General features: G+C 45.8%; 1 protein-coding gene across 1 annotated transcript; it reads right to left on the bottom strand.

The window, feature by feature from the left end:
* Nucleotides 1-54,967: 54,967 nt before the first annotated feature.
* On the bottom strand, nt 54,968-67,561 carry LOC123752825 (uncharacterized). Its single transcript, XM_045734862.2, has 3 exons — nt 67,414-67,561; nt 55,937-56,142; nt 54,968-55,117 (listed from the first exon to the last, which is right to left on the bottom strand). Exons 1-3 carry the CDS (start codon nt 67,436-67,438, stop codon nt 54,968-54,970), a joined length of 381 nt encoding a protein of 126 aa, XP_045590818.1. The 5' UTR covers nt 67,439-67,561.
* Nucleotides 67,562-72,089: the final 4,528 nt, after the last annotated feature.

The following is a 72,089-nucleotide window of genomic DNA, read 5'->3' as shown; positions in this document are numbered from 1 at the left end:
ATAGACAGGAGGCACTGAACTACAGGCCAGTGTCCCTAACCTGCATACCATGCAACCTGATGGAGAAGATTGTGCGAGAAAAACTAGTGGAGCATCTGGAGCGAAGGAACTTTGTAACACAGCATCAACATGGGTTCAGGGATGACAGGTCCTGCCTCACAGGGTTACTTGAATTCTACGACCAGGCAACAAAAATAAGGCAAGAAAGAGAAGAGTGGGCAGACTGCATATTTTTGGATTGTCAGAAAGCCTTTGATACAATGCCACACAAGAGGCTAGTGCGATAGTTGGAGATGCAGGCTGGAGTGAGAGGGAAGGTACTCCGGTGGATAGAGGAGTATCTAAGCAACAGGAGACAACGAGTCTGTGTGAAAGGTGAGGTCTCAGATTGGCGAGACGTCACAAGTGGAGTCCCGCAGGGGTCAGTCCTTGGACCTATACTGTTTCTGGTATATGTAAATGATCTCCCAGAGGGTATTGATTCGTTCCTCTCAATGTTTGCCGACGATGCAAAAATTATGAGGAGGATTGAAACAGAGGATGATAGTACGAGGCTACAAGATGACCTGGATAGACTGAGTGAATGGTCCAACAAATGGCTGTTGAAGTTCAACCCGAGTAAATGCAAAGTAATGAAACTAGGCAGTGGAAACAGGAGGCCAGGCACAGGATACAGAATAGGAGACGAAGTACTTAATGAAACAGACAGAGAGAATGATCTTGGAGTTGATATCACACCAAACCTGTCTCCTGAAGCCCACATAAAGAGAATAACGTCTGCGGCATATGCGAGGCTGGCTAACATCAGAACGGCGTTCAGGAACCTGTGTAAGGAATCATTCAGAATCCTGTACACCACATATGTAAGACCAATCCTGGAGTATGCGGCCCCAGCATGGAGCCCGTACCCTGTCAAGCACAAGACGAAGCTGGAAAAAGTCCAAAGGTATGCTACTAGACTAGTCCCAGAACTAAGAGGCATGAGTTATGAGGAAAGGCTGCGGGAATTGCACCTTACGACACTGGAAGACAGAAGAGTAAGGGGGGACATGATCACAACCTACAAAATCCTCAGGGGAATTGACCGGGTAAACAAGGATGAACTATTCAAAACTGGTGGGACGCGAACAAGGGGACACAGGTGGAAGCTGAGTACCAAAATGAGCCACAGAGACGTTAGAAAGAACTTTTTCAGGGTCAGAGTAGTTAGTAAATGGAAAGCATTAGGAAGTGATGTGGTGGAGGCTGACTCCATACACAGTTTCATATGTAGATATGATAGAGCCCAATAGGCTCAGGAATCTGTACACCAGTTGATTGACGGTTGAGAGGCGGGACCAAAGAGCCAGACCTCAAACCCCGCAAGCACAATTAGGTCAGTACAATTAGGTGAGTACACACACACACACACACACACACACACACACACACACACACACACACACACACACACACACACACACACACACACACACACACACACACACACACACACACACACACACACACACACACACACACACACACACACACACACACACACACACACACACACACACACACACACACACACACACACACACACACACACACACACACACACACACACACACACACACACACACACACACTGGGGAAGTAAGGAAGTGTTTACTTGGGGAAGTAAGGAAGTGTTTACTAGAGTTGGACGTGACGAAGGCTATAGGCCCAGATGGAATCTCCCCTTGGGTTCTAAAGGAAGGAGCAAGAGAACTGAGCCTACCACTCTCCATAGTGTATAACAAATCACTGGCAACAGGGGAACTGCCAGATATTTGGAAAGCAGCTAACGTAGTCCCGATATACAAGAAAGGGAATAGACAGGAGGCACTGAACTACAGGCCAGTGTCCCTAACCTGCATACCATGCAACCTGATGGAGAAGATTGTGCGAGAAAAACTAGTGGAGCATCTGGAGCGAAGGAACTTTGTAACACAGCATCAACATGGGTTCAGGGATGGCAGGTCCTGCCTCACAGGGTTACTTGAATTCTACGACCAGGCAACAAAAATAAGGCAAGAAAGAGAAGAGTGGGCAGACTGCATATTTTTGGATTGTCAGAAAGCCTTTGATACAGTGCCACACAAGAGGCTAGTGCGATAGTTGGAGATGCAGGCTGGAGTGAGAGGGAAGGTACTCCGGTGGATAGAGGAGTATCTAAGCAACAGGAGACAACGAGTCTGTGTGAAAGGTGAGGTCTCAGATTGGCGAGACGTCACAAGTGGAGTCCCGCAGGGGTCAGTCCTTGGACCTATACTGTTTCTGGTATATGTAAATGATCTCCCAGAGGGTATTGATTCGTTCCTCTCAATGTTTGCCGACGATGCAAAAATTATGAGGAGGATTGAAACAGAGGATAATAGTAGGAGGCTACAAGATGACCTGGATAGACTGAGTGAATGGTCCAACAAATGGCTGTTGAAGTTCAACCCGAATAAATGCAAAGTAATGAAACTAGGCAGTGGAAACAGGAGGCCAGGCACAGGATACAGAATAGGAGACGAAGTACTTAATGAAACAGACAGAGAGAATGATCTAGGAGTTGATATCACACCAAACCTGTCTCCTGAAGCCCACATAAAGAGAATAACGTCTGCGGCATATGCGAGGCTGGCTAACATCAGAACGGCGTTCTGGAACCTGTGTAAGGAATCATTCAGAATCTTGTACACCACATATGTAAGACCAATCCTGGAGTATGCGGCCCCAGCATGGAGCCCGTACCTTGTCAAGCACAAGACGAAGCTGGAAAAAGTCCAAAGGTATGCTACTAGACTAGTCCCAGAACTAAGAGGCATGAGTTATGAGGAAAGGCTGCGGGAAATTCACCTTACGACGCTGGAAGACAGAAGAGTAAGGGGGGACATGATCACAACCTACAAAATCCTCAGGGGAATTGACCGGGTAAACAAGGATGAACTATTCAAAACTGGTGGGACGCGAACAAGGGGACACAGGTGGAAGCTGAGTACCAAAATGAGCCACAGAGACGTTAGAAAGAACTTTTTCAGGGTCAGAGTAGTTAGTAAATGGAAAGCATTAGGAAGTAATGTGGTGGAGGATGACTCCATACACAGTTTCAAATGTAGATATGATAGAGCCCAATAGGCTCAGGAATCTGTACACCAGTTGATTGACGGTTGAGAGGCGGGACCAAAGAGCCAGAGCTCAACCCCCGCAAGCACAATTAGGTCAGTACAATTAGGTGAGTACACATACACACACACACACACACACACACACACACACACACACACACACACACACACACACTGGGGAAGTAAGGAAGTGTTTACTTGGGGAAGTAAGGAAGTGTTTACTAGAGTTGGACGTGACGAAGGCTATAGGCCCAGATGGAATCTCCCCTTGGGTTCTAAAGGAAGGAGCAAGAGAACTGAGCCTACCACTCTCCATAGTGTATAACAAATCACTGGCAACAGGGGAACTGCCAGATATTTGGAAAGCAGCTAACGTAGTCCCGATATACAAGAAAGGGAATAGACAGGAGGCACTGAACTACAGGCCAGTGTCCCTAACCTGCATACCATGCAACCTGATGGAGAAGATTGTGCGAGAAAAACTAGTGGAGCATCTGGAGCGAAGGAACTTTGTAACACAGCATCAACATGGGTTCAGGGATGGCAGGTCCTGCCTCACAGGGTTACTTGAATTCTACGACCAGGCAACAAAAATAAGGCAAGAAAGAGAAGAGTGGGCAGACTGCATATTTTTGGATTGTCAGAAAGCCTTTGATACAGTGCCACACAAGAGGCTAGTGCGATAGTTGGAGATGCAGGCTGGAGTGAGAGGGAAGGTACTCCGGTGGATAGAGGAGTATCTAAGCAACAGGAGACAACGAGTCTGTGTGAAAGGTGAGGTCTCAGATTGGCGAGACGTCACAAGTGGAGTCCCGCAGGGGTCAGTCCTTGGACCTATACTGTTTCTGGTATATGTAAATGATCTCCCAGAGGGTATTGATTCGTTCCTCTCAATGTTTGCCGACGATGCAAAAATTATGAGGAGGATTGAAACAGAGGATAATAGTAGGAGGCTACAAGATGACCTGGATAGACTGAGTGAATGGTCCAACAAATGGCTGTTGAAGTTCAACCCGAATAAATGCAAAGTAATGAAACTAGGCAGTGGAAACAGGAGGCCAGGCACAGGATACAGAATAGGAGACGAAGTACTTAATGAAACAGACAGAGAGAATGATCTAGGAGTTGATATCACACCAAACCTGTCTCCTGAAGCCCACATAAAGAGAATAACGTCTGCGGCATATGCGAGGCTGGCTAACATCAGAACGGCGTTCTGGAACCTGTGTAAGGAATCATTCAGAATCTTGTACACCACATATGTAAGACCAATCCTGGAGTATGCGGCCCCAGCATGGAGCCCGTACCTTGTCAAGCACAAGACGAAGCTGGAAAAAGTCCAAAGGTATGCTACTAGACTAGTCCCAGAACTAAGAGGCATGAGTTATGAGGAAAGGCTGCGGGAAATGCACCTTACGACACTGGAAGACAGAAGAGTAAGGGGGGACATGATCACAACCTACAAAATCCTCAGGGGAATTGACCGGGTAAACAAGGATGAACTATTCAAAACTGGTGGGACGCGAACAAGGGGACACAGGTGGAAGCTGAGTACCAAAATGAGCCACAGAGACGTTAGAAAGAACTTTTTCAGGGTCAGAGTAGTTAGTAAATGGAAAGCATTAGGAAGTAATGTGGTGGAGGCTGACTCCATACACAGTTTCAAATGTAGATATGATAGAGCCCAATAGGCTCAGGAATCTGTACACCAGTTGATTGACGGTTGAGAGGCGGGACCAAAGAGCCAGAGCTCAACCCCCGCAAGCACAATTAGGTCAGTACAATTAGGTGAGTACACATACACACACACACACACACACACACACACACACACACACACACACACACACACACACACACACACACACACACACACACACACACACACACACACACACACACACACACACACACACACACACACACACACACACACACACACACACACACACACACACACACACACACACACACACACACACACACACACACACACACACACACACACACACACACACACACACACACACACACACACACACACACACACACACACACACACACACACACACACACACACACACACACACACACACACACACACACACACACACTGGGGAAGTAACGAAGTGTTTACTTGAGGAAGTAAGGAAGTTTTTACTAGAGTTGGACGTGACGAAGGCTATATGCCCAGATGGAATCTCCCCTTGGGTTCTAAAGGAAGGAGCAAGAGAACTGAGCCTACCACTCTCCATAGTGTATAACAAATCACTGGCAACAGGGGAACTGCCAGATATTTGGAAAGCAGCTAACGTAGTCCCGATATACAAGAAAGGGAATAGACAGGAGGCACTGAACTACAGGCCAGTGTCCCTAACCTGCATACCATGCAACCTGATGGAGAAGATTGTGCGAGAAAAACTAGTGGAGCATCTGGAGCGAAGGAACTTTGTAACACAGCATCAACATGGGTTCAGGGATGACAGGTCCTGCCTCACAGGGTTACTTGAATTCTACGACCAGGCAACAAAAATAAGGCAAGAAAGAGAAGAGTGGGCAGACTGCATATTTTTGGATTGTCAGAAAGCCTTTGATACAATGCCACACAAGAGGCTAGTGCGATAGTTGGAGATGCAGGCTGGAGTGAGAGGGAAGGTACTCCGGTGGATAGAGGAGTATCTAAGCAACAGGAGACAACGAGTCTGTGTGAAAGGTGAGGTCTCAGATTGGCGAGACGTCACAAGTGGAGTCCCGCAGGGGTCAGTCCTTGGACCTATACTGTTTCTGGTATATGTAAATGATCTCCCAGAGGGTATTGATTCGTTCCTCTCAATGTTTGCCGACGATGCAAAAATTATGAGGAGGATTGAAACAGAGGATGATAGTACGAGGCTACAAGATGACCTGGATAGACTGAGTGAATGGTCCAACAAATGGCTGTTGAAGTTCAACCCGAGTAAATGCAAAGTAATGAAACTAGGCAGTGGAAACAGGAGGCCAGGCACAGGATACAGAATAGGAGACGAAGTACTTAATGAAACAGACAGAGAGAATGATCTTGGAGTTGATATCACACCAAACCTGTCTCCTGAAGCCCACATAAAGAGAATAACGTCTGCGGCATATGCGAGGCTGGCTAACATCAGAACGGCGTTCAGGAACCTGTGTAAGGAATCATTCAGAATCCTGTACACCACATATGTAAGACCAATCCTGGAGTATGCGGCCCCAGCATGGAGCCCGTACCCTGTCAAGCACAAGACGAAGCTGGAAAAAGTCCAAAGGTATGCTACTAGACTAGTCCCAGAACTAAGAGGCATGAGTTATGAGGAAAGGCTGCGGGAATTGCACCTTACGACACTGGAAGACAGAAGAGTAAGGGGGGACATGATCACAACCTACAAAATCCTCAGGGGAATTGACCGGGTAAACAAGGATGAACTATTCAAAACTGGTGGGACGCGAACAAGGGGACACAGGTGGAAGCTGAGTACCAAAATGAGCCACAGAGACGTTAGAAAGAACTTTTTCAGGGTCAGAGTAGTTAGTAAATGGAAAGCATTAGGAAGTGATGTGGTGGAGGCTGACTCCATACACAGTTTCATATGTAGATATGATAGAGCCCAATAGGCTCAGGAATCTGTACACCAGTTGATTGACGGTTGAGAGGCGGGACCAAAGAGCCAGACCTCAAACCCCGCAAGCACAATTAGGTCAGTACAATTAGGTGAGTACACACACACACACACACACACACACACACACACACACACACACACACACACACACACACACACACACACACACACACACACACACACACACACACACACACACACACACACACACACACACACACACACACACACACACACACACACACACACACACACACACACACACACACACACACACACACACACACACACACACACACACACACACACACACACACACACTGGGGAAGTAAGGAAGTGTTTACTTGGGGAAGTAAGGAAGTGTTTACTAGAGTTGGACGTGACGAAGGCTATAGGCCCAGATGGAATCTCCCCTTGGGTTCTAAAGGAAGGAGCAAGAGAACTGAGCCTACCACTCTCCATAGTGTATAACAAATCACTGGCAACAGGGGAACTGCCAGATATTTGGAAAGCAGCTAACGTAGTCCCGATATACAAGAAAGGGAATAGACAGGAGGCACTGAACTACAGGCCAGTGTCCCTAACCTGCATACCATGCAACCTGATGGAGAAGATTGTGCGAGAAAAACTAGTGGAGCATCTGGAGCGAAGGAACTTTGTAACACAGCATCAACATGGGTTCAGGGATGGCAGGTCCTGCCTCACAGGGTTACTTGAATTCTACGACCAGGCAACAAAAATAAGGCAAGAAAGAGAAGAGTGGGCAGACTGCATATTTTTGGATTGTCAGAAAGCCTTTGATACAGTGCCACACAAGAGGCTAGTGCGATAGTTGGAGATGCAGGCTGGAGTGAGAGGGAAGGTACTCCGGTGGATAGAGGAGTATCTAAGCAACAGGAGACAACGAGTCTGTGTGAAAGGTGAGGTCTCAGATTGGCGAGACGTCACAAGTGGAGTCCCGCAGGGGTCAGTCCTTGGACCTATACTGTTTCTGGTATATGTAAATGATCTCCCAGAGGGTATTGATTCGTTCCTCTCAATGTTTGCCGACGATGCAAAAATTATGAGGAGGATTGAAACAGAGGATAATAGTAGGAGGCTACAAGATGACCTGGATAGACTGAGTGAATGGTCCAACAAATGGCTGTTGAAGTTCAACCCGAATAAATGCAAAGTAATGAAACTAGGCAGTGGAAACAGGAGGCCAGGCACAGGATACAGAATAGGAGACGAAGTACTTAATGAAACAGACAGAGAGAATGATCTAGGAGTTGATATCACACCAAACCTGTCTCCTGAAGCCCACATAAAGAGAATAACGTCTGCGGCATATGCGAGGCTGGCTAACATCAGAACGGCGTTCTGGAACCTGTGTAAGGAATCATTCAGAATCTTGTACACCACATATGTAAGACCAATCCTGGAGTATGCGGCCCCAGCATGGAGCCCGTACCTTGTCAAGCACAAGACGAAGCTGGAAAAAGTCCAAAGGTATGCTACTAGACTAGTCCCAGAACTAAGAGGCATGAGTTATGAGGAAAGGCTGCGGGAAATTCACCTTACGACGCTGGAAGACAGAAGAGTAAGGGGGGACATGATCACAACCTACAAAATCCTCAGGGGAATTGACCGGGTAAACAAGGATGAACTATTCAAAACTGGTGGGACGCGAACAAGGGGACACAGGTGGAAGCTGAGTACCAAAATGAGCCACAGAGACGTTAGAAAGAACTTTTTCAGGGTCAGAGTAGTTAGTAAATGGAAAGCATTAGGAAGTAATGTGGTGGAGGATGACTCCATACACAGTTTCAAATGTAGATATGATAGAGCCCAATAGGCTCAGGAATCTGTACACCAGTTGATTGACGGTTGAGAGGCGGGACCAAAGAGCCAGAGCTCAACCCCCGCAAGCACAATTAGGTCAGTACAATTAGGTGAGTACACATACACACACACACACACACACACACACACACACACACACACACACACACACACACACTGGGGAAGTAAGGAAGTGTTTACTTGGGGAAGTAAGGAAGTGTTTACTAGAGTTGGACGTGACGAAGGCTATAGGCCCAGATGGAATCTCCCCTTGGGTTCTAAAGGAAGGAGCAAGAGAACTGAGCCTACCACTCTCCATAGTGTATAACAAATCACTGGCAACAGGGGAACTGCCAGATATTTGGAAAGCAGCTAACGTAGTCCCGATATACAAGAAAGGGAATAGACAGGAGGCACTGAACTACAGGCCAGTGTCCCTAACCTGCATACCATGCAACCTGATGGAGAAGATTGTGCGAGAAAAACTAGTGGAGCATCTGGAGCGAAGGAACTTTGTAACACAGCATCAACATGGGTTCAGGGATGGCAGGTCCTGCCTCACAGGGTTACTTGAATTCTACGACCAGGCAACAAAAATAAGGCAAGAAAGAGAAGAGTGGGCAGACTGCATATTTTTGGATTGTCAGAAAGCCTTTGATACAGTGCCACACAAGAGGCTAGTGCGATAGTTGGAGATGCAGGCTGGAGTGAGAGGGAAGGTACTCCGGTGGATAGAGGAGTATCTAAGCAACAGGAGACAACGAGTCTGTGTGAAAGGTGAGGTCTCAGATTGGCGAGACGTCACAAGTGGAGTCCCGCAGGGGTCAGTCCTTGGACCTATACTGTTTCTGGTATATGTAAATGATCTCCCAGAGGGTATTGATTCGTTCCTCTCAATGTTTGCCGACGATGCAAAAATTATGAGGAGGATTGAAACAGAGGATAATAGTAGGAGGCTACAAGATGACCTGGATAGACTGAGTGAATGGTCCAACAAATGGCTGTTGAAGTTCAACCCGAATAAATGCAAAGTAATGAAACTAGGCAGTGGAAACAGGAGGCCAGGCACAGGATACAGAATAGGAGACGAAGTACTTAATGAAACAGACAGAGAGAATGATCTAGGAGTTGATATCACACCAAACCTGTCTCCTGAAGCCCACATAAAGAGAATAACGTCTGCGGCATATGCGAGGCTGGCTAACATCAGAACGGCGTTCTGGAACCTGTGTAAGGAATCATTCAGAATCTTGTACACCACATATGTAAGACCAATCCTGGAGTATGCGGCCCCAGCATGGAGCCCGTACCTTGTCAAGCACAAGACGAAGCTGGAAAAAGTCCAAAGGTATGCTACTAGACTAGTCCCAGAACTAAGAGGCATGAGTTATGAGGAAAGGCTGCGGGAAATGCACCTTACGACACTGGAAGACAGAAGAGTAAGGGGGGACATGATCACAACCTACAAAATCCTCAGGGGAATTGACCGGGTAAACAAGGATGAACTATTCAAAACTGGTGGGACGCGAACAAGGGGACACAGGTGGAAGCTGAGTACCAAAATGAGCCACAGAGACGTTAGAAAGAACTTTTTCAGGGTCAGAGTAGTTAGTAAATGGAAAGCATTAGGAAGTAATGTGGTGGAGGCTGACTCCATACACAGTTTCAAATGTAGATATGATAGAGCCCAATAGGCTCAGGAATCTGTACACCAGTTGATTGACGGTTGAGAGGCGGGACCAAAGAGCCAGAGCTCAACCCCCGCAAGCACAATTAGGTCAGTACAATTAGGTGAGTACACATACACACACACACACACACACACACACACACACACACACACACACACACACACACACACACACACACACACACACACACACACACACACACACACACACACACACACACACACACACACACACACACACACACACACACACACACACACACACACACACACACACACACACACACACACACACACACACACACACACACACACACACACACACACACACACACACACACACACACACACACACACACACACACACACACACACACACACACACACACACACACACACACACACACACACACACACACACACACACACACACACACACACACACACACACACACACACACACACACTGGGGAAGTAACGAAGTGTTTACTTGAGGAAGTAAGGAAGTTTTTACTAGAGTTGGACGTGACGAAGGCTATATGCCCAGATGGAATCTCCCCTTGGGTTCTAAAGGAAGGAGCAAGAGAACTGAGCCTACCACTCTCCATAGTGTATAACAAATCACTGGCAACAGGGGAACTGCCAGATATTTGGAAAGCAGCTAACGTAGTCCCGATATACAAGAAAGGGAATAGACAGGAGGCACTGAACTACAGGCCAGTGTCCCTAACCTGCATACCATGCAACCTGATGGAGAAGATTGTGCGAGAAAAACTAGTGGAGCATCTGGAGCGAAGGAACTTTGTAACACAGCATCAACATGGGTTCAGGGATGACAGGTCCTGCCTCACAGGGTTACTTGAATTCTACGACCAGGCAACAAAAATAAGGCAAGAAAGAGAAGAGTGGGCAGACTGCATATTTTTGGATTGTCAGAAAGCCTTTGATACAGTGCCACACAAGAGGCTAGTGCGATAGTTGGAGATGCAGGCTGGAGTGAGAGGGAAGGTACTCCGGTGGATAGAGGAGTATCTAAGCAACAGGAGACAACGAGTCTGTGTGAAAGGTGAGGTCTCAGATTGGCGAGACGTCACAAGTGGAGTCCCGCAGGGGTCAGTCCTTGGACCTATACTGTTTCTGGTATATGTAAATGATCTCCCAGAGGGTATTGATTCGTTCCTCTCAATGTTTGCCGACGATGCAAAAATTATGAGGAGGATTGAAAAAGAGGATGATAGTAGGAGGCTACAAGATGACCTGGATAGACTGAGTGAATGGTCCAACAAATGGCTGTTGAAGTTCAACCCGAGTAAATGCAAAGTAATGAAACTAGGCAGTGGAAACAGGAGGCCAGGCACAGGATACAGAATAGGAGACGAAGTACTTAATGAAACAGACAGAGAGAATGATCTAGGAGTTGATATCACACCAAACCTGTCTCCTGAAGCCCACATAAAGAGAATAACGTCTGCGGCATATGCGAGGCTGGCTAACATCAGAACGGCGTTCAGGAACCTGTGTAAGGAATCATTCAGAATCCTGTACACCACATATGTAAGACCAATCCTGGAGTATGCGGCCCCAGCATGGAGCCCGTACCTTGTCAAGCACAAGACGAAGCTGGAAAAAGTCCAAAGGTATGCTACTAGACTAGTCCCAGAACTAAGAGGCATGAGTTATGAGGAAAGGCTGCGGGAATTGCACCTTACGACAATGGAAGACAGAAGAGTAAGGGGGGACATGATCACAACCTACAAAATCCTCAGGGGAATTGACCGGGTAAACAAGGATGAACTATTCAAAACTGGTGGGACGCGAACAAGGGGACACAGGTGGAAGCTGAGTACCAAAATGAGCCACAGAGACGTTAGAAAGAACTTTTTCAGGGTCAGAGTAGTTAGTAAATGGAAAGCATTAGGAAGTGATGTGGTGGAGGCTGACTCCATACACAGTTTCATATGTAGATATGATAGAGCCCAATAGGCTCAGGAATCTGTACACCAGTTGATTGACGGTTGAGAGGCGGGACCAAAGAGCCAGAGCTCAAACCCCGCAAGCACAATTAGGTCAGTACAATTAGGTGAGTACACACACACACACACACACACACACACACACACACACACACACTGGGGAAGTAAGGAAGTGTTTACTTGGGGAAGTAAGGAAGTGTTTACTAGAGTTGGACGTGACGAAGGCTATAGGCCCAGATGGAATCTCCCCTTGGGTTCTAAAGGAAGGAGCAAGAGAACTGAGCCTACCACTCTCCATAGTGTATAACAAATCACTGGCAACAGGGGAACTGCCAGATATTTGGAAAGCAGCTAACGTAGTCCCGATATACAAGAAAGGGAATAGACAGGAGGCACTGAACTACAGGCCAGTGTCCCTAACCTGCATACCATGCAACCTGATGGAGAAGATTGTGCGAGAAAAACTAGTGGAGCATCTGGAGCGAAGGAACTTTGTAACACAGCATCAACATGGGTTCAGGGATGACAGGTCCTGCCTCACAGGGTTACTTGAATTCTACGACCAGGCAACAAAAATAAGGCAAGAAAGAGAAGAGTGGGCAGACTGCATATTTTTGGATTGTCAGAAAGCCTTTGATACAGTGCCACACAAGAGGCTAGTGCGATAGTTGGAGATGCAGGCTGGAGTGAGAGGGAAGGTACTCCGGTGGATAGAGGAGTATCTAAGCAACAGGAGACAACGAGTCTGTGTGAAAGGTGAGGTCTCAGATTGGCGAGACGTCACAAGTGGAGTCCCGCAGGGGTCAGTCCTTGGACCTATACTGTTTCTGGTATATGTAAATGATCTCCCAGAGGGTATTGATTCGTTCCTCTCAATGTTTGCCGACGATGCAAAAATTATGAGGAGGATTGAAACAGAGGATGATAGTACGAGGCTACAAGATGACCTGGATAGACTGAGTGAATGGTCCAACAAATGGCTGTTGAAGTTCAACCCGAGTAAATGCAAAGTAATGAAACTAGGCAGTGGAAACAGGAGGCCAGGCACAGGATACAGAATAGGAGACGAAGTACTTAATGAAACAGACAGAGAGAATGATCTAGGAGTTGATATCACACCAAACCTGTCTCCTGAAGCCCACATAAAGAGAATAACGTCTGCGGCATATGCGAGGCTGGCTAACATCAGAACGGCGTTCAGGAACCTGTGTAAGGAATCATTCAGAATCCTGTACACCACATATGTAAGACCAATCCTGGAGTATGCGGCCCCAGCATGGAGCCCGTACCTTGTCAAGCACAAGACGAAGCTGGAAAAAGTCCAAAGGTATGCTACTAGACTAGTCCCAGAACTAAGAGGCATGAGTTATGAGGAAAGGCTGCGGGAATTGCACCTTACGACACTGGAAGACAGAAGAGTAAGGGGGGACATGATCACAACCTACAAAATCCTCAGGGGAATTGACCGGGTAAACAAGGATGAACTATTCAAAACTGGTGGGACGCGAACAAGGGGACACAGGTGGAAGCTGAGTACCAAAATGAGCCACAGAGACGTTAGAAAGAACTTTTTCAGGGTCAGAGTAGTTAGTAAATGGAAAGCATTAGGAAGTGATGTGGTGGAGGCTGACTCCATACACAGTTTCATATGTAGATATGATAGAGCCCAATAGGCTCAGGAATCTGTACACCAGTTGATTGACGGTTGAGAGGCGGGACCAAAGAGCCAGAGCTCAACCCCCGCAAGCACAATTAGGTCAGTACAATTAGGTGAGTACACACACACACACACACACACACACACACACACAAACACACACACACACACACACACACACACACACACACACACACACACACACACACACACACACACACACACACACACTGGGGAAGTAAGGAAGTGTTTACTTGGGGAAGTAAGGAAGTGTTTACTAGAGTTGGATGTGACGAAGGCTATAGGCCCAGATGGAATCTCCCCTTGGGTTCTAAAGGAAGGAGCAAGAGAACTGAGCCTACCACTCTCCATAGTGTATAACAAATCACTGGCAACAGGGGAACTGCCAGATATTTGGAAAGCAGCTAACGTAGTCCCGATATACAAGAAAGGGAATAGACAGGAGGCACTGAACTACAGGCCAGTGTCCCTAACCTGCATACCATGCAACCTGATGGAGAAGATTGTGCGAGAAAAACTAGTGGAGCATCTGGAGCGAAGGAACTTTGTAACACAGCATCAACATGGGTTCAGGGATGGCAGGTCCTGCCTCACAGGGTTACTTGAATTCTACGACCAGGCAACAAAAATAAGGCAAGAAAGAGAAGAGTGGGCAGACTGCATATTTTTGGATTGTCAGAAAGCCTTTGATACAGTGCCACACAAGAGGCTAGTGCGATAGTTGGAGATGCAGGCTGGAGTGAGAGGGAAGGTACTCCGGTGGATAGAGGAGTATCTAAGCAACAGGAGACAACGAGTCTGTGTGAAAGGTGAGGTCTCAGATTGGCGAGACGTCACAAGTGGAGTCCCGCAGGGGTCAGTCCTTGGACCTATACTGTTTCTGGTATATGTAAATGATCTCCCAGAGGGTATTGATTCGTTCCTCTCAATGTTTGCCGACGATGCAAAAATTATGAGGAGGATTGAAACAGAGGATAATAGTAGGAGGCTACAAGATGACCTGGATAGACTGAGTGAATGGTCCAACAAATGGCTGTTGAAGTTCAACCCGAGTAAATGCAAAGTAATGAAACTAGGCAGTGGAAACAGGAGGCCAGGCACAGGATACAGAATAGGAGACGAAGTACTTAATGAAACAGACAGAGAGAATGATCTAGGAGTTGATATCACACCAAACCTGTCTCCTGAAGCCCACATAAAGAGAATAACGTCTGCGGCATATGCGAGGCTGGCTAACATCAGAACGGCGTTCTGGAACCTGTGTAAGGAATCATTCAGAATCTTGTACACCACATATGTAAGACCAATCCTGGAGTATGCGGCCCCAGCATGGAGCCCGTACCTTGTCAAGCACAAGACGAAGCTGGAAAAAGTCCAAAGGTATGCTACTAGACTAGTCCCAGAACTAAGAGGCATGAGTTATGAGGAAAGGCTGCGGGAAATGCACCTTACGACACTGGAAGACAGAAGAGTAAGGGGGGACATGATCACAACCTACAAAATCCTCAGGGGAATTGACCGGGTAAACAAGGATGAACTATTCAAAACTGGTGGGACGCGAACAAGGGGACACAGGTGGAAGCTGAGTACCAAAATGAGCCACAGAGACGTTAGAAAGAACTTTTTCAGGGTCAGAGTAGTTAGTAAATGGAAAGCATTAGGAAGTGATGTGGTGGAGGCTGACTCCATACACAGTTTCATATGTAGATATGATAGAGCCCAATAGGCTCAGGAATCTGTACACCAGTTGATTGACGGTTGAGAGGCGGGACCAAAGAGCCAGAGCTCAACCCCCGCAAGCACAATTACGTCAGTACAATTAGGTGAGTACACATACACACACACACACACACACACACACACACACACACACACACACACACACACACACACACACACACACACACACTGGGGAAGTAAGGAAGTGTTTACTTGGGGAAGTAAGGAAGTGTTTACTAGAGTTGGACGTGACGAAGGCTATAGGCCCAGATGGAATCTCCCCTTGGGTTCTAAAGGAAGGAGCAAGAGAACTGAGCCTACCACTCTCCATAGTGTATAACAAATCACTGGCAACAGGGGAACTGCCAGATATTTGGAAAGCAGCTAACGTAGTCCCGATATACAAGAAAGGGAATAGACAGGAGGCACTGAACTACAGGCCAGTGTCCCTAACCTGCATACCATGCAACCTGATGGAGAAGATTGTGCGAGAAAAACTAGTGGAGCATCTGGAGCGAAGGAACTTTGTAACACAGCATCAACATGGGTTCAGGGATGACAGGTCCTGCCTCACAGGGTTACTTGAATTCTACGACCAGGCAACAAAAATAAGGCAAGAAAGAGAAGAGTGGGCAGACTGCATATTTTTGGATTGTCAGAAAGCCTTTGATACAGTGCCACACAAGAGGCTAGTGCGATAGTTGGAGATGCAGGCTGGAGTGAGAGGGAAGGTACTCCGGTGGATAGAGGAGTATCTAAGCAACAGGAGACAACGAGTCTGTGTGAAAGGTGAGGTCTCAGATTGGCGAGACGTCACAAGTGGAGTCCCGCAGGGGTCAGTCCTTGGACCTATACTGTTTCTGGTATATGTAAATGATCTCCCAGAGGGTATTGATTCGTTCCTCTCAATGTTTGCCGACGATGCAAAAATTATGAGGAGGATTGAAAAAGAGGATGATAGTAGGAGGCTACAAGATGACCTGGATAGACTGAGTGAATGGTCCAACAAATGGCTGTTGAAGTTCAACCCGAGTAAATGCAAAGTAATGAAACTAGGCAGTGGAAACAGGAGGCCAGGCACAGGATACAGAATAGGAGACGAAGTACTTAATGAAACAGACAGAGAGAATGATCTAGGAGTTGATATCACACCAAACCTGTCTCCTGAAGCCCACATAAAGAGAATAACGTCTGCGGCATATGCGAGGCTGGCTAACATCAGAACGGCGTTCAGGAACCTGTGTAAGGAATCATTCAGAATCCTGTACACCACATATGTAAGACCAATCCTGGAGTATGCGGCCCCAGCATGGAGCCCGTACCTTGTCAAGCACAAGACGAAGCTGGAAAAAGTCCAAAGGTATGCTACTAGACTAGTCCCAGAACTAAGAGGCATGAGTTATGAGGAAAGGCTGCGGGAATTGCACCTTACGACAATGGAAGACAGAAGAGTAAGGGGGGACATGATCACAACCTACAAAATCCTCAGGGGAATTGACCGGGTAAACAAGGATGAACTATTCAAAACTGGTGGGACGCGAACAAGGGGACACAGGTGGAAGCTGAGTACCAAAATGAGCCACAGAGACGTTAGAAAGAACTTTTTCAGGGTCAGAGTAGTTAGTAAATGGAAAGCATTAGGAAGTGATGTGGTGGAGGCTGACTCCATACACAGTTTCATATGTAGATATGATAGAGCCCAATAGGCTCAGGAATCTGTACACCAGTTGATTGACGGTTGAGAGGCGGGACCAAAGAGCCAGAGCTCAAACCCCGCAAGCACAATTAGGTCAGTACAATTAGGTGAGTACACACACACACACACACACACACACACACACACACACACACACTGGGGAAGTAAGGAAGTGTTTACTTGGGGAAGTAAGGAAGTGTTTACTAGAGTTGGACGTGACGAAGGCTATAGGCCCAGATGGAATCTCCCCTTGGGTTCTAAAGGAAGGAGCAAGAGAACTGAGCCTACCACTCTCCATAGTGTATAACAAATCACTGGCAACAGGGGAACTGCCAGATATTTGGAAAGCAGCTAACGTAGTCCCGATATACAAGAAAGGGAATAGACAGGAGGCACTGAACTACAGGCCAGTGTCCCTAACCTGCATACCATGCAACCTGATGGAGAAGATTGTGCGAGAAAAACTAGTGGAGCATCTGGAGCGAAGGAACTTTGTAACACAGCATCAACATGGGTTCAGGGATGACAGGTCCTGCCTCACAGGGTTACTTGAATTCTACGACCAGGCAACAAAAATAAGGCAAGAAAGAGAAGAGTGGGCAGACTGCATATTTTTGGATTGTCAGAAAGCCTTTGATACAGTGCCACACAAGAGGCTAGTGCGATAGTTGGAGATGCAGGCTGGAGTGAGAGGGAAGGTACTCCGGTGGATAGAGGAGTATCTAAGCAACAGGAGACAACGAGTCTGTGTGAAAGGTGAGGTCTCAGATTGGCGAGACGTCACAAGTGGAGTCCCGCAGGGGTCAGTCCTTGGACCTATACTGTTTCTGGTATATGTAAATGATCTCCCAGAGGGTATTGATTCGTTCCTCTCAATGTTTGCCGACGATGCAAAAATTATGAGGAGGATTGAAACAGAGGATGATAGTACGAGGCTACAAGATGACCTGGATAGACTGAGTGAATGGTCCAACAAATGGCTGTTGAAGTTCAACCCGAGTAAATGCAAAGTAATGAAACTAGGCAGTGGAAACAGGAGGCCAGGCACAGGATACAGAATAGGAGACGAAGTACTTAATGAAACAGACAGAGAGAATGATCTAGGAGTTGATATCACACCAAACCTGTCTCCTGAAGCCCACATAAAGAGAATAACGTCTGCGGCATATGCGAGGCTGGCTAACATCAGAACGGCGTTCAGGAACCTGTGTAAGGAATCATTCAGAATCCTGTACACCACATATGTAAGACCAATCCTGGAGTATGCGGCCCCAGCATGGAGCCCGTACCTTGTCAAGCACAAGACGAAGCTGGAAAAAGTCCAAAGGTATGCTACTAGACTAGTCCCAGAACTAAGAGGCATGAGTTATGAGGAAAGGCTGCGGGAATTGCACCTTACGACATTGGAAGACAGAAGAGTAAGGGGGGACATGATCACAACCTACAAAATCCTCAGGGGAATTGACCGGGTAAACAAGGATGAACTATTCAAAACTGGTGGGACGCGAACAAGGGGACACAGGTGGAAGCTGAGTACCAAAATGAGCCACAGAGACGTTAGAAAGAACTTTTTCAGGGTCAGAGTAGTTAGTAAATGGAAAGCATTAGGAAGTGATGTGGTGGAGGCTGACTCCATACACAGTTTCATATGTAGATATGATAGAGCCCAATAGGCTCAGGAATCTGTACACCAGTTGATTGACGGTTGAGAGGCGGGACCAAAGAGCCAGAGCTCAACCCCCGCAAGCACAATTAGGTCAGTACAATTAGGTGAGTACACACACACACACACACACACACACACACACACACACAAACACACACACACACACACACACACACACACACACACACACACACACACACACACACACACACACACACACTGGGGAAGTAAGGAAGTGTTTACTTGGGGAAGTAAGGAAGTGTTTACTAGAGTTGGATGTGACGAAGGCTATAGGCCCAGATGGAATCTCCCCTTGGGTTCTAAAGGAAGGAGCAAGAGAACTGAGCCTACCACTCTCCATAGTGTATAACAAATCACTGGCAACAGGGGAACTGCCAGATATTTGGAAAGCAGCTAACGTAGTCCCGATATACAAGAAAGGGAATAGACAGGAGGCACTGAACTACAGGCCAGTGTCCCTAACCTGCATACCATGCAACCTGATGGAGAAGATTGTGCGAGAAAAACTAGTGGAGCATCTGGAGCGAAGGAACTTTGTAACACAGCATCAACATGGGTTCAGGGATGGCAGGTCCTGCCTCACAGGGTTACTTGAATTCTACGACCAGGCAACAAAAATAAGGCAAGAAAGAGAAGAGTGGGCAGACTGCATATTTTTGGATTGTCAGAAAGCCTTTGATACAGTGCCACACAAGAGGCTAGTGCGATAGTTGGAGATGCAGGCTGGAGTGAGAGGGAAGGTACTCCGGTGGATAGAGGAGTATCTAAGCAACAGGAGACAACGAGTCTGTGTGAAAGGTGAGGTCTCAGATTGGCGAGACGTCACAAGTGGAGTCCCGCAGGGGTCAGTCCTTGGACCTATACTGTTTCTGGTATATGTAAATGATCTCCCAGAGGGTATTGATTCGTTCCTCTCAATGTTTGCCGACGATGCAAAAATTATGAGGAGGATTGAAACAGAGGATAATAGTAGGAGGCTACAAGATGACCTGGATAGACTGAGTGAATGGTCCAACAAATGGCTGTTGAAGTTCAACCCGAGTAAATGCAAAGTAATGAAACTAGGCAGTGGAAACAGGAGGCCAGGCACAGGATACAGAATAGGAGACGAAGTACTTAATGAAACAGACAGAGAGAATGATCTAGGAGTTGATATCACACCAAACCTGTCTCCTGAAGCCCACATAAAGAGAATAACGTCTGCGGCATATGCGAGGCTGGCTAACATCAGAACGGCGTTCTGGAACCTGTGTAAGGAATCATTCAGAATCTTGTACACCACATATGTAAGACCAATCCTGGAGTATGCGGCCCCAGCATGGAGCCCGTACCTTGTCAAGCACAAGACGAAGCTGGAAAAAGTCCAAAGGTATGCTACTAGACTAGTCCCAGAACTAAGAGGCATGAGTTATGAGGAAAGGCTGCGGGAAATGCACCTTACGACACTGGAAGACAGAAGAGTAAGGGGGGACATGATCACAACCTACAAAATCCTCAGGGGAATTGACCGGGTAAACAAGGATGAACTATTCAAAACTGGTGGGACGCGAACAAGGGGACACAGGTGGAAGCTGAGTACCAAAATGAGCCACAGAGACGTTAGAAAGAACTTTTTCAGGGTCAGAGTAGTTAGTAAATGGAAAGCATTAGGAAGTGATGTGGTGGAGGCTGACTCCATACACAGTTTCATATGTAGATATGATAGAGCCCAATAGGCTCAGGAATCTGTACACCAGTTGATTGACGGTTGAGAGGCGGGACCAAAGAGCCAGAGCTCAACCCCCGCAAGCACAATTACGTCAGTACAATTAGGTGAGTACACATACACACACACACACACACACACACACACACACACACACACACACACACACACACACACACACACACACACACACACACACACACACACACACACACACACACACACACACACACACACACACACACACACACACACACACACACACACACACACACACACACACACACACACACACACACACACACACACACACACACACACACACACACACACACACACACACACACACACACACACACACACACACACACACACACACACACACACACACACACACACACACACACACACACACACACACTGGGGAAGTAAGGAAGTGTTTACTTGGGGAAGTAAGGAAGTGTTTACTAGAGTTGGACGTGACGAAGGCTATAGGCCCAGATGGAATCTCCCCTTGGGTTCTAAAGGAAGGAGCAAGAGAACTGAGCCTACCACTCTCCATAGTGTATAACAAATCACTGGCAACAGGGGAACTGCCAGATATTTGGAAAGCAGCTAACGTAGTCCCGATATACAAGAAAGGGAATAGACAGGAGGCACTGAACTACAGGCCAGTGTCCCTAACCTGCATACCATGCAACCTGATGGAGAAGATTGTGCGAGAAAAACTAGTGGAGCATCTGGAGCGAAGGAACTTTGTAACACAGCATCAACATGGGTTCAGGGATGGCAGGTCCTGCCTCACAGGGTTACTTGAATTCTACGACCAGGCAACAAAAATAAGGCAAGAAAGAGAAGAGTGGGCAGACTGCATATTTTTGGATTGTCAGAAAGCCTTTGATACAGTGCCACACAAGAGGCTAGTGCGATAGTTGGAGATGCAGGCTGGAGTGAGAGGGAAGGTACTCCGGTGGATAGAGGAGTATCTAAGCAACAGGAGACAACGAGTCTGTGTGAAAGGTGAGGTCTCAGATTGGCGAGACGTCACAAGTGGAGTCCCGCAGGGGTCAGTCCTTGGACCTATACTGTTTCTGGTATATGTAAATGATCTCCCAGAGGGTATTGATTCGTTCCTCTCAATGTTTGCCGACGATGCAAAAATTATGAGGAGGATTGAAACAGAGGATAATAGTAGGAGGCTACAAGATGACCTGGATAGACTGAGTGAATGGTCCAACAAATGGCTGTTGAAGTTCAACCCGAATAAATGCAAAGTAATGAAACTATGCAGTGGAAACAGGAGGCCAGGCACAGGATACAGAATAGGAGACGAAGTACTTAATGAAACAGACAGAGAGAATGATCTAGGAGTTGATATCACACCAAACCTGTCTCCTGAAGCCCACATAAAGAGAATAACGTCTGCGGCATATGCGAGGCTGGCTAACATCAGAACGGCGTTCTGGAACCTGTGTAAGGAATCATTCAGAATCTTGTACACCACATATGTAAGACCAATCCTGGAGTATGCGGCCCCAGCATGGAGCCCGTACCTTGTCAAGCACAAGACGAAGCTGGAAAAAGTCCAAAGGTATGCTACTAGACTAGTCCCAGAACTAAGAGGCATGAGTTATGAGGAAAGGCTGCGGGAAATGCACCTTACGACACTGGAAGACAGAAGAGTAAGGGGGGACATGATCACAACCTACAAAATCCTCAGGGGAATTGACCGGGTAAACAAGGATGAACTATTCAAAACTGGTGGGACGCGAACAAGGGGACACAGGTGGAAGCTGAGTACCAAAATGAGCCACAGAGACGTTAGAAAGAACTTTTTCAGGGTCAGAGTAGTTAGTAAATGGAAAGCATTAGGAAGTAATGTGGTGGAGGCTGACTCCATACACAGTTTCAAATGTAGATATGATAGAGCCCAATAGGCTCAGGAATCTGTACACCAGTTGATTGACGGTTGAGAGGCGGGACCAAAGAGCCAGAGCTCAACCCCCGCAAGCACAATTAGGTCAGTACAATTAGGTGAGTACACATACACACACACACACACACACACACACACACACACACACACACACACACACACACACACACACACACACACACACACACACACACACACACACACACACACACACACACACACACACACACACACACACACACACACACACACACACACACACACACACACACACACACACACACACACACACACACACACACACACACACACACACACACACACACACACACACACACACACACACACACACACACACACACACACACACACACTGGGGAAGTAACGAAGTGTTTACTTGAGGAAGTAAGGAAGTTTTTACTAGAGTTGGACGTGACGAAGGCTATATGCCCAGATGGAATCTCCCCTTGGGTTCTAAAGGAAGGAGCAAGAGAACTGAGCCTACCACTCTCCATAGTGTATAACAAATCACTGGCAACAGGGGAACTGCCAGATATTTGGAAAGCAGCTAACGTAGTCCCGATATACAAGAAAGGGAATAGACAGGAGGCACTGAACTACAGGCCAGTGTCCCTAACCTGCATACCATGCAACCTGATGGAGAAGATTGTGCGAGAAAAACTAGTGGAGCATCTGGAGCGAAGGAACTTTGTAACACAGCATCAACATGGGTTCAGGGATGACAGGTCCTGCCTCACAGGGTTACTTGAATTCTACGACCAGGCAACAAAAATAAGGCAAGAAAGAGAAGAGTGGGCAGACTGCATATTTTTGGATTGTCAGAAAGCCTTTGATACAGTGCCACACAAGAGGCTAGTGCGATAGTTGGAGATGCAGGCTGGAGTGAGAGGGAAGGTACTCCGGTGGATAGAGGAGTATCTAAGCAACAGGAGACAACGAGTCTGTGTGAAAGGTGAGGTCTCAGATTGGCGAGACGTCACAAGTGGAGTCCCGCAGGGGTCAGTCCTTGGACCTATACTGTTTCTGGTATATGTAAATGATCTCCCAGAGGGTATTGATTCGTTCCTCTCAATGTTTGCCGACGATGCAAAAATTATGAGGAGGATTGAAAAAGAGGATGATAGTAGGAGGCTACAAGATGACCTGGATAGACTGAGTGAATGGTCCAACAAATGGCTGTTGAAGTTCAACCCGAGTAAATGCAAAGTAATGAAACTAGGCAGTGGAAACAGGAGGCCAGGCACAGGATACAGAATAGGAGACGAAGTACTTAATGAAACAGACAGAGAGAATGATCTAGGAGTTGATATCACACCAAACCTGTCTCCTGAAGCCCACATAAAGAGAATAACGTCTGCGGCATATGCGAGGCTGGCTAACATCAGAACGGCGTTCAGGAACCTGTGTAAGGAATCATTCAGAATCCTGTACACCACATATGTAAGACCAATCCTGGAGTATGCGGCCCCAGCATGGAGCCCGTACCTTGTCAAGCACAAGACGAAGCTGGAAAAAGTCCAAAGGTATGCTACTAGACTAGTCCCAGAACTAAGAGGCATGAGTTATGAGGAAAGGCTGCGGGAATTGCACCTTACGACAATGGAAGACAGAAGAGTAAGGGGGGACATGATCACAACCTACAAAATCCTCAGGGGAATTGACCGGGTAAACAAGGATGAACTATTCAAAACTGGTGGGACGCGAACAAGGGGACACAGGTGGAAGCTGAGTACCAAAATGAGCCACAGAGACGTTAGAAAGAACTTTTTCAGGGTCAGAGTAGTTAGTAAATGGAAAGCATTAGGAAGTGATGTGGTGGAGGCTGACTCCATACACAGTTTCATATGTAGATATGATAGAGCCCAATAGGCTCAGGAATCTGTACACCAGTTGATTGACGGTTGAGAGGCGGGACCAAAGAGCCAGAGCTCAAACCCCGCAAGCACAATTAGGTCAGTACAATTAGGTGAGTACACACACACACACACACACACACACACACACACACACACACACTGGGGAAGTAAGGAAGTGTTTACTTGGGGAAGTAAGGAAGTGTTTACTAGAGTTGGACGTGACGAAGGCTATAGGCCCAGATGGAATCTCCCCTTGGGTTCTAAAGGAAGGAGCAAGAGAACTGAGCCTACCACTCTCCATAGTGTATAACAAATCACTGGCAACAGGGGAACTGCCAGATATTTGGAAAGCAGCTAACGTAGTCCCGATATACAAGAAAGGGAATAGACAGGAGGCACTGAACTACAGGCCAGTGTCCCTAACCTGCATACCATGCAACCTGATGGAGAAGATTGTGCGAGAAAAACTAGTGGAGCATCTGGAGCGAAGGAACTTTGTAACACAGCATCAACATGGGTTCAGGGATGACAGGTCCTGCCTCACAGGGTTACTTGAATTCTACGACCAGGCAACAAAAATAAGGCAAGAAAGAGAAGAGTGGGCAGACTGCATATTTTTGGATTGTCAGAAAGCCTTTGATACAGTGCCACACAAGAGGCTAGTGCGATAGTTGGAGATGCAGGCTGGAGTGAGAGGGAAGGTACTCCGGTGGATAGAGGAGTATCTAAGCAACAGGAGACAACGAGTCTGTGTGAAAGGTGAGGTCTCAGATTGGCGAGACGTCACAAGTGGAGTCCCGCAGGGGTCAGTCCTTGGACCTATACTGTTTCTGGTATATGTAAATGATCTCCCAGAGGGTATTGATTCGTTCCTCTCAATGTTTGCCGACGATGCAAAAATTATGAGGAGGATTGAAAAAGAGGATGATAGTAGGAGGCTACAAGATGACCTGGATAGACTGAGTGAATGGTCCAACAAATGGCTGTTGAAGTTCAACCCGAGTAAATGCAAAGTAATGAAACTAGGCAGTGGAAACAGGAGGCCAGGCACAGGATACAGAATAGGAGACGAAGTACTTAATGAAACAGACAGAGAGAATGATCTAGGAGTTGATATCACACCAAACCTGTCTCCTGAAGCCCACATAAAGAGAATAACGTCTGCGGCATATGCGAGGCTGGCTAACATCAGAACGGCGTTCAGGAACCTGTGTAAGGAATCATTCAGAATCCTGTACACCACATATGTAAGACCAATCCTGGAGTATGCGGCCCCAGCATGGAGCCCGTACCTTGTCAAGCACAAGACGAAGCTGGAAAAAGTCCAAAGGTATGCTACTAGACTAGTCCCAGAACTAAGAGGCATGAGTTATGAGGAAAGGCTGCGGGAATTGCACCTTACGACAATGGAAGACAGAAGAGTAAGGGGGGACATGATCACAACCTACAAAATCCTCAGGGGAATTGACCGGGTAAACAAGGATGAACTATTCAAAACTGGTGGGACGCGAACAAGGGGACACAGGTGGAAGCTGAGTACCAAAATGAGCCACAGAGACGTTAGAAAGAACTTTTTCAGGGTCAGAGTAGTTAGTAAATGGAAAGCATTAGGAAGTGATGTGGTGGAGGCTGACTCCATACACAGTTTCATATGTAGATATGATAGAGCCCAATAGGCTCAGGAATCTGTACACCAGTTGATTGACGGTTGAGAGGCGGGACCAAAGAGCCAGAGCTCAAACCCCGCAAGCACAATTAGGTCAGTACAATTAGGTGAGTACACACACACACACACACACACACACACACACACACACACACACACTGGGGAAGTAAGGAAGTGTTTACTTGGGGAAGTAAGGAAGTGTTTACTAGAGTTGGACGTGACGAAGGCTATAGGCCCAGATGGAATCTCCCCTTGGGTTCTAAAGGAAGGAGCAAGAGAACTGAGCCTACCACTCTCCATAGTGTATAACAAATCACTGGCAACAGGGGAACTGCCAGATATTTGGAAAGCAGCTAACGTAGTCCCGATATACAAGAAAGGGAATAGACAGGAGGCACTGAACTACAGGCCAGTGTCCCTAACCTGCATACCATGCAACCTGATGGAGAAGATTGTGCGAGAAAAACTAGTGGAGCATCTGGAGCGAAGGAACTTTGTAACACAGCATCAACATGGGTTCAGGGATGACAGGTCCTGCCTCACAGGGTTACTTGAATTCTACGACCAGGCAACAAAAATAAGGCAAGAAAGAGAAGAGTGGGCAGACTGCATATTTTTGGATTGTCAGAAAGCCTTTGATACAGTGCCACACAAGAGGCTAGTGCGATAGTTGGAGATGCAGGCTGGAGTGAGAGGGAAGGTACTCCGGTGGATAGAGGAGTATCTAAGCAACAGGAGACAACGAGTCTGTGTGAAAGGTGAGGTCTCAGATTGGCGAGACGTCACAAGTGGAGTCCCGCAGGGGTCAGTCCTTGGACCTATACTGTTTCTGGTATATGTAAATGATCTCCCAGAGGGTATTGATTCGTTCCTCTCAATGTTTGCCGACGATGCAAAAATTATGAGGAGGATTGAAACAGAGGATGATAGTACGAGGCTACAAGATGACCTGGATAGACTGAGTGAATGGTCCAACAAATGGCTGTTGAAGTTCAACCCGAGTAAATGCAAAGTAATGAAACTAGGCAGTGGAAACAGGAGGCCAGGCACAGGATACAGAATAGGAGACGAAGTACTTAATGAAACAGACAGAGAGAATGATCTAGGAGTTGATATCACACCAAACCTGTCTCCTGAAGCCCACATAAAGAGAATAACGTCTGCGGCATATGCGAGGCTGGCTAACATCAGAACGGCGTTCAGGAACCTGTGTAAGGAATCATTCAGAATCCTGTACACCACATATGTAAGACCAATCCTGGAGTATGCGGCCCCAGCATGGAGCCCGTACCTTGTCAAGCACAAGACGAAGCTGGAAAAAGTCCAAAGGTATGCTACTAGACTAGTCCCAGAACTAAGAGGCATGAGTTATGAGGAAAGGCTGCGGGAATTGCACCTTACGACACTGGAAGACAGAAGAGTAAGGGGGGACATGATCACAACCTACAAAATCCTCAGGGGAATTGACCGGGTAAACAAGGATGAACTATTCAAAACTGGTGGGACGCGAACAAGGGGACACAGGTGGAAGCTGAGTACCAAAATGAGCCACAGAGACGTTAGAAAGAACTTTTTCAGGGTCAGAGTAGTTAGTAAATGGAAAGCATTAGGAAGTGATGTGGTGGAGGCTGACTCCATACACAGTTTCATATGTAGATATGATAGAGCCCAATAGGCTCAGGAATCTGTACACCAGTTGATTGACGGTTGAGAGGCGGGACCAAAGAGCCAGAGCTCAACCCCCGCAAGCACAATTAGGTCAGTACAATTAGGTGAGTACACACACACACACACACACACACACACACACAAACACACACACACACACACACACACACACACACACACACACACACACACACACACACACACACACACACACACACTGGGGAAGTAAGGAAGTGTTTACTTGGGGAAGTAAGGAAGTGTTTACTAGAGTTGGATGTGACGAAGGCTATAGGCCCAGATGGAATCTCCCCTTGGGTTCTAAAGGAAGGAGCAAGAGAACTGAGCCTACCACTCTCCATAGTGTATAACAAATCACTGGCAACAGGGGAACTGCCAGATATTTGGAAAGCAGCTAACGTAGTCCCGATATACAAGAAAGGGAATAGACAGGAGGCACTGAACTACAGGCCAGTGTCCCTAACCTGCATACCATGCAAACTGATGGAGAAGATTGTGCGAGAAAAACTAGTGGAGCATCTGGAGCGAAGGAACTTTGTAACACAGCATCAACATGGGTTCAGGGATGGCAGGTCCTGCCTCACAGGGTTACTTGAATTCTACGACCAGGCAACAAAAATAAGGCAAGAAAGAGAAGAGTGGGCAGACTGCATATTTTTGGATTGTCAGAAAGCCTTTGATACAGTGCCACACAAGAGGCTAGTGCGATAGTTGGAGATGCAGGCTGGAGTGAGAGGGAAGGTACTCCGGTGGATAGAGGAGTATCTAAGCAACAGGAGACAACGAGTCTGTGTGAAAGGTGAGGTCTCAGATTGGCGAGACGTCACAAGTGGAGTCCCGCAGGGGTCAGTCCTTGGACCTATACTGTTTCTGGTATATGTAAATGATCTCCCAGAGGGTATTGATTCGTTCCTCTCAATGTTTGCCGACGATGCAAAAATTATGAGGAGGATTGAAACAGAGGATAATAGTAGGAGGCTACAAGATGACCTGGATAGACTGAGTGAATGGTCCAACAAATGGCTGTTGAAGTTCAACCCGAGTAAATGCAAAGTAATGAAACTAGGCAGTGGAAACAGGAGGCCAGGCACAGGATACAGAATAGGAGACGAAGTACTTAATGAAACAGACAGAGAGAATGATCTAGGAGTTGATATCACACCAAACCTGTCTCCTGAAGCCCACATAAAGAGAATAACGTCTGCGGCATATGCGAGGCTGGCTAACATCAGAACGGCGTTCTGGAACCTGTGTAAGGAATCATTCAGAATCTTGTACACCACATATGTAAGACCAATCCTGGAGTATGCGGCCCCAGCATGGAGCCCGTACCTTGTCAAGCACAAGACGAAGCTGGAAAAAGTCCAAAGGTATGCTACTAGACTAGTCCCAGAACTAAGAGGCATGAGTTATGAGGAAAGGCTGCGGGAAATGCACCTTACGACACTGGAAGACAGAAGAGTAAGGGGGGACATGATCACAACCTACAAAATCCTCAGGGGAATTGACCGGGTAAACAAGGATGAACTATTCAAAACTGGTGGGACGCGAACAAGGGGACACAGGTGGAAGCTGAGTACCAAAATGAGCCACAGAGACGTTAGAAAGAACTTTTTCAGGGTCAGAGTAGTTAGTAAATGGAAAGCATTAGGAAGTGATGTGGTGGAGGCTGACTCCATACACAGTTTCATATGTAGATATGATAGAGCCCAATAGGCTCAGGAATCTGTACACCAGTTGATTGACGGTTGAGAGGCGGGACCAAAGAGCCAGAGCTCAACCCCCGCAAGCACAATTACGTCAGTACAATTAGGTGAGTACACATACACACACACACACACACACACACACACACACACACACACACACACACACACACACACACACACACACACACACTGGGGAAGTAAGGAAGTGTTTACTTGGGGAAGTAAGGAAGTGTTTACTAGAGTTGGACGTGACGAAGGCTATAGGCCCAGATGGAATCTCCCCTTGGGTTCTAAAGGAAGGAGCAAGAGAACTGAGCCTACCACTCTCCATAGTGTATAACAAATCACTGGCAACAGGGGAACTGCCAGATATTTGGAAAGCAGCTAACGTAGTCCCGATATACAAGAAAGGGAATAGACAGGAGGCACTGAACTACAGGCCAGTGTCCCTAACCTGCATACCATGCAACCTGATGGAGAAGATTGTGCGAGAAAAACTAGTGGAGCATCTGGAGCGAAGGAACTTTGTAACACAGCATCAACATGGGTTCAGGGATGACAGGTCCTGCCTCACAGGGTTACTTGAATTCTACGACCAGGCAACAAAAATAAGGCAAGAAAGAGAAGAGTGGGCAGACTGCATATTTTTGGATTGTCAGAAAGCCTTTGATACAGTGCCACACAAGAGGCTAGTGCGATAGTTGGAGATGCAGGCTGGAGTGAGAGGGAAGGTACTCCGGTGGATAGAGGAGTATCTAAGCAACAGGAGACAACGAGTCTGTGTGAAAGGTGAGGTCTCAGATTGGCGAGACGTCACAAGTGGAGTCCCGCAGGGGTCAGTCCTTGGACCTATACTGTTTCTGGTATATGTAAATGATCTCCCAGAGGGTATTGATTCGTTCCTCTCAATGTTTGCCGACGATGCAAAAATTATGAGGAGGATTGAAAAAGAGGATGATAGTAGGAGGCTACAAGATGACCTGGATAGACTGAGTGAATGGTCCAACAAATGGCTGTTGAAGTTCAACCCGAGTAAATGCAAAGTAATGAAACTAGGCAGTGGAAACAGGAGGCCAGGCACAGGATACAGAATAGGAGACGAAGTACTTAATGAAACAGACAGAGAGAATGATCTAGGAGTTGATATCACACCAAACCTGTCTCCTGAAGCCCACATAAAGAGAATAACGTCTGCGGCATATGCGAGGCTGGCTAACATCAGAACGGCGTTCAGGAACCTGTGTAAGGAATCATTCAGAATCCTGTACACCACATATGTAAGACCAATCCTGGAGTATGCGGCCCCAGCATGGAGCCCGTACCTTGTCAAGCACAAGACGAAGCTGGAAAAAGTCCAAAGGTATGCTACTAGACTAGTCCCAGAACAAAGAGGCATGAGTTATGAGGAAAGGCTGCGGGAATTGCACCTTACGACAATGGAAGACAGAAGAGTAAGGGGGGACATGATCACAACCTACAAAATCCTCAGGGGAATTGACCGGGTAAACAAGGATGAACTATTCAAAACTGGTGGGACGCGAACAAGGGGACACAGGTGGAAGCTGAGTACCAAAATGAGCCACAGAGACGTTAGAAAGAACTTTTTCAGGGTCAGAGTAGTTAGTAAATGGAAAGCATTAGGAAGTGATGTGGTGGAGGCTGACTCCATACACAGTTTCATATGTAGATATGATAGAGCCCAATAGGCTCAGGAATCTGTACACCAGTTGATTGACGGTTGAGAGGCGGGACCAAAGAGCCAGAGCTCAAACCCCGCAAGCACAATTAGGTCAGTACAATTAGGTGAGTACACACACACACACACACACACACACACACACACACACTGGGGAAGTAAGGAAGTGTTTACTTGGGGAAGTAAGGAAGTGTTTACTAGAGTTGGACGTGACGAAGGCTATAGGCCCAGATGGAATCTCCCCTTGGGTTCTAAAGGAAGGAGCAAGAGAACTGAGCCTACCACTCTCCATAGTGTATAACAAATCACTGGCAACAGGGGAACTGCCAGATATTTGGAAAGCAGCTAACGTAGTCCCGATATACAAGAAAGGGAATAGACAGGAGGCACTGAACTACAGGCCAGTGTCCCTAACCTGCATACCATGCAACCTGATGGAGAAGATTGTGCGAGAAAAACTAGTGGAGCATCTGGAGCGAAGGAACTTTGTAACACAGCATCAACATGGGTTCAGGGATGACAGGTCCTGCCTCACAGGGTTACTTGAATTCTACGACCAGGCAACAAAAATAAGGCAAGAAAGAGAAGAGTGGGCAGACTGCATATTTTTGGATTGTCAGAAAGCCTTTGATACAGTGCCACACAAGAGGCTAGTGCGATAGTTGGAGATGCAGGCTGGAGTGAGAGGGAAGGTACTCCGGTGGATAGAGGAGTATCTAAGCAACAGGAGACAACGAGTCTGTGTGAAAGGTGAGGTCTCAGATTGGCGAGACGTCACAAGTGGAGTCCCGCAGGGGTCAGTCCTTGGACCTATACTGTTTCTGGTATATGTAAATGATCTCCCAGAGGGTATTGATTCGTTCCTCTCAATGTTTGCCGACGATGCAAAAATTATGAGGAGGATTGAAACAGAGGATGATAGTAGGAGGCTACAAGATGACCTGGATAGACTGAGTGAATGGTCCAACAAATGGCTGTTGAAGTTCAACCCGAGTAAATGCAAAGTAATGAAACTAGGCAGTGGAAACAGGAGGCCAGGCACAGGATACAGAATAGGAGACGAAGTACCTAATGAAACAGACAGAGAGAATGATCTAGGAGTTGATATCACACCAAACCTGTCTCCTGAAGCCCACATAAAGAGAATAACGTCTGCGGCATATGCGAGGCTGGCTAACATCAGAACGGCGTTCAGGAACCTGTGTAAGGAATCATTCAGAATCCTGTACACCACATATGTAAGACCAATCCTGGAGTATGCGGCCCCAGCATGGAGCCCGTACCTTGTCAAGCACAAGACGAAGCTGGAAAAAGTCCAAAGGTATGCTACTAGACTAGTCCCAGAACTAAGAGGCATGAGTTATGAGGAAAGGCTGCGGGAATTGCACCTTACGACATTGGAAGACAGAAGAGTAAGGGGGGACATGATCACAACCTACAAAATCCTCAGGGGAATTGACCGGGTAAACAAGGATGAACTATTCAAAACTGGTGGGACGCGAACAAGGGGACACAGGTGGAAGCTGAGTACCAAAATGAGCCACAGAGACGTTAGAAAGAACTTTTTCAGGGTCAGAGTAGTTAGTAAATGGAAAGCATTAGGAAGTGATGTGGTGGAGGCTGACTCCATACACAGTTTCATATGTAGATATGATAGAGCCCAATAGGCTCAGGAATCTGTACACCAGTTGATTGACGGTTGAGAGGCGGGACCAAAGAGCCAGAGCTCAACCCCCGCAAGCACAATTAGGTCAGTACAATTAGGTGAGTACACACACACACACACACACACACACACACACACACAAACACACACACACACACACACACACACACACACACACACACACACACACACACACACACACACACACACACACACTGGGGAAGTAAGGAAGTGTTTACTTGGGGAAGTAAGGAAGTGTTTACTAGAGTTGGATGTGACGAAGGCTATAGGCCCAGATGGAATCTCCCCTTGGGTTCTAAAGGAAGGAGCAAGAGAACTGAGTCTACCACTCTCCATAGTGTATAACAAATCACTGGCAACAGGGGAACTGCCAGATATTTGGAAAGCAGCTAACGTAGTCCCGATATACAAGAAAGGGAATAGACAGGAGGCACTGAACTACAGGCCAGTGTCCCTAACCTGCATACCATGCAACCTGATGGAGAAGATTGTGCGAGAAAAACTAGTGGAGCATCTGGAGCGAAGGAACTTTGTAACACAGCATCAACATGGGTTCAGGGATGGCAGGTCCTGCCTCACAGGGTTACTTGAATTCTACGACCAGGCAACAAAAATAAGGCAAGAAAGAGAAGAGTGGGCAGACTGCATATTTTTGGATTGTCAGAAAGCCTTTGATACAGTGCCACACAAGAGGCTAGTGCGATAGTTGGAGATGCAGGCTGGAGTGAGAGGGAAGGTACTCCGGTGGATAGAGGAGTATCTAAGCAACAGGAGACAACGAGTCTGTGTGAAAGGTGAGGTCTCAGATTGGCGAGACGTCACAAGTGGAGTCCCGCAGGGGTCAGTCCTTGGACCTATACTGTTTCTGGTATATGTAAATGATCTCCCAGAGGGTATTGATTCGTTCCTCTCAATGTTTGCCGACGATGCAAAAATTATGAGGAGGATTGAAACAGAGGATAATAGTAGGAGGCTACAAGATGACCTGGATAGACTGAGTGAATGGTCCAACAAATGGCTGTTGAAGTTCAACCCGAGTAAATGCAAAGTAATGAAACTAGGCAGTGGAAACAGGAGGCCAGGCACAGGATACAGAATAGGAGACGAAGTACTTAATGAAACAGACAGAGAGAATGATCTAGGAGTTGATATCACACCAAACCTGTCTCCTGAAGCCCACATAAAGAGAATAACGTCTGCGGCATATGCGAGGCTGGCTAACATCAGAACGGCGTTCTGGAACCTGTGTAAGGAATCATTCAGAATCTTGTACACCACATATGTAAGACCAATCCTGGAGTATGCGGCCCCAGCATGGAGCCCGTACCTTGTCAAGCACAAGACGAAGCTGGAAAAAGTCCAAAGGTATGCTACTAGACTAGTCCCAGAACTAAGAGGCATGAGTTATGAGGAAAGGCTGCGGGAAATGCACCTTACGACACTGGAAGACAGAAGAGTAAGGGGGGACATGATCACAACCTACAAAATCCTCAGGGGAATTGACCGGGTAAACAAGGATGAACTATTCAAAACTGGTGGGACGCGAACAAGGGGACACAGGTGGAAGCTGAGTACCAAAATGAGCCACAGAGACGTTAGAAAGAACTTTTTCAGGGTCAGAGTAGTTAGTAAATGGAAAGCATTAGGAAGTGATGTGGTGGAGGCTGACTCCATACACAGTTTCATATGTAGATATGATAGAGCCCAATAGGCTCAGGAATCTGTACACCAGTTGATTGACGGTTGAGAGGCGGGACCAAAGAGCCAGAGCTCAACCCCCGCAAGCACAATTACGTCAGTACAATTAGGTGAGTACACATACACACACACACACACACACACACACACACACACACACACACACACACACACACACTGGGGAAGTAAGGAAGTGTTTACTTGGGGAAGTAAGGAAGTGTTTACTAGAGTTGGACGTGACGAAGGCTATAGGCCCAGATGGAATCTCCCCTTGGGTTCTAAAGGAAGGAGCAAGAGAACTGAGCCTACCACTCTCCATAGTGTATAACAAATCACTGGCAACAGGGGAACTGCCAGATATTTGGAAAGCAGCTAACGTAGTCCCGATATACAAGAAAGGGAATAGACAGGAGGCACTGAACTACAGGCCAGTGTCCCTAACCTGCATACCATGCAACCTGATGGAGAAGATTGTGCGAGAAAAACTAGTGGAGCATCTGGAGCGAAGGAACTTTGTAACACAGCATCAACATGGGTTCAGGGATGACAGGTCCTGCCTCACAGGGTTACTTGAATTCTACGACCAGGCAACAAAAATAAGGCAAGAAAGAGAAGAGTGGGCAGACTGCATATTTTTGGATTGTCAGAAAGCCTTTGATACAGTGCCACACAAGAGGCTAGTGCGATAGTTGGAGATGCAGGCTGGAGTGAGAGGGAAGGTACTCCGGTGGATAGAGGAGTATCTAAGCAACAGGAGACAACGAGTCTGTGTGAAAGGTGAGGTCTCAGATTGGCGAGACGTCACAAGTGGAGTCCCGCAGGGGTCAGTCCTTGGACCTATACTGTTTCTGGTATATGTAAATGATCTCCCAGAGGGTATTGATTCGTTCCTCTCAATGTTTGCCGACGATGCAAAAATTATGAGGAGGATTGAAACAGAGGATAATAGTAGGAGGCTACAAGATGACCTGGATAGACTGAGTGAATGGTCCAACAAATGGCTGTTGAAGTTCAACCCGAAAAAATGCAAATTAATGAAACTAGGCAGTGGAAACAGGAGGCCAGGCACAGGATACAGAATAGGAGACGAAGTACTTAATGAAACAGACAGAGAGAATGATCTAGGAGTTGATATCACACCAAACCTGTCTCCTGAAGCCCACATAAAGAGAATAACGTCTGCGGCATATGCGAGGCTGGCTAACATCAGAACGGCGTTCTGGAACCTGTGTAAGGAATCATTCAGAATCTTGTACACCACATATGTAAGACCAATCCTGGAGTATGCGGCCCCAGCATGGAGCCCGTACCTTGTCAAGCACAAGACGAAGCTGGAAAAAGTCCAAAGGTATGCTACTAGACTAGTCCCAGAACTAAGAGGCATGAGTTATGAGGAAAGGCTGCGGGAAATGCACCTTACGACACTGGAAGACAGAAGAGTAAGGGGGGACATGATCACAACCTACAAAATCCTCAGGGGAATTGACCGGGTAAACAAGGATGAACTATTCAAAACTGGTGGGACGCGAACAAGGGGACACAGGTGGAAGCTGAGTACCAAAATGAGCCACAGAGACGTTAGAAAGAACTTTTTCAGGGTCAGAGTAGTTAGTAAATGGAAAGCATTAGGAAGTAATGTGGTGGAGGCTGACTCCATACACAGTTTCAAATGTAGATATGATAGAGCCCAATAGGCTCAGGAATCTGTACACCAGTTGATTGACGGTTGAGAGGCGGGACCAAAGAGCCAGAGCTCAACCCCCGCAAGCACAATTAGGTCAGTACAATTAGGTGAGTACACATACACACACACACACACACACACACACACACACACACACACACACACACACACACACACTCACACACACACACACACACACACACACACACACACACACACACACACACACTGGGGAAGTAAGGAAGTGTTTACTTGGGGAAGTAAGGAAGTGTTTACTAGAGTTGGACGTGACGAAGGCTATAGGCCCAGATGGAATCTCCCCTTGGGTTCTAAAGGAAGGAGCAAGAGAACTGAGCCTACCACTCTCCATAGTGTATAACAAATCACTGGCAACAGGGGAACTGCCAGATATTTGGAAAGCAGCTAACGTAGTCCCGATATACAAGAAAGGGAATAGACAGGAGGCACTGAACTACAGGCCAGTGTCCCTAACCTGCATACCATGCAACCTGATGGAAAAGATTGTGCGAGAAAAACTAGTGGAGCATCTGGAGCGAAGGAACTTTGTAACACAGCATCAACATGGGTTCAGGGATGACAGGTCCTGCCTCACAGGGTTACTTGAATTCTACGACCAGGCAACAAAAATAAGGCAAGAAAGAGAAGAGTGGGCAGACTGCATATTTTTGGATTGTCAGAAAGCCTTTGATACAGTGCCACACAAGAGGCTTGTGCGATAGTTGGAGATGCAGGCTGGAGTGAGAGGGAAGGTACTCCGGTGGATAGAGGAGTATCTAAGCAACAGGAGACAACGAGTCTGTGTGAAAGGTGAGGTCTCAGATTGGCGAGACGTCACAAGTGGAGTCCCGCAGGGGTCAGTCCTTGGACCTATACTGTTTCTGGTATATGTAAATGATCTCCCAGAGGGTATTGATTCGTTCCTCTCAATGTTTGCCGACGATGCAAAAATTATGAGGAGGATTGAAACAGAGGATGATAGTACGAGGCTACAAGATGACCTGGATAGACTGAGTGAATGGTCCAACAAATGGCTGTTGAAGTTCAACCCGAGTAAATGCAAAGTAATGAAACTAGGCAGTGGAAACAGGAGGCCAGGCACAGGATACAGAATAGGAGACGAAGTACTTAATGAAACAGACAGAGAGAATGATCTAGGAGTTGATATCACACCAAACCTGTCTCCTGAAGCCCACATAAAGAGAATAACGTCTGCGGCATATGCGAGGCTGGCTAACATCAGAACGGCGTTCAGGAACCTGTGTAAGGAATCATTCAGAATCCTGTACACCACATATGTAAGACCAATCCTGGAGTATGCGGCCCCAGCATGGAGCCCGTACCTTGTCAAGCACAAGACGAAGCTGGAAAAAGTCCAAAGGTATGCTACTAGACTAGTCCCAGAACTAAGAGGCATGAGTTATGAGGAAAGGCTGCGGGAATTGCACCTTACGACACTGGAAGACAGAAGAGTAAGGGGGGACATGATCACAACCTACAAAATCCTCAGGGGAATTGACCGGGTAAACAAGGATGAACTATTCAAAACTGGTGGGACGCGAACAAGGGGACACAGGTGGAAGCTGAGTACCAAAATGAGCCACAGAGACGTTAGAAAGAACTTTTTCAGGGTCAGAGTAGTTAGTAAATGGAAAGCATTAGGAAGTGATGTGGTGGAGGCTGACTCCATACACAGTTTCATATGTAGATATGATAGAGCCCAATAGGCTCAGGAATCTGTACACCAGTTGATTGACGGTTGAGAGGCGGGACCAAAGAGCCAGAGCTCAACCCCCGCAAGCACAATTAGGTCAGTACAATTAGGTGAGTACACACACACACACACACACACACACACACACACACACACACACACACACACACACACACACACACACACACACACACACACACACACACACACACACACACACACACACACACACACACACACACACACACACACACACACACACACACACACACACACACACACACACACACACACACACACACACACACACATACACACACACACACACACACACACACACACACACACACACACACACACACTGGGGAAGTAACGAAGTGTTTACTTGGGGAAGTAAGGAAGTGTTTACTAGAGTTGGACGTGACGAAGGCTATATGCCCAGATGGAATCTCCCCTTGGGTTCTAAAGGAAGGAGCAAGAGAACTGAGCCTACCACTCTCCATAGTGTATAACAAATCACTGGCAACAGGGGAACTGCCAGATATTTGGAAAGCAGCTAACGTAGTCCCGATATACAAGAAAGGGAATAGACAGGAGGCACTGAACTACAGGCCAGTGTCCCTAACCTGCATACCATGCAACCTGATGGAGAAGATTGTGCGAGAAAAACTAGTGGAGCATCTGGAGCGAAGGAACTTTGTAACACAGCATCAACATGGGTTCAGGGATGACAGGTCCTGCCTCACAGGGTTACTTGAATTCTACGACCAGGCAACAAAAATAAGGCAAGAAAGAGAAGAGTGGGCAGACTGCATATTTTTGGATTGTCAGAAAGCCTTTGATACAGTGCCACACAAGAGGCTAGTGCGATAGTTGGAGATGCAGGCTGGAGTGAGAGGGAAGGTACTCCGGTGGATAGAGGAGTATCTAAGCAACAGGAGACAACGAGTCTGTGTGAAAGGTGAGGTCTCAGATTGGCGAGACGTCACAAGTGGAGTCCCGCAGGGGTCAGTCCTTGGACCTATACTGTTTCTGGTATATGTAAATGATCTCCCAGAGGGTATTGATTCGTTCCTCTCAATGTTTGCCGACGATGCAAAAATTATGAGGAGGATTGAAACAGAGGATGATAGTACGAGGCTACAAGATGACCTGGATAGACTGAGTGAATGGTCCAACAAATGGCTGTTGAAGTTCAACCCGAGTAAATGCAAAGTAATGAAACTAGGCAGTGGAAACAGGAGGCCAGGCACAGGATACAGAATAGGAGACGAAGTACTTAATGAAACAGACAGAGAGAATGATCTAGGAGTTGATATCACACCAAACCTGTCTCCTGAAGCCCACATAAAGAGAATAACGTCTGCGGCATATGCGAGGCTGGCTAACATCAGAACGGCGTTCAGGAACCTGTGTAAGGAATCATTCAGAATCCTGTACACCACATATGTAAGACCAATCCTGGAGTATGCGGCCCCAGCATGGAGCCCGTACCTTGTCAAGCACAAGACGAAGCTGGAAAAAGTCCAAAGGTATGCTACTAGACTAGTCCCAGAACTAAGAGGCATGAGTTATGAGGAAAGGCTGCGGGAATTGCACCTTACGACACTGGAAGACAGAAGAGTAAGGGGGGACATGATCACAACCTACAAAATCCTCAGGGGAATTGACCGGGTAAACAAGGATGAACTATTCAAAACTGGTGGGACGCGAACAAGGGGACACAGGTGGAAGCTGAGTACCAAAATGAGCCACAGAGACGTTAGAAAGAACTTTTTCAGGGTCAGAGTAGTTAGTAAATGGAAAGCATTAGGAAGTGATGTGGTGGAGGCTGACTCCATACACAGTTTCATATGTAGATATGATAGAGCCCAATAGGCTCAGGAATCTGTACACCAGTTGATTGACGGTTGAGAGGCGGGACCAAAGAGCCAGAGCTCAACCCCCGCAAGCACAATTAGGTCAGTACAATTAGGTGAGTACACACACACACACACACACACACACACACACACACACACACACACACACACACACACACACACACACACACACACACACACACACACACACACACACACACACACACACACACACACTGGGGAAGTAAGGAAGTGTTTACTTTAGGAAGTAAGGAAGTGTTTACTAGAGTTGGACGTGACGAAGGCTATAGGCCCAGATGGAATCTCCCCTTGGGTTCTAAAGGAAGGAGCAAGAGAACTGAGCCTACCACTCTCCATAGTGTATAACAAATCACTGGCAACAGGGGAACTGCCAGATATTTGGAAAGCAGCTAACGTAGTCCCGATATACAAGAAAGGGAATAGACAGGAGGCACTGAACTACAGGCCAGTGTCCCTAACCTGCATACCATGCAACCTGATGGAGAAGATTGTGCGAGAAAAACTAGTGGAGCATCTGGAGCGAAGGAACTTTGTAACACAGCATCAACATGGGTTCAGGGATGGCAGGTCCTGCCTCACAGGGTTACTTGAATTCTACGACCAGGCAACAAAAATAAGGCAAGAAAGAGAAGAGTGGGCAGACTGCATATTTTTGGATTGTCAGAAAGCCTTTGATACAGTGCCACACAAGAGGCTAGTGCGATAGTTGGAGATGCAGGCTGGAGTGAGAGGGAAGGTACTCCGGTGGATAGAGGAGTATCTAAGCAACAGGAGACAACGAGTCTGTGTGAAAGGTGAGGTCTCAGATTGGCGAGACGTCACAAGTGGAGTCCCGCAGGGGTCAGTCCTTGGACCTATACTGTTTCTGGTATATTTTGAGATATATACAAGAGTTGTTACATTCTTGTACAGCCACTAGTACGCGTAGCGTTTCGGGCAAGTCCTTAATCCTATGGTCCCTGGAATACGATCCCCTGCCGCGAAGAATCGTTTTTTCATCCAAGTACACATTTTACTGTTGCGTTAAACAGAGGCTACAGTTAAGGAATTGCGCCCAGTAAATCCTCCCCGGCCAGGATACGAACCCATGACATAGCGCTCGCGGAACGCCAGGCGAGTGTCTTACCACTACACCACGGAGACTGCTATATGTAAATGATCTCCCAGAGGGTATTGATTCGTTCCTCTCAATGTTTGCCGACGATGCAAAAATTATGAGGAGGATTGAAACAGAGGATAATAGTAGGAGGCTACAAGATGACCTGGATAGACTGAGTGAATGGTCCAACAAATGGCTGTTGAAGTTCAACCCGAGTAAATGCAAAGTAATGAAACTAGGCAGTGGAAACAGGAGGCCAGGCACAGGATACAGAATAGGAGACGAAGTACTTAATGAAACAGACAGAGAGAATGATCTAGGAGTTGATATCACACCAAACCTGTCTCCTGAAGCCCACATAAAGAGAATAACGTCTGCGGCATATGCGAGGCTGGCTAACATCAGAACGGCGTTCTGGAACCTGTGTAAGGAATCATTCAGAATCTTGTACACCACATATGTAAGACCAATCCTGGAGTATGCGGCCCCAGCATGGAGCCCGTACCTTGTCAAGCACAAGACGAAGCTGGAAAAAGTCCAAAGGTATGCTACTAGACTAGTCCCAGAACTAAGAGGCATGAGTTATGAGGAAAGGCTGCGGGAAATGCACCTTACGACACTGGAAGACAGAAGAGTAAGGGGGGACATGATCACAACCTACAAAATCCTCAGGGGAATTGACCGGGTAAACAAGGATGAACTATTCAAAACTGGTGGGACGCGAACAAGGGGACACAGGTGGAAGCTGAGTACCAAAATGAGCCACAGAGACGTTAGAAAGAACTTTTTCAGGGTCAGAGTAGTTAGTAAATGGAAAGCATTAGGAAGTGATGTGGTGGAGGCTGACTCCATACACAGTTTCATATGTAGATATGATAGAGCCCAATAGGCTCAGGAATCTGTACACCAGTTGATTGACGGTTGAGAGGCGGGACCAAAGAGCCAGAGCTCAACCCCCGCAAGCACAATTACGTCAGTACAATTAGGTGAGTACACATACACACACACACACACACACACACACACACACACACACACACACACACACACACACACACACTGGGGAAGTAAGGAAGTGTTTACTTGGGGAAGTAAGGAAGTGTTTACTAGAGTTGGACGTGACGAAGGCTATAGGCCCAGATGGAATCTCCCCTTGGGTTCTAAAGGAAGGAGCAAGAGAACTGAGCCTACCACTCTCCATAGTGTATAACAAATCACTGGCAACAGGGGAACTGCCAGATATTTGGAAAGCAGCTAACGTAGTCCCGATATACAAGAAAGGGAATAGACAGGAGGCACTGAACTACAGGCCAGTGTCCCTAACCTGCATACCATGCAACCTGATGGAGAAGATTGTGCGAGAAAAACTAGTGGAGCATCTGGAGCGAAGGAACTTTGTAACACAGCATCAACATGGGTTCAGGGATGGCAGGTCCTGCCTCACAGGGTTACTTGAATTCTACGACCAGGCAACAAAAATAAGGCAAGAAAGAGAAGAGTGGGCAGACTGCATATTTTTGGATTGTCAGAAAGCCTTTGATACAGTGCCACACAAGAGGCTAGTGCGATAGTTGGAGATGCAGGCTGGAGTGAGAGGGAAGGTACTCCGGTGGATAGAGGAGTATCTAAGCAACAGGAGACAACGAGTCTGTGTGAAAGGTGAGGTCTCAGATTGGCGAGACGTCACAAGTGGAGTCCCGCAGGGGTCAGTCCTTGGACCTATACTGTTTCTGGTATATGTAAATGATCTCCCAGAGGGTATTGATTCGTTCCTCTCAATGTTTGCCGACGATGCAAAAATTATGAGGAGGATTGAAACAGAGGATAATAGTAGGAGGCTACAAGATGACCTGGATAGACTGAGTGAATGGTCCAACAAATGGCTGTTGAAGTTCAACCCGAGTAAATGCAAAGTAATGAAACTAGGCAGTGGAAACAGGAGGCCAGGCACAGGATACAGAATAGGAGACGAAGTACTTAATGAAACAGACAGAGAGAATGATCTAGGAGTTGATATCACACCAAACCTGTCTCCTGAAGCCCACATAAAGAGAATAACGTCTGCGGCATATGCGAGGCTGGCTAACATCAGAACGGCGTTCTGGAACCTGTGTAAGGAATCATTCAGAATCTTGTACACCACATATGTAAGACCAATCCTGGAGTATGCGGCCCCAGCATGGAGCCCGTACCTTGTCAAGCACAAGACGAAGCTGGAAAAAGTCCAAAGGTATGCTACTAGACTAGTCCCAGAACTAAGAGGCATGAGTTATGAGGAAAGGCTGCGGGAAATGCACCTTACGACACTGGAAGACAGAAGAGTAAGGGGGGACATGATCACAACCTACAAAATCCTCAGGGGAATTGACCGGGTAAACAAGGATGAACTATTCAAAACTGGTGGGACGCGAACAAGGGGACACAGGTGGAAGCTGAGTACCAAAATGAGCCACAGAGACGTTAGAAAGAACTTTTTCAGGGTCAGAGTAGTTAGTAAATGGAAAGCATTAGGAAGTAATGTGGTGGAGGCTGACTCCATACACAGTTTCAAATGTAGATATGATAGAGCCCAATAGGCTCAGGAATCTGTACACCAGTTGATTGACGGTTGAGAGGCGGGACCAAAGAGCCAGAGCTCAACCCCCGCAAGCACAATTAGGTCAGTACAATTAGGTGAGTACACATACACACACACACACACACACACACACACACACACACACACACACACACACACACACACACACACACACACACACACACACACACACACACACACACACACACACACACACACACACACACACACACACACTGGGGAAGTAAGGAAGTGTTTACTTGGGGAAGTAAGGAAGTGTTTACTAGAGTTGGACGTGACGAAGGCTATAGGCCCAGATGGAATCTCCCCTTGGGTTCTAAAGGAAGGAGCAAGAGAACTGAGCCTACCACTCTCCATAGTGTATAACAAATCACTGGCAACAGGGGAACTGCCAGATATTTGGAAAGCAGCTAACGTAGTCCCGATATACAAGAAAGGGAATAGACAGGAGGCACTGAACTACAGGCCAGTGTCCCTAACCTGCATACCATGCAACCTGATGGAGAAGATTGTGCGAGAAAAACTAGTGGAGCATCTGGAGCGAAGGAACTTTGTAACACAGCATCAACATGGGTTCAGGGATGACAGGTCCTGCCTCACAGGGTTACTTGAATTCTACGACCAGGCAACAAAAATAAGGCAAGAAAGAGAAGAGTGGGCAGACTGCATATTTTTGGATTGTCAGAAAGCCTTTGATACAGTGCCACACAAGAGGCTAGTGCGATAGTTGGAGATGCAGGCTGGAGTGAGAGGGAAGGTACTCCGGTGGATAGAGGAGTATCTAAGCAACAGGAGACAACGAGTCTGTGTGAAAGGTGAGGTCTCAGATTGGCGAGACGTCACAAGTGGAGTCCCGCAGGGGTCAGTCCTTGGACCTATACTGTTTCTGGTATATGTAAATGATCTCCCAGAGGGTATTGATTCGTTCCTCTCAATGTTTGCCGACGATGCAAAAATTATGAGGAGGATTGAAACAGAGGATGATAGTACGAGGCTACAAGATGACCTGGATAGACTGAGTGAATGGTCCAACAAATGGCTGTTGAAGTTCAACCCGAGTAAATGCAAAGTAATGAAACTAGGCAGTGGAAACAGGAGGCCAGGCACAGGATACAGAATAGGAGACGAAGTACTTAATGAAACAGACAGAGAGAATGATCTAGGAGTTGATATCACACCAAACCTGTCTCCTGAAGCCCACATAAAGAGAATAACGTCTGCGGCATATGCGAGGCTGGCTAACATCAGAACGGCGTTCAGGAACCTGTGTAAGGAATCATTCAGAATCCTGTACACCACATATGTAAGACCAATCCTGGAGTATGCGGCCCCAGCATGGAGCCCGTACCTTGTCAAGCACAAGACGAAGCTGGAAAAAGTCCAAAGGTATGCTACTAGACTAGTCCCAGAACTAAGAGGCATGAGTTATGAGGAAAGGCTGCGGGAATTGCACCTTACGACACTGGAAGACAGAAGAGTAAGGGGGGACATGATCACAACCTACAAAATCCTCAGGGGAATTGACCGGGTAAACAAGGATGAACTATTCAAAACTGGTGGGACGCGAACAAGGGGACACAGGTGGAAGCTGAGTACCAAAATGAGCCACAGAGACGTTAGAAAGAACTTTTTCAGGGTCAGAGTAGTTAGTAAATGGAAAGCATTAGGAAGTGATGTGGTGGAGGCTGACTCCATACACAGTTTCATATGTAGATATGATAGAGCCCAATAGGCTCAGGAATCTGTACACCAGTTGATTGACGGTTGAGAGGCGGGACCAAAGAGCCAGAGCTCAACCCCCGCAAGCACAATTAGGTCAGTACAATTAGGTGAGTACACACACACACACACACACACACACACACACACACACACACACACACACACACACACACACACACACACACACACACACACTGGGGAAGTAAGGAAGTGTTTACTAGAGTTGGACGTGACGAAGGCTATAGGCCCAGATGGAATCTCCCCTTGGGTTCTTAAGGAAGGAGCAAGAGAACTGAGCCTACCACTCTCCATAGTGTATAACAAATCACTGGCAACAGGGGAACTGCCAGATATTTGGAAAGCAGCTAACGTAGTCACGATATACAAGAAAGGGAATAGACAGGAGGCACTGAACTACAGGCCAGTGTCCCTAACCTGCATACCATGCAACCTGATGGAGAAGATTGTGCGAGAAAAACTAGTGGAGCATCTGGAGCGAAGGAACTTTGTAACACAGCATCAACATGGGTTCAGGGATGACAGGTCCTGCCTCACAGGGTTACTTGAATTCTACGACCAGGCAACAAAAATAAGGCAAGAAAGAGAAGAGTGGGCAGACTGCATATTTTTGGATTGTCAGAAAGCCTTTGATACAGTGCCACACAAGAGGCTAGTGCGATAGTTGGAGATGCAGGCTGGAGTGAGAGGGAAGGTACTCCGGTGGATAGAGGAGTATCTAAGCAACAGGAGACAACGAGTCTGTGTGAAAGGTGAGGTCTCAGATTGGCGAGACGTCACAAGTGGAGTCCCGCAGGGGTCAGTCCTTGGACCTATACTGTTTCTGGTATATGTAAATGATCTCCCAGAGGGTATTGATTCGTTCCTCTCAATGTTTGCCGACGATGCAAAAATTATGAGGAGGATTGAAACAGAGGATGATAGTAGGAGGCTACAAGATGACCTGGATAGACTGAGTGAATGGTCCAACAAATGGCTGTTGAAGTTCAACCCGAGTAAATGCAAAGTAATGAAACTAGGCAGTGGAAACAGGAGGCCAGGCACAGGATACAGAATAGGAGACGAAGTACTTAATGAAACAGACAGAGAGAATGATCTAGGAGTTGATATCACACCAAACCTGTCTCCTGAAGCCCACATAAAGAGAATAACGTCTGCGCATATGCGAGGCTGGCTAACATCAGAACGGCGTTCAGGAACCTGTGTAAGGAATCATTCAGAATCCTGTACACCACATATGTAAGACCAATCCTGGAGTATGCTCCCCAGCATGGAGCCCGTACCTTGTCAAGCACAAGACGAAGCTGGAAAAAGTCCAAAGGTATGCTACTAGACTAGTCCCAGAACTAAGAGGCATGAGTTATGAGGAAAGGCTGCGGGAATTGCACCTTACGACACTGGAAGACAGAAGAGTAAGGGGGGACATGATCACAACCTACAAAATCCTCAGGGGAATTGACCGGGTAAACAAGGATGAACTATTCAAAACTGGTGGGACGCGAACAAGGGGACACAGGTGGAAGCTGAGTACCAAAATGAGCCACAGAGACGTTAGAAAAAACTTTTTCAGGGTCAGAGTAGTTAGTAAATGGAAAGCATTAGGAAGTGATGTGGTGGAGGCTGACTCCATACACAGTTTCATATGTAGATATGATAGAGCCCAATAGGCTCAGGAATCTGTACACCAGTTGATTGACGGTTGAGAGGCGGGACCAAAGAGCCAGAGCTCAACCCCCGCAAGCACAATTAGGTCAGTACAATTAGGTGAGTACACACACACACACACACACACTGGGGAAGTAAGGAAGTGTTTACTTGGGGAAGTAAGGAAGTGTTTACTAGAGTTGGACGTGACGAAGGCTATAGGCCCAGATGGAATCTCCCCTTGGGTTCTAAAGGAAGGAGCAAGAGAACTGAGCCTACCACTCTCCATAGTGTATAACAAATCACTGGCAACAGGGGAACTGCCAGATATTTGGAAAGCAGCTAACGTAGTCCCGATATACAAGAAAGGGAATAGACAGGAGGCACTGAACTACAGGCCAGTGTCCCTAACCTGCCAACCCGTTCTCACACAAGACAGTACATATATGACTAGTGCTTAAAGTCAATATGTGGAATGTGATTTAGTACATATGTGATATATTCCCAGTTAACTTTTTTACCAAGGCTCAAACTCTTCCTCACGTACCAATTTACGTCCCACAGTACTCGTCCATCAACGTAGATAGCTGAATAGTCGTGATTGGTTCAATTATAACGAAAATTGTAGTTTTCAGGTCCCACATGGGTTGTGAAATTCACCTACTATTGTCCATGCTCTTATAATATTACAGATCAGCTACATCCTATTGAAGGCTCGTAGTTTTGTTTTGAGAAATATTAGTTGTTCTTAGTAAATTATAATAAGCACAATAAATTATTACATAGAATAAGTGCTTCACCAATCAATATTATATACCATAGTTTGTGCTTTAGAAATCTTTAAAGAATGTTTTGTAGGAACGCTAACAGAAAACGATGTTATGTTGGAATGTATATAGGGTAAACTACTGCAAACAGGATGGTATGGTGTGGATTATTGGAAACTATAGGATTAGTATAGGGTCCACTACCACCTGTTAGGTGGGTAAGGGGTTCAATAACACCCGCAGGATGAGTATGGGGGTCACATCCACCCACAGGAATGGTATGGGGATCACTTCCACCCACAGGAAGGGTATGGGATCCAATACCATCCACTGGATGTGTATTGCGTCCACTACCACCGACAGGATGGGTATGGGCTCACAACCACCCACAGGATAGGTATGGGGTCCAATACCACCCACAGGATGAGTATGGGGTCCACTATAACCCACAGGATGGGTATGGGGCTCCAACCACCCACAGAATAAGTATGGGGTACAATAACACCCACTGGATATGTATGGCATCCATTGCCCCCACAGGATGACTATAGGGTACAGTATCGCCCACAGGATTAGTATATAGGGTTCACTGCCGCCCACAGAGTCGGTATGGGGTCCACCGCCACCCACAGGGTCGGTATGGGGTCCACTACCGCCCACAGGGTTGCTATGAAGTCAACTACCGTCCACAGGGTCGGTAGGGGTCCACTACCGCCCACAGGGTCGGCAGGGGGTCCACTGCCACCCACTGGGTCAGTAGGGGGTCCACTGCCGCCCACAGGATCGATAGGGGGTCCACTGCCGCCCACAGGGTCGATATGGGGGGGTCCACTACCGCCCACAGGATCGATAGGGGGTCCACTGCCGCCCACAGGGTCGGTAGGGGGTCCACTGCCGCCCACACGTTCGGTAGGGGTCCACTGCCGCCCACAGGGTCGGTAGGGGGTCCACTGCCGCCCACAGGATCGATAGGGGGTCCACTGCCGCCCACAGGGTCGATAGGGGGTCCCTTACCGCCCACAGGGTCTCTATGAAGTCAACTACCGCCCATAGTGTTTGTATAGTGTCCACTATCGCCCATAGTGTTATTATGGGGTCCACTACCCCTCATAGGGTCGGTATGGGGGTCCATTACTACCCACAGGGTGTGTCTGGGGTCTATTTTGGCAATACTGCTTTTCCAATCTCATTTGTTGTTCAATGTAAAATATTTGTTGCTCGACTTGCAACAATTTATATATATATATATATATATATAGTATAGTGCCTTTGCAATAATGTACCAATGTGTGTATTTTCATAACTCGTTTTAAATTGTTGAAAAATAAATAACTACATTGTGAATGCAAGTCAATGTTTACATGCTAAATCAGAGTTGCCAGATTCCGCTTAAAATAGCAAATTGTGCTTATTTTCAAAGCTTGAGAATTTAGCTTTAAAGTAGTTAAAAAACTACGAATTTCGCAATTTGCTATGTACTTTAGTGTACTATTTTAAAATAAGGTTGGTTTTTAAGCTGCAAGTCATATGAATCTCAAAAAAAGTATATTATTAACAATCTTATCTCCATAGGTCACTAGTTTCTGTAAATCAGATCTGGTAACTGTAGGCCAAGTACTGGAAGACTCAAGACACAATGTGTTGAAGCTATTCTCTTTGAAGAAGTCATCTCGACAGGATCTTCCAGCTCCAGCTATAAAACTTCACCAAACATGGATCTACCTAGTACATCAAATGGTAAGGAATTACTAAACTGTACAAAGTTTTATGCTAGAACATTTGTTACAGAATTGTCCCTGTCAGGGACAATTCAGTCCCTATTCTATGTGTACTCCATCACATAGTGACGGAGTATGTGGGAATAATTTTGTTGACACTGTCCATTTTGTCAATTCTACAACAGCAGATAATATGAATTCCCAGAGATATTTGTAACTTGAGATACTTGGTTTGGTTTGGTTAAGTTAGGTTAGGTTAGCCTAACCCAGTAAATCCTCCCCGGCTAGAATATAAACCCCGGACAAAGTGCTCGTGAAATGCCAGGCATTTGCAAATATGAGGATGTGGTTGATTATATTATATTCTTTTCTATATCATAGATGTTCAATATATGAAAAATATTTTAGACTTAAAAATGGACCCCTGAGGTACTCAACTTACCACATTTCTTCATATTCATTCCCATTTAGTATGACCTTTTGCTCTCTTTGTTTTAACTATTGTTTTGTGCACTTTACAATTTTTTTCATGAACCTGTAATTTCCTTGCTAGTCTTCCATGTGGTACCTTATTAAAGTCTTTAGCATAATCCATGTATACTACATCCACCGGAAACCCTTTATCTGAGTACCATGTTACCATGTCCCAAAAGTGAGGAGGTTTATAAGGTAGCATCTGTTTTTAAGAAGACCATGGTGTGTCGATTGAATAAGATTGTTCACTGAAAGATGGTAAATGATTCCCTCCCTTAGGATTTTCGCCATGAGCTTGCAGATGTGTTATACCTAGCTGATCGGACATTAGTTTTGTGCTTAACTCTTTCTGCTTTTTTTTTAAATACTGTAAGGGTGAAATTTTCATATTTCAAATCTCGGGGTACTATCCCTTGGTTCAGATATTTTGTGGAAAGTATTTTCAGCAGTATTCATAGTTCTTCTGTCAGTTTATTTTCCTTTATAATTAAGGTTTGTTTTCTTTTGTACCATAGAAAGTACCACAGAAAGGTGTTATAATGTTGTGTTAGCTTTTCTGTACAATTTTTCTTTTTTGTTTGTATAAAAGGCTATGCAATGAATTCAAATATTTACGCTACCAATCAATTTTTCAGATAGATCATCGGATTTTGACAGTATGCTGTACATACCAGATGTTCCAAAAATAACTACAGACAACAATAATGGTACTGTGTTTACTATTTTTATACTTTATTTATAGGAAGACAAGTTCAATCAATGAGCATTTTAATATATCATCAAAATTTTCATACATTTCTTTCACTTTGTTACACTTGTAAAAACTTATTCTTAGCTATATTTATATAAATGTTAATACCACTGTTAAATGAACATATTGATTTGTGTCCTTATTAGTTATAGCTTATTTATGTTGACCCAGCACCTTACTAAAGGGATTACCTTAACTTGTGTCACTATCTCTCTAGGGGGCTCCAGGTAGGCAGTATAGGTAATGCCACTAACATGCATATCATTATGGGAAAGTCCATAATTTAACACATAATTATAAGTAGGTAATTTGTAGCAAATTTTAAGATTATTAATAGGTACATTGTAGCATAATTTTGCATAAGCATAATTTTCTTGTTTTGTTCTTGTACTTTTCCTTCGAACACTATTATTTTCTCTTCAGAATTTCACCGGAGAATAGCAGTGATGACTAGAGAACATCTTGAACGTGAGTACCAGAAAGCACGTGCTGCAATGATACAAAGAAATGAGTACTTGAAGAGACTCTTAAACGTGGAGGAACCAAACTCAATAAAGGTGACAAACAAGAAACAGAAAAAAGATAACATACAGGATGTATCACACATTAATTCAAAACAAAGACCAGCTGCACCCCAATCTGATGGTAATCTTCTATTATTTTTTTAACAATATTTCTACAGCTGTTATTTGTGTACTTTCCAATAATATTTGTTGCCTATTTTTAAGTGTATGCTAGACAATTATGGAGATTAAATTACTATAACACTGAACAACTTGGTAGCATAAAGTTAGTTATAGTAATATCTTGAGATTTGTCTGAAAATATTAATACTTGTATACAATTTGCAATTATGTACCATGCTTAAATCTTCAAATGTGCCACCCAGACATTCTGCCTGCTATACTTTCACCACCACACATTCAAAATGCGGGCTATTCTACTAGTGGCAGAACGTACACTCAAAGTTATTTGGCAGCTGGTGAAGAAACTTTGGAATCATTTGATGTTGGTATGTCCCAACATCATTTGTTGGTATTTAAATGAGGGTTTATTTAATGGACACACGTCATAAATATTATGTACCAAAATTGTGCTTAATGCCTATGAAATTTTGTTTAACATATTATACTAATCATTCCTTTCACTTACAAATTTTTCTTACTAATTTGTAATCCCATATTTCAAAGTACTTGCTGCAGAACTTGAACAAATTAAAGATTCTCAGCCAAGTGTTTCTGACTGGCAAAAAAGAAGAAAAAATGCAGAGATTAATTGGGGAGAAAGCAGGGCAATGCTGTTCGATTGGACATTGTCTGAGTTGGGTGTTCCAGATAAAGGTAAATTAAATATTGCTGTGTTCATTAAGGTTATACTGTATAATAAGCATCATATGCAAATTAATGACACTCTATTAATACATTTAGACTTAAGATTGTTTAAAATGTTAGGTATACAGTATTTAAAATTAGTATAAATAATTACCCCTTTTTTCATCAGGTAAAGTTTGTGTACAATGTACAAATTGTGAGGCAAGCATCAAATGTGAAGACTGTTTTGCATTTTTGTGTCACATTTGTGACCAAATGCAACATTTTCTCATGCCTTTCCACCACAGATTATATTGGAAAAATGGCTTTTATGAGCCATTAGACCCGACACAAACTGAGTGCCCTGAAGGAAATATCTTTCACTGGAGTAAGTATACGATACCTGTATAAAATCCGTACTTTGTTCCGAGATTACTTCTACTTCCCAATCCCAGTCTAGAGCTACGATTATCTTGGTATAACAAAATAAAATGAATAAATGTTTCATTTCAGTCATTACAACATTTGGAGAAGTCTTAAAGTTTAAACCTGACACTTAGTTTTATAGATTGATTTAATCGTCTGATTGTTTCTTTTCTGTGAATTTCTCAGTCATTATCTGGAGAATAATGTCAATATTTTGTACAATCAAGAAACAATGAAATATTCAGTCTGAAATTCTTTTCCATAAAACTCATTTTGTCAAACTGTCTTCCTTTTCTTTGTTACCAGAACCTGTTGTACCAGCCCAACCACCAAATTCTTGCCCCAACTGCACAGATTGCAAGTTTAAAATTTCAAGCTCCAGCAATCTCTGCATCTTCATCACTATAATGGGTAAATAAACTTTAAAATTTACCCTTTTATTTCCATTACCGGATATTCCTGAATCACAATACATTTTGAAATTTTTGTTGCTATAAATGTTAATTTTTACATCACTATTTTAGCAAGTCGCCACACCACTCAATGCACTGTATTTTAAACTACAGGAAGGTATGACCTCTATACTCCAATCTATACATGCCACTGTGGATATGAGCATCAACAACTAGGCAAGACCATGCACAAGTCTGGTTTCTATTCATCATTAGGAAAGAGCAGCACATTCTACAGCACCAGTCTGCTTGAATCATGGCACCATATAAAAAGAAATTGTCCCGGAACATCATTTCGGGCATTAGTCACTGCACTGGAATCCTTTGGTGCTTCTCGTGGGCGTGTATGTTTTGATACCGTTATTCTTAATATTTTCAGTTTTATATTTCAATACAAAAATTATCAAAATTTTGTAGTAATGTATATTCATTTATTAATAATTAGTTTTTAATTTTGTTCAAACACAAAATGGAATGTTTTTTTTTGTTTATTTATCTTATGTCATAATATGCATTTTAAATGTCACCATCTAAAAAATTCTATTCCTAGATTGGACCCATTAATTATATAACTTCGAAGAGAGTGTTCTTCGAATGGCGATTCCAGCAATATGAGCTGAGAAAAATTAGAGGAGAAGCTGACAATGAGTGTCCTGCTTGTGATAAAACCCCTTTAGCAGTACATATTGATGGCAACAAGAAGCTGTATCGTTACAACAAAGTTGGGAGGTAATAAAATGTGCTTTACAGATACTTAATGTATAGTATTCTTTTGTTCTCTACACACACTATATTATAATGAATTATATTGTCTTCAAATTAATGTTCTTATAAATAAAGTATGCACATATAAATATACATTGTCATATGAAATATTTTTTAACTGAGTATGTCTTTATAGTTTGCCTTTCAATTGCATCCATATCATCATTTTATTTATCTAACACCATGTAAATTTTTGTTTTATGTAAAATTTAGCAGTGCATCAGAATTCTTCAAATAAAACATTTTTTGATACCCCATTACCCATTGTTTAATATTATAGTGGTTACAGACAATAAATAATTATTTCTGAATTATCATTGCAGAGGTATCAGAAACCCCTATTATTCTGATAGTATCTTCAGCAAAGATGAAGATGTTCAAGCTCATGTTGGCACTATTCAGAGCTTGAAAACTAAGGTGAGTTTTATTATATATTGAGAAACCTTCAATTTTACCTAATAACTGTTTGGCGACTATAACATATGGTGGCCATTTTTGTATTTTTTCATTATAGTTTATATATATTGAATAAGGAAATATAACCCATAGAAATTCTTATGTGCAACAACAATGCCTATCGCGCAAAATAATCTCTACCTTCTACCCGTCCTACATAATTATAATCATGCTCACCAATTGGTTATTTAGTTACTATAAATATTTTTGTTTAACAGAGTAAGCACACGTGTGGAGTGTCTACATGGAAAGCTGCTCAAAATAAGCCTCTTTCATTCCAAAGTTTGGATGAAACAGGAATCAGCATGGCCTCCTGTCGACATGGTATTATCCTCCACACCTTGAATATGTATCAAGGAGAGCTGTACAGTTATGCCCACTATTTGCAAATTATGTATTTCAAATACGTAAAGTTTATTTGTCAAGACATAATTTGCAAATATTGGCCATGGGCCTTAACTGTGGCTCAGAAACAATCACATTTTCACATTGGTCAAGCAAAGCCATTTTTAGGAGTCCTACATGCAAAAGGACATGCTTGGTATTGTCAGGTAAATAAAAATATAACATTACATTTATGTATACTAATGTATACATTTATGTACATTTATATACATATGTATATATATATATATATATATATATATATATATATATATATATATATATATATATACATATGTATATATATATATATATATGAGAGAAAATAATAGGTGGTGATATATTTATATATTATGTGAACTACTTACACAAAAAGAAGTTAGTGGTGAAGATCTTCTTGTCCTCTTCTTGTATTACGTTGTTTGGTAGGATACCATGTGTCACCCGTGCTGGTCCTTTCTTGTAATAGATAACGATTGATTCATACCCACAGCCACGCAGATATGTTAGCTGAAAAGCAAATAATATTTAAACAATAACACTATCTGGGAAAATGCAACAAAATAAATGTTTGAAGCATAGCTGGGCATGTGCAATAGAACCCATAATAGAATCACAATACCAGAAATAAATATCTTTGATATCCCCAGAGTCAAAGTTATTCTGTGTAAATACTCTATGCAAATAAAGGGACCTTGTCTATGGAACTCACTCGCTAACAAATTTAAAAACTGTCCAACTTCTGCCATTTTAAAAAATAAAACCAAAAAGTACCTAAATTTTTTCTTGATAGTTTCCTAACTAGTGTATTAAACTCGCACTGTATCTTATGAAATCCAATGCCAGAATAAATGTGCCTAAACCATACAACTTTTCCATTGTAATCATTGCTATCACCTTATATCATGATTGTTATATTGAATGCATATCTTACTATATTATACCTTGAAATATTCCTCAAATTATGCTACAATTTATATGTTGATAACCCTCAAATTTTACTTTAATGTACATAGTAATCTTTGTGATACTTTCTTACAATGTACCAGCCAATTTTTTCCATTTAAGCTTTAAATTGCCTATTTAAAATTATCTGTTAGATTAAGGACCTGCCCAAAACACTATGTGTGCTAGTGGCTTTACAAGAATGTAAAAACATCAATGCTATGTACTCTCATAATCCCAGTGTGCTAACTTGTATATAAATAAATAAACAAATAGTATGTAAGTACTGTACAGCATTATTCATGTTGATTCTATACCTTATCAAGCAAGTTCAGCATAAGAAGAATACAAATGAATACAACAGATGTAGACAAACTTCAATACCTGATTTTCAATCCTTCGTAGAACCCGGCTTGCTGTATTTCGTTCTAAAGCCTTCTTGCCTTTAAGTAGAAAACGGGCTTCCTCTTCTTTCTTCATTAATTCTCTACTGTTTCGGAAGTCACACTGGCAGAACTTGCAAACATTGCTTCGGACATGCACACATTGTTTGCAGTTTGTGCATCTCCTCAAGAATTTTCCCTGAAAACCTGAAGGAAATAGTTTCTAATAAAATACTTATATTCAAATGACCTATGCTGCAAAAATTATAAGTTAAATTGTTGTTAAAATGTACTACAGTAATTAAATATATTATTTAAATTATGAAATAATCTACATTAACACTAGTGAGAGCAATGTTAAAAATTTTAGGACTGCATCTGGAAATAACTTTAATTTTGGATGTGATTAACCATGCTGTAACTCGTATAACAAAACTGAGAGGAGTTGAATCCAACAGCCTGATTGACCAGGCTGTTAATTTCAAGCGAATACTATATTATTGGAAGAAAAAAAAATTATATATATATATATATATATATATATATATATATATATATATAACTGAAAACTCACACCCCAGAAGTGACTCGAACCCATACTCCCACAACTGGTATGTACAGGGACGCCTTAATCCGCTTGACCATCACGACCGGACAATAAGGAAGTGATAGCCGAGGCTATATGAACCACTTCCCCGCCGGCACTCGGATGGTAATCTTGGGCATAGCATTTTATCAAATCACCTCATTCTTTGGGGCACACGTGAGGAACACAAATGCAAACAAGCCTGAATGGTCCCCAGGACTATATACAACTGAAAACTCACACCCCAGAAGTGACTCGAACCCATACTCCCACAACTGGTATGTACAGGGACGCCTTAATCCGCTTGACCATCACGACCGGACAATAAGGAAGTGATAGCCGAGGCTATATGAACCACTTCCCCGCCGGCACTCGGATGGTAATCTTGGGCATAGCATTTTATCAAATCACCTCATTCTTTGGGGCACACGTGAGGAACACAAATGCAAACAAGCCTGAATGGTCCCCAGGACTATATACAACTGAAAACTCACACCCCAGAAGTGACTCGAACCCATACTCCCACAACTGGTATGTACAGGGACGCCTTAATCCGCTTGACCATCACGACCGGACAATAAGGAAGTGATAGCCGAGGCTATATGAACCACTTCCCCGCCGGCACTCGGATGGTAATCTTGGGCATAGCATTTTATCAAATCACCTCATTCTTTGGGGCACACGTGAGGAACACAAATGCAAACAAGCCTGAATGGTCCCCAGGACTATATACAACTGAAAACTCACACCCCAGAAGTGACTCGAACCCATACTCCCACAACTGGTATGTACAGGGACGCCTTAATCCGCTTGACCATCACGACCGGACAATAAGGAAGTGATAGCCGAGGCTATATGAACCACTTCCCCGCCGGCACTCGGATGGTAATCTTGGGCATAGCATTTTATCAAATCACCTCATTCTTTGGGGCACACGTGAGGAACACAAATGCAAACAAGCCTGAATGGTCCCCAGGACTATATACAACTGAAAACTCACACCCCAGAAGTGACTCGAACCCATACTCCCACAACTGGGGACCATTCAGGCTTGTTTGCATTTGTGTTCCTCACGTGTGCCCCAAAGAATGAGGTGATTTGATAAAATGCTATGCCCAAGATTACCATCCGAGTGCCGGCGGGGAAGTGGTTCATATAGCCTCGGCTATCACTTCCTTATTGTCCGGTCGTGATGGTCAAGCGGATTAAGGCGTCCCTGTACATACCAGTTGTGGGAGTATGGGTTCGAGTCACTTCTGGGGTGTGAGTTTTCAGTTGTATATAGTCCTGGGGACCATTCAGGCTTGTTTGCATTTGTGTTCCTCACGTGTGCCCCAAAGAATGAGGTGATTTGATAAAATGCTATGCCCAAGATTACCATCCGAGTGCCGGCGGGGAAGTGGTTCATATAGCCTCGGCTATCACTTCCTTATTGTCCGGTCGTGATGGTCAAGCGGATTAAGGCGTCCCTGTACATACCAGTTGTGGGAGTATGGGTTCGAGTCACTTCTGGGGTGTGAGTTTTCAGTTGTATATAGTCCTGGGGACCATTCAGGCTTGTTTGCATTTGTGTTCCTCACGTGTGCCCCAAAGAATGAGGTGATTTGATAAAATGCTATGCCCAAGATTACCATCCGAGTGCCGGCGGGGAAGTGGTTCATATAGCCTCGGCTATCACTTCCTTATTGTCCGGTCGTGATGGTCAAGCGGATTAAGGCGTCCCTGTACATACCAGTTGTGGGAGTATGGGTTCGAGTCACTTCTGGGGTGTGAGTTTTCAGTTGTATATAGTCCTGGGGACCATTCAGGCTTGTTTGCATTTGTGTTCCTCACGTGTGCCCCAAAGAATGAGGTGATTTGATAAAATGCTATGCCCAAGATTACCATCCGAGTGCCGGCGGGGAAGTGGTTCATATAGCCTCGGCTATCACTTCCTTATTGTCCGGTCGTGATGGTCAAGCGGATTAAGGCGTCCCTGTACATACCAGTTGTGGGAGTATGGGTTCGAGTCACTTCTGGGGTGTGAGTTTTCAGTTGTATATAGTCCTGGGGACCATTCAGGCTTGTTTGCATATATATATATATATATATATATGTAGAGGTGACCCACGTGTTACAACAATAGTACAGTAATTCACCTGGAACTGTCGTCGTAGGGAGAGGAAGGGCTGGTAGGGTAGGTGGAGCAAGTCTAGGCTCCTCAGGAAGGGTAGGACAGAGGGAATCAATGCCTCTTAGGGGTCCTATGGGCACATATCCTAAGTGCCAGTGGTGCCGGGCAGGCGTCGTCCGCGTTGGGTCACATGCAGTTCAAATCTGGCCCACTCGGCCTGCGCGGGCTGCCGTGCGGGTAGGCCGTGCGCCGTCGTCGTCCACCAATCAGGGCACAGCCCTGCCTATACTGTAAAATGTCTCCTTGGCGGGCACTTTGAATGTGGTTCCCTCTACACTCCTCCCGTCCCTATAGAACAACGGGTATGTTGGAGGGAAAACGTTTCACTATATACAACATGTCTTTTTTGTAAAAAAGTCTATTTTCATGAATGGGTCCTATTACAATTATTACCCGTATTGTCTTTGCACTATACACGAACTGTTTCAACATTGCATACACTACACTATTCCCTTTCCTTTTTTCTTTTTTTTTTTCTTTTTTTTTTTCTTTTCCTGCTCTTATGGCTCACACCGAGGACATGCATACTCTGGTTTTGACCGTACACTCGCCAGAGTCACTCCCACGCAGACCCCATGGAACCACTCCACGCACATATCGCATTGCACCATAAACTTTCCATCGTATGGTTGCCGACACACACAGTAAAGGTCCTTATATGGCCCTCCCACTGGGTCCTGAACCTGTGACATATGATGTTTAAACTTCTCAATCCAGCCCGGGCATGTACGGTCCTTGCACTTCTTTAGTTTATCATGATTTGCTGTGATGTTGTCATTCTGGAGCTTGACCCTAAATAAACAAGATGAGAACTTGTGGATGATGACGCCTGGGCCCTTCCACTGCGGTGATAGCTTCCGGCACTGCCCCTTCACCTGTGCGGTGTCTAGCAGGTAAACCAGGTCCCCTTTCTCATAGACCTGTAGCCGTGCCCGTAGGTCATAATCTCTCTTCATTCGTTCCTGGTTCGTGGATAGAGACTTCCGTGCCAGTCCATGCGCCTTCTCAATTTCCTTCTGCAAATTTGCTAGGTAAGGTACTGCATCTGATTGAAGTTGCACCTCCCGGGGGTACATTAAATCTATTGGCTGGTTGGTTTCCCAACCGAGCATTAACTTGTTGGGCGTGAACCCCGTCTGTCGGTTCACACTAGACCTGATGGCCCCTGCTATGTGTTGGATATAGGTGTCCCAGCTGTCATGTTGGGAACTGGCATAACACCGCAATGCATCCATGATGGTTCTGTTATACCTTTCCACCTGCCCATTCGCCGACGGCCTGTAGGCGGTAGTACGGGCCTTGTGGATGTGCATCAATTCGCAGAGCTTCGTAAACAAGTCACTTTCAAAATTCCTGCCCTGATCGGTGAAGATTTCAAACGGATACCCGAACCTGGTGAAGAACCCATCGAGTGCTGCTCGGGCGGTGTTCTCTGCCGTCTGGGACGGTAGTGGCACACACTCAATCCATTTAGTGAACTGATCTACCATTACCAGGAGATATTCGTTGCCTTTCGGAGTCTTAGGCAATGGTCCCAGAATGTCCAAGTGTACCCTTTCCATTGGTGCACCCGCCTGGTACTTAAGCAGCTCATGCCTGCTGGTCTTGGATGCTTTTTTGTTCATACTACAGTGGTGGCATGATGCCACGTAATTTGCGACATCCGTTGATAGCCCGTACCAGAAGTACCTTGCTTTGACCCGCTCCATTGTGCGATTCCGGCCCTGGTGGCCCATATCAGGTATATCATGGCACAGATTCAGTACCTCCTGCCTCAGGCTGCTGGGTACATACAAAAGCTTCTGGGCGGCTCCCCCCTGATCTACTTTGTGCCACCACCAAAGCCCATTTTCCATGAGGAGTGCTTCTTTGTTTAACCAGTAGTATTTTGTTGCAGGGCTGGCCCCGAACAGGTCCCCTTCTGTTGGCTGACGGCCTCCCACCCATTCTCTTACCATTCTCATGTCCGGGTCTCTCTCCGTCCGCTCCTGTAACTCGAGTAAATGCAACCCTAGCCTGTCCGCCGTTGTTCTGGTGATGATCCTAATGTCTACTACTTCTGGGGCCACTGCGTCTTCTTCCTTATACAGCGTCTCGGCAGGCTTTCTTCGGCCATCTTCACCAGGGTCCCATGGGAAGACAGCCAAGTTGGAATCCTCCGACCACCAGTCTTGAATAGGAGCTATAGTGCTCACGCGTCTAATCGTCCCCCGGATCTGAACGTTACATGCACATCTGAACGACCCCGTAGCCAGTGGGACGACGTCATCTACCGTCTCCTGGAAGGTTGCCCAGTTCTGATGTGCCCTGCGACAGTATGAGCATCCTCCACACGGCAGGTCCTGCACTGGCACGTCCTGGCGAAAGTGGGTACATGCCTGTTGAGTGCCTCCCTCCCTGGATAAAGAGTCTGCATTGTTGTGTTTTTTACCTGCTCTATGCTGGATTTTTAGATCAAATTGGCTCAGCTCCTCCAGCCAACGTGCTAGTTGGCCCTGGGGGTTCTTAAACCTAACCAGCCAGACCAGGCTGCCATGGTCAGTGCGTATGGTAAAAGGCCGCCCCAAGAGATAGTGCCGGAACAGCCTGGTAAACCTGACTACTGCCAATAGCTCTTTCCTCGTGGTGCAATACCTTCTCTGTTCTGGGGTCAATGTGAAGCTGGCATAAGCAATTACCTTTTCTTTCTTCTCTTGAACCTGTAGCAGCTCCGCTCCTATCGCCCAGTCGGAGGCGTCGGTGTCCAGGATGAAGGGGTCATGTCCATTAGGTAATCCCAGCACCGGAGCTGTAGTTAAGGCCATTTTGATAGCCGCAAAAGCCTCCTGATGCTTGTCTCCCCATTCGAATCTGTTTCCGCCGGTCAGTGCGTATAGGGGTGCGGCTAACTCTGCAAATCCCTTTATGAAGGTCCGATGGTAGTTGGCCAGTCCCAGAAATCTTTCCACGTCTTTGGATGATCCCGGCTTCTGCCATTTCACCACTGTGTCTATCGCCTCTTTTCCCAGTTCTAGTCCTGCCCTGCTGACCATCCTGCCTAAGAACTCAACCCGTTTCTTAAAGAGGGCGCATTTTTGTGGTTTCAGGCGTAAACCATAGGTTCTGAATCTCGCAAATACCTGTGCTAGGTTGGAGAGGTGGCTTTGGAATGAATCGCCCAGCACCAGGATGTCATCCAAGAATGCTAGCACAGTTTCCCAATTTAGCTCCCGCAACACCAAGTTCATAACCCTGGCGTAGGTAGCCGGGGCATTACAAAGACCAAAGGCCATTTTCTTAAATTCAAACAGTCCGTATTTCGTTATGAATGCCGTCTTCTTCCGATCTTCTTCTGCTATGTTGATCTGATAATATGCCGAGTTGGCATCTAGCTTCCTAAACCATTCGTTTCCCGCCAAGGTGTCCAGGCACTCATCGACTAGAGGGAGTGGGTACACGTCCTTTATGGTGCGAGAGTTCAACCCTCGATAGTCTACACACCACCGAACTGACGCATCCCTTTTCCTTACCAGAACTGGTGCCGATGCCCACTCAGACACTGACGGTTGGATGATGCCCGCATCGAGCATGCGCTGAAGGTGTCCTTTCTCCTCCTGTGCGAAGCATGCGGGTGTTCGTCGTATTTTTTGCTTCACAGGTCTTGCATTACCCGTGTCGATACGGTGAGATACCTCCTTGAATGATCCCAGGTCAAATTCACTTGCGGCAAAGATGTCCTGGAAGTTCCATAACAGGTGGGTCAGTTGGCTTGCCTGCTCTGCTGACAGCGTTTCCTCGACGTCCTGTACCATGGTCATCATATGGGGAGGTAATTTGACTTGAGTTTCACTTCGTACCCTCCCCACTGCCCTTGCTGCTACCACTGGGCCCGGCCCCGGTAAAATTTCCCATACTGCCTCTGCATTGGCCACATGCATCCGCCTCTTTAATGTGATATTCTGCCCTGTTGCGTTGAGTACACATACCTTCAGGAATTCTCCCTCCTGATGGAGTGTGCGAACCACTGGCACCTGCCCATCCTCCAGGGGCTCCACTATACACTGGGGCATACTTTTGTCCATTTCACATTTGACCCTGGCCACTGAATGTGGTGGGATAACAGTGTATTGGGACACTGCTACCTTAGCGATGCACGGAGCTAGGTTAGGGTCAGGCTCCTCTTTCGTCTCTAGCTTCATAGGAATCACCTGTCCCTGTAATATCATTTGAGACTTGTCTAGGGCTATACTAACACCGTATCTTTTCATGAAATCGAGCCCTAGCAACATGTCGTCTGCAATAGGCGCCACATACACTCCCACAGTGTATTCCCGTCCCGCAACCAGCAAGGAGATGGGGCCCACCAGTGTTCCCGTAAGGTGCATTTGTTTCCCCGCCGTGCTTAAGGTTATGTGTTGTATCACCTGGGGTGGTGGGTTCAACCGTTGATGGATCTCCTGGGAGATAATGGTGACCTCGGCCGCTGTATCCACAATCGCCTTGACCTCCACGTCCCCGATCTGGACTGGGATCCAAAACATAGAGCCGGATCTGAGCTGTCTGATGGTTATGTGATCTCTTCCCCCGTCCTGCTCTTCCGTGCCCGACGTCCCTTGGCCCGCCCCTATCGTGCTCTCCCTTTCTAGGCCTGTTGTACATTGGGTCGGAGTTAGGCCGACTGGACCGACCCATCCGTGTTTAAAGACTCTTTCTCGTCCTCAAATGAAACGCGCAGCTTGTTGCCCAGGGGGTCCCTGAGCCGGCGGCTTCCCTCCCCATCACTTCCCGGTTCCAGACATTCCCGAGCCACGTGACCCTCTTTCCTACATCTGAAACACTGCAGCGATCGCCTGGGAGATGGGGAACGACGAATATGCGGCGATATGATGGCCATTGTGAGACGCCTCAAACTCTCACACACCTGATCCAATTTCCCGCTGAGTTCTGAGACACCTGCTACCAAGACGTCCAATTTCGCCTCCGTGTCCATGGAAGATGAAGGACCCGAGCCTGCACTCGACGGGTGGTGAGTACCGGTTCCACGGCCTGCGGGACTGGTAGCCGGCGAGGCACCTGGTGTCGAGCGCCGAGAAGCGTCCTTACTCCTGGGTGGTTGCTCATGCCGGGAGTACCTGCCCACTGCATTCACTCTTACTGCTGGCCCTTGGGACCCGCGGCGGTGGGAGTCGTGCCTGCTTGAACTTGCGGAGCCGTGGATTGCTACGGCATTGTGCTGGAAGGTTTGGGCCCGGTCGATGGCCTCTTCCATTGACGAATTTCTTGCATTGGCAATGTATTCTGCCAGAGTCTTGTCCTGTAATCCCTGGCCGAATCTCATTACTGCGATTTGTTCCACTTCCCATCGTGGCACATGTTTGTAGGCCCGATGAGCCAAGTGGTGGGCCCTATCTGCCCAATCAGCAATATCTTCTTGTGGTTCCTGCTGGGCCTGGTTAAACTTCATCATGGCTACATCCAGAACTTCCCTATCGCCAAATCGCTTGATCATCTTATGCATCATGCGATTATAATCGATCGACGGTTCTCTGTCCAGTAAGCGATTGTAAAAATCACTTGCCTTACCCTTGAGGCACCATCCTAACTGTGTCAATAACGTAGGCCCGCTCCAGTCCTTTTCCGAGGCATAAGACGTGAAGCGGCGGTAGAAGGTGGCCCAATCTGACTTCCCGTCATAGTCCAACGCCCGAGGTGGTGTTCGGAAGGTCTCTTTCTGTTGGCGATACCCTGTCCGCCTGCTGCGGGATAGAGAGGCATCCGAATCGGAAGTCAGAGAGCTGTGTGACGAGTGTCGAGCTGTCCGTCTCCTTGATCGAGCCGATCGATGGTGGGAGGGGCTCCCCTGCCGAGTACCTTGCTGGCCACTAGCCCTGGCGTAAGCTGGTGACTGAGGTCGACGTCCACGTTGGCTGCTGCTGGTGGCACCCCTAGAGGAGTGGCGGGTTCCCGTTTCGCTGGACGAGGACGATGAACGACTTCCTGCCCCCTGACCTAAGGGCCCGGGGCCCTGTTGGGACGGGTCCACCTCAAACGATATAGCAGCCATCAACTCGGGTTTGGCCCGAAGGCGGTTGATATCATAAATGTTGTCCTCCGTGATCACATGGTGACGCCGAAACTTGATAATGCGAGCGGCCAATCTATCTCCTACACCCGGTAGCAGCTGCAGCTCAGCAGCCGAAGCAGAGTTTATCTTGATTAGAGCCATTGTGCTGGTGTCGAAAGTTAAAGCTCCGATATCGTGCCACACCTGGTAATAAGCCTTAGATCTGGGGCCAGGCACCTCACATGTATACCACCCCAAACAGAAAAACAAAACAAAAAAAACACAGACACCAATAGCCACACTTAAGGTTCCAATGTTCAGAGATAGAGATAAATGTTCCACAAGGAAAAATAAGCACTGCACAGTCAATAATGTAAATGATGGGGGCCAGGTGGGTTTCAAGCAACATAAAACACTGCACACTTAATTGGTACCTAAATCACTTGAGGCTTAGACAAAAACTGGGCACTTACTGCACTTGCAAAGCTGGAAAATCTGATATGGCAGGCACTTTGAGGAACTTTGACAAGCAATGTGCCTGATTTTCATAAGCACTGGGCTGAGGGTTCTCAAAAACACTTTTTTCAGGTGAACGTGTGGAACTGTGTGCAGGGCGGATCACCATCCACCTTAAATCTGGTATGAACACAAACTCACTGGCTCACTTAATGTATCTCTTTCCCTTGAGCCGTTACTTCTGTAGAAAGCCTAGAACAGGTTACGTCTAGCTAACAGTAGAAATGAGAAAATAACAGACCTGTAGCAAGCACCCTGCAGAGCTGGGACCAGCGTCGCTGTAGTAAACACGCTGGAGACGGATGCGCTCGGGAACGACAGCCTGAAATCCTCCGCGAGCGAATTCGTAAACAATACAGGTCGGGTATGCTCATGAACGGTGGCCCGTATTCCGTGTGAATGGTGGTACTCGTCTCCCCTTCTTCAAAGAACTTGGGGACCGCGGGAATCGGTGCTTGGGGGACAAGACAATAAAATGCAACAAATCCGGAGAAATAATCCGTATAAAACACTGATAACTGGAACTTATGGAGAATCTTGGGGGATTGCACGAGATGTGGAATAAAACATATGCACAAAAAAGACAGGGGTTGAAATATCTTGGGCACCGCTATTGAACAACGAACCGAAGAACATCTATGGTGCAACCAAAGCCAGTAATTCGAGACTGGAACCGTTGAACACTATCTAAGACGTCTTGACTGAAGTCGGCAGAACGATGATGCAGATATCTTGGCGAGGTCCTCTTGATCACCGCGTGGGAACGTTTACTCACTGCGCCAATGTAGAGGTGACCCACGTGTTACAACAATAGTACAGTAATTCACCTGGAACTGTCGTCGTAGGGAGAGGAAGGGCTGGTAGGGTAGGTGGAGCAAGTCTAGGCTCCTCAGGAAGGGTAGGACAGAGGGAATCAATGCCTCTTAGGGGTCCTATGGGCACATATCCTAAGTGCCAGTGGTGCCGGGCAGGCGTCGTCCGCGTTGGGTCACATGCAGTTCAAATATGGCCCACTCGGCCTGCGCGGGCTGCCGCGCGGGTAGGCCGTGCGCCGTCGTCGTCCACCAATCAGGGCACAGCCCTGCCTATACTGTAAAATGTCTCCTTGGCGGGCACTTTGAATGTGGTTCCCTCTACATATATATATATATATATATATATATATATATATATATATATATATATATATATATATATATATATATATATATATATATATATATATATATATATAATCAATATTGTAACTTTTTTTGTGTAATGACGTTTTCAAATAAAGTTAGATAAATATACACACATACCAAAAGAATAAGGGTGGTAGGAGAAGAAAATATGAAAGTGTTCAGTGAGGATCCACAAGGTCTTCTCTGAGTACTCTTTATTTTCTTCTCCGAGGCTATGGGTCCCTACACTTGCACCAGAGGTGGTACCCCTCATATATATATATATATATATATATATATATATATATATATATATATATATATATATATATATATATATATATATATATATATATATATGACAGTGTCAGATTCACCACCACCATCAAACACCACCAGCACCATACACCACCAGCATCATACACCAACAGCACCATACACCACCAGCATCATACACCACCAGCATCATACACCACCAGCATCATACACCATCAGCATCATACATCACCAGCATCATACACCATCAGCATAATACACCACCAGCATCATACACCATACACCACCAGCACCATACACCACCAGCACCATACACCACCAGCATCATACACCACCAGCACCATACACCACCAGCATCATACACCACCAGCACCATACACCACCAGCATCATACACCATCAGCATCATACACCATCAGCATCATACACCATCAGCATCATACTCCACCAGAATCATACACCACCAGCATCATACACCACCAGCACCATACACCAGCATCATACACCATCAGCATCATACACCATCAGCATCATACACCATCAGCATCATACACCATCAGCATCATACTCCACCAGCACCATACACCACCACCATGTCAAATGGACAGTGTTAACAAAATTATTCCCACATACTCCGTCACTATGTGATGGAGTACACATAGAACAGGGGACTGTAACAAATGTTCTAGCATAAAACTTTGTACAGTTTAGTAATTCCTTACCATTTGATGTACTAGGTAGATCCATGTTTGGTGAAGTTTTATAGCTGGAGCTGGAAGATCCTGTCGAGATGACTTCTTCAAAGAGAATAGCTTCAACACATTGTGTCTTGAGTCTTCCAGTACTTGGCCTACAGTTACCAGATCTGATTTACAGAAACTAGTGAACTATGGAGATAAGATTGTTAATAATATACTTTTTTTGAGATTCATATGACTTGCAGCTTAAAAACCAACCTTATTTTAAAATAGTACACTAAAGTACATAGCAAATTGCGAAATTCGTAGTTTTTTAACTGCTTTAAAGCTAAATTCTCAAGCTTTGAAAATAAGCACAATTTGCTATTTTAAGCGGAATCTGGCAACTCTGATTTAGCATGTAAACATTGACTTGCATTCACAATGTAGTTATTTATTTTTCAACAATTTAAAACGAGTTATGAAAATACACACATTGGTACATTATTGCAAAGGCACTATACTATATATATATATATATAAATTGTTGCAAGTCGAGCAACAAATATTTTACATTGAACAACAAATGAGATTGGAAAAGCAGTATTGCCAAAATAGACCCCAGACACACCCTGTGGGTAGTAATGGACCCCCATACCGACCCTATGAGGGGTAGTGGACCCCATAATAACACTATGGGCGATAGTGGACACTATACAAACACTATGGGCGGTAGTTGACTTCATAGAGACCCTGTGGGCGGTAAGGGACCCCCTATCGACCCTGTGGGCGGCAGTGGACCCCCTATCGATCCTGTGGGCGGCAGTGGACCCCCTACCGATCCTGTGGGCGGCAGTGGACCCCTACCGAACGTGTGGGCGGCAGTGGACCCCCCTACCGACCCTGTGGGCGGCAGTGGACCCCCTATCGATCCTGTGGGCGGTAGTGGACCCCCCCCATATCGACCCTGTGGGCGGCAGTGGACCCCCTATCGATCCTGTGGGCGGCAGTGGACCCCCTACCGACCCAGTGGGTGGCAGTGGACCCTCTGCCGACCCTGTGGGCGGTAGTGGACCCCTACCGACCCTGTGGACGGTAGTTGACTTCATAGCGACCCTGTGGGCGGTAGTGGACCCCATACCGACCCTGTGGGTGGCGGTGGACCCCATACCGACTCTGTGGGCGGCAGTGAACACTATATACTAGTCCTGTGGGCGATACTGTACCCTATAGTCATCCTGTGGGGGCAATGGATGCCATACATATCCAGTGGGTGTTATTGTACCCCATACTTATTCTGTGGGTGGTTGGAGCCCCATACCCATCCTGTGGGTTATAGTGGACCCCATACTCATCCTGTGGGTGGTATTGGACCCCATACCTATCCTGTGGGTGGTTGTGAGCCCATACCCATCCTGTCGGTGGTAGTGGACGCAATACACATCCAGTGGATGGTATTGGATCCCATACCCTTCCTGTGGGTGGAAGTGATCCCCATACCATTCCTGTGGGTGGATGTGACCCCCATACTCATCCTGCGGGTGTTATTGGACCCCTTACCCACCTAACAGGTGGTAGTGGACCCTATACTAATCCTATAGTTTCCAATAATCCACACCATACCATCCTGTTTGCAGTAGTTTACCCTATATACATTCCAACATAACATCGTTTTCTGTTAGCGTTCCTACAAAACATTCTTTAAAGATTTCTAAAGCACAAACTATGGTATATAATATTGATTGGTGAAGCACTTATTCTATGTAATAATTTATTGTGCTTATTATAATTTACTAAGAACAACTAATATTTCTCAAAACAAAACTACGAGCCTTCAATAGGATGTAGCTGATCTGTAATATTATAAGAGCATGGACAATAGTAGGTGAATTTCACAACCCATGTGGGACCTGAAAACTACAATTTTCGTTATAATTGAACCAATCACGACTATTCAGCTATCTACGTTGATGGACGAGTACTGTGAGACGTAAATTGGTACGTGAGGAAGAGTTTGAGCCTTGGTAAAAAAGTTAACTGGGAATATATCACATATGTACTAAATCACATTCCACATATTGACTTTAAGCACTAGTCATAAATGTACTGTCTTGTGTGAGAACGGGTTGCACGGCCGGAGTCAGTGATTGACTAAAGGGGGAATCTCTCTGGTGGACGGAGAATTCTGGTGTGGACTCGCCCAGTGATGGAGGAGTACCCTGCGGTAAAGTCCCAGCGAGCACATATGGAATTGTAAAGGGGATTTTATTTAACAAATGTTATTTGTATTTTGTTGGGAGATTATTTTATGGTAATGGAATTACAGGTTTAAGTATGATGGACGTGGTTCGTCCTTAGATGAGGTAGCAGCGATACATGAGGTGCTGCGAGAGAAATATACTTATTTGAGGACCCACTGATGGATGGTCACAGTAATTATAGACAAGAAGATTCATCATTAAGGAGAATTGTGGGTCAACAAGAGAAGCTGATCTTCAAGACGGTATTGAGAGGGCTGAATGGGAGGCAATATATGTTTGAGAGGTGAATAGATTCATGTAGCAAGCATGACACAATGAAAGGTGAGAGCGTTGATATTTCTTTAGGAGTAATAATTGACATGTACAAAGCCTAGCCCAGACGGCGAGGTGACTGATGCACCGAGGGTTGCTGAAGAGGAACAAGCAGCAGCCTAACAGAGACAATTAGATTGAATGCTGATCTTATGGAAGTGTGATGCTATTTTGACGAAACATACCTGATAATAATATTTTCTTATTTTTTCTTATATTCTTTGTAGTAAATATTTATCTGTTAGACAACTGAGTTTACCCTTGTCCTTATATTCAATATATCTATCAGCAGAATCGAGCTATTAGCTCTTGGACCCCGCCTTTCTAACCAATTTATTTTTCTTCTATTATATCTACAACACTTATTTCTCTCTAACACACACACACACACACAAACACAAACAAACACACAGAGGAAGAAGCCCGTAGCAGCCGTCTAACTCCATGGTACTCATTTCCTGCTAGGTGAACAGGCGCACCAGGGTGAAAGAAACACTGCCCATTTGTTTCTGCCTCTGCCCGGAATCGAACCCTGGCCCATAGAACTATGACACCAGAGTGCTGTCCACTCAGCCGCGAGGCCCCTTGACGGCTGAGGGGTGAAACCTCTTGTGAGGGTTCCTTAGAGGAGAGAGAAATAATTGCAGGCCAGACGACAGCATAAAGAAGCGGTAGTGAACCCCACACTCATCCCATGGGCGGTAGGGAACCCCATACCCATCTCATGGGCGGTAGGGAGCCCCATACCCATCCCATGGGGGTAGTGAACCCCACACTCATCCCATGGGCGGTAGGGAGCCCCCATTCCCATCCCATGGGCGGTAGTGGACCCCATACCCATCCCATGGGGGGTAGTGAACCCCACACCCATCCCATGGGCGGTAGGGGACCCCATACCCATCCCATGGGCGGTAGGGGACCCCATACCCATCCCATGGGCGGTAGGGGACCCCATACCCATCCCATGGGGGGTAGTGAACCCCACACTCATCCCATGGGCGGTAGGGGACCCCATACCCATCCCATGGGGGGTAGTGAACCCCACACTCATCCCATGGGCGGTAGGGAACCCCCATTCCCATCCCATGGGCGGTAGTGGACCCCATATCCATCCCATGGGGGGTAGTGAACCCCACACCCATCCCATGGGCGGTAGGGGACCCCATACTCATCCCATGGGCGGTAGTGGACCTCATACCCATCCCATGGGGGGTAGTGAACCCCACACTCATCCCATGGGCGGTAGGGAGCCCCCCATTCCCATCCCATGGGCGGTAGTGGACTCCATTCCTATCCTGTGGGTGGTAGTGGAAAGGGTTACAGAGGCACATATTGGGCTCAGGAACTGAGCCTTAAAACTTATATGATAAGTTAGTTTAGACTAGGTACTAACGTAGGTACTAACATGAGCTAGGTACCCAACCACTTTAACTGGGCGGAAAAGCGACGGTTTCGCATCATGCAGGTCGGCCTTCAATCCCCAACAGTCCAAGTGGGTGGGCACCATTCGTTCTCCCCAGCTCATCCCAAATTCTTATTCTGATCCCTTCCCAGTGCTATAAAGTCGTAATGGCTTAGCGCTTTACCCTGATAACTAAAAAAATTCTGAGCAAGGTACACAAATAAAAAAATACTTCGTTTAATGAGTTCAAAGTAGTTAAAAATTGTTTTATATTATTATAATCGTTATACTGTACTTGTTAAGAATATCATGTTACCACTAATTTCCACTTATTTCAATATATCATGTGGCCCGCTGTTTACCACTTGTTTGCGCTTACCGTTAATTGTGGCCGTTAATTACCACTGTTCCGGTATGTCGTGTGGTTGCCTAATGACGCATTACAACATAATATAAATGATGAATGGAGAAATCTACCCTTTAGCTTTAAAAAGTTTAAATAACTTCTGAATGTTGACCAGACCACACATCAGAAGATGAAGAGACGACGACGTTTCGGTCCGTCCTGGACCAATATCAAGTCGATTGTGATAATGGACAATCGACTTGATAATGGTCCAGGACGGACCGAAACGTCGTCGTCTCATCATCTGGTGTGTAGTTTGATCATCGTATCTTCAGCCACGTTATAGTGACTCTTCGTCTGCAACTTCTGAATGAAATTTTGGTATAAGGCCAGAAACTTA

Source organism: Procambarus clarkii, chromosome 11 (assembly GCF_040958095.1).
Source record: "Procambarus clarkii isolate CNS0578487 chromosome 11, FALCON_Pclarkii_2.0, whole genome shotgun sequence".
Taxonomy (NCBI): domain Eukaryota; kingdom Metazoa; phylum Arthropoda; class Malacostraca; order Decapoda; family Cambaridae; genus Procambarus; species Procambarus clarkii.
Note: the sequence above shows the minus strand (reverse complement) of the source record. Positions and strands in the feature narration are given on the sequence as shown.

What these genes read in the sequence shown, in the direction of transcription:
- LOC123752825 (XM_045734862.2), bottom strand. Translation starts at nt 67,438, where the DNA reads ATGGATCTACCTAGTACATCAAATG. An exon ending in TCTACCTAGTACATCAAATG is followed by an intron (nt 56,143 to 67,413) that starts GTAAGGAATTAC and finishes TATTTCCTTCAG; the next exon opens with GTTTTCAGGGAAAATTCTTG. An exon ending in TACGAAGGATTGAAAATCAG is followed by an intron (nt 55,118 to 55,936) that starts GTATTGAAGTTT and finishes TTTGCTTTTCAG; the next exon opens with CTAACATATCTGCGTGGCTG.